This window comes from Sus scrofa, chromosome 9 (assembly GCF_000003025.6).
Source record: "Sus scrofa isolate TJ Tabasco breed Duroc chromosome 9, Sscrofa11.1, whole genome shotgun sequence".
Taxonomy (NCBI): Eukaryota; Metazoa; Chordata; class Mammalia; order Artiodactyla; family Suidae; genus Sus; species Sus scrofa.
In genome coordinates, this window is record NC_010451.4 from 50,910,582 (window position 1) to 50,982,670 (window position 72,089).

The 72,089-nt window shown below is 38.3% G+C and overlaps 4 protein-coding genes across 4 annotated transcripts; 2 read left to right on the forward strand and 2 right to left on the reverse strand.

The window, feature by feature from the left end:
• Nucleotides 14,042-15,031, reverse strand: LOC110262293 (olfactory receptor 10G6). The gene has a single exon (XM_021102701.1). The coding sequence runs from the start codon at nucleotides 14,975-14,977 to the stop codon at nucleotides 14,042-14,044; it is 936 nt and encodes a 311-aa protein (XP_020958360.1). The 5' UTR covers nucleotides 14,978-15,031.
• LOC100518267 (olfactory receptor 10G9) lies at nucleotides 32,074-33,029 on the forward strand. The gene has a single exon (XM_003130005.5). The coding sequence runs from the start codon at nucleotides 32,090-32,092 to the stop codon at nucleotides 33,023-33,025; it is 936 nt and encodes a 311-aa protein (XP_003130053.3). The 5' UTR covers nucleotides 32,074-32,089; the 3' UTR covers nucleotides 33,026-33,029.
• Nucleotides 41,602-42,553, forward strand: LOC100518623 (olfactory receptor 10G9-like). Its single transcript, XM_003130007.4, has one exon. It carries the CDS (start codon nucleotides 41,618-41,620, stop codon nucleotides 42,551-42,553), a length of 936 nt encoding a protein of 311 aa, XP_003130055.1. The 5' UTR covers nucleotides 41,602-41,617.
• Nucleotides 55,079-56,024, reverse strand: LOC100518799 (olfactory receptor 10G7). Its single transcript, XM_021102683.1, has one exon. It carries the CDS (start codon nucleotides 56,012-56,014, stop codon nucleotides 55,079-55,081), a length of 936 nt encoding a protein of 311 aa, XP_020958342.1. The 5' UTR covers nucleotides 56,015-56,024.

The window sequence follows — 72,089 nt, forward strand, 5'->3', positions numbered from 1 at the left end:
ACACAGCAGTCCCATCCATTCTTCACCTAGAGGGAGTTCTTTAGAATTTTGGCTCCCCGCACCCAACTCTCAAGTGTATGACAATGAAGCCTTAGAGAACTGACTGCATAATTACCAGGACAGATTGTTTAGTATACATCACACTCTTCCGGTAAACCTTTATTTCAACCTTTTGGGAAATGTTTTCTTATTCCTTCGTTGTTGAGCCTGAAATGAAATTTGAGTTTTCTTCTATCCTTTTAATCCATTAACTCTTACACATAATTAGATGTTGCCTTATATGAACATTTTCTTTAAACTGCTTATTCCTGTTGTATTTTAAATTCCCATAGGTTTTACCTAACCCTGTTTGCACGATGGTGTTTTATGTCCCAATGCTCACTTGTTTCTCTAATGTAGCAAATGTTTCTATATTAGAAGACACTTTGTCAGTCTTCTTAAAACGCCATGTTTAATTTATCTCTCTCCTTTACTTTTCCTCTCTGCCTAAAGCAGAAATGGACTCTGTTCAGTGTTCAACATCAACTGCAAACTCTTTCCATTCTTGTCACCAAATCTGTATCTTCTGCAATCGCCTGAAGAAACTCCTCTTACCTAGGGATGCTCTTTGCCTCATCTTCTCAATTTGCCATAATCTCTGCCTGGTCTCATTGCAGCATCTTATGACATGAATGGAATTCTGTTAATCTCTGCCTTCAGAAAGCTACCCTCTATGGCCAAGTTTGAACATTTACGTTCCTCTAGAAGCCCCTTATAAATATTTTACCTCACACCAATTTTTCATTCATGACATGCATAGTATTTATGATAATTATTGATCATATCTAAGCATGTACTGTCTTGGACTATTTTAGTGTTCCTTAGGCGTATGTCGTGTCTTCCTAAGAGGAACATAGGGAAAACATCTTATGCCTTATCTAGTTTCTGCTTAATGTTTTTGGGATAGAGAAGTAGAAATTGCAAGGAGCCGAGTTTATTTGGATGCTTCTACTTAGTTTAAATCACTGGTCAATAAGAAATAATCCCTATTCATTCATTGACAGAGAGTGATCACGGTGCTTAATTTCTTGTTTCCTCCCTTCATCAAATTCAAAATTGGAATTTTAAAAATTTGTGGTGGTTATTTTTACTTAGGATAGAGTAGAACACATAGCATATGACCTTAAATTTCTTCATACTCATTAATTTATTCACTGCAATGGTATTTCCTATGATGCTCCTGATGAGAAATTATATAGCTTGTCCCTGAACAAACTCCAGTAACCTGTTTCACAAGACAGCCCATTCCAGTGTTGGGCAGATCAATGTATTATAATGTCTTTTACATCAGTCGCATATATGTATCCCTGATATTTCGACCAATTGCGTTTAGACTTGTCCTCTTCGTATCTATGGAATGGATAAGTTTTTTTTTTCTTTTTTTTTAAGACAAATGTTATTGGCTATGGAGAAACTGAAACCTCTGTATGTTGCTAGCGAGAATGTAAAATGGTAGAGCCCACTTTGTTTTTTTGTTTTGTTTTTGTCTTTTTGCCTTTTCTTGTGCCACTCCCCAGCGGCATATGGAGGTTCCCAGGCTACGGGTCTAATCAGAGCCATAGCCACTGGCCTGAGCCATAGCCACTGGCCTAAGCCAGAGCCACAGCAACGCGGGATCTGAGCCGCGTCTGTGATCTACACCACTGCTCACAGCAATGCCCGATCCTTAACCCACTGAGCAAGGCCAGGGTTCGAACCCGCAACCTCATGGTTCCTAGTCGGATTCATTAACCACTGCGCCAGGATGGGAACTCCTAGAGCCCACTTTGGAAAACAGTTTGGAGGTTTCTTAAAAAGTTCAACCTAAATTTACCATACGATGTAGCATTTCCGTTTTTAGAAATCTATGCAAGAGGAATGAAAACTTATGTCTATATATAATGTAAGTGTTTATAGCAGGATTGTTTGTAATCTTTAGAAACAATCCTGGAAACAGTCATGTTTGTTGTTCATCAGCTGGTGGATGGATTAAAAAAAGAGTATATTCATACAATGAAGTATCATCCAGCAATAAATAGGAACAAAATAGGTAATGCCGTTTATGAAATGGATAGAACTCAAAAACATGACCAGAGGCAAAAGGTCACATGTTGTATGTTTCCATTTTTATAAAATGTCCTATTAAGACAGAACTATACAGAGTGAAAGTAGATTAGTGGATGCCTGGGACTCAGATGTGAGCAGGGAATGACTACAAATTGTCATGAGGGGTCTTTCCGAAGTGATGAAAATGTTCTAAAATTGGATTGTGGTAATAGTTGCACAGCTATGTAAATTTACTAAAATCATTGAATTATAAGCTTAAGCAGGTAGATTCTGTGGTGTGTAACATACACCTCAAGGAGCTATTTAAAAGGAAAGAAAGAAATCAAATGAAGGAAAGTTGAAGTTCCCGTCGTGGCTCAGTGTTAATGAATCTGACTAGGAACCATGAGGTTGTGGGTTCGATCCCTGGCCTCGCTCAGTGGGTTAAGGATCCGGCATTGCGGTGTGCTGTTGTATAGATTGCAGATGTGGCTCAGATCCCTCATTGCTGTGCCTGTGGCATAGGCAGGTGGCTACCGCTCTGATTAGACCCCTAGCCTGGGAACCTTCATATGCCGCAGGTGCAGCCCTAGAAAAAAGACAAAAAGACAAAAAAAAAAAAAAAAAAAAGAAGAAAAAGAAGAAAAAGAAGAAGGAAAGTCGCCAAGCAACACAAAACCTGATTTAAATAAATGGAGAGATATGAAGTTCCCGTTGTGGCTCAGTGGTAACAAATCTGACTAGGCACCATGAAGTTGTGGGTTGGATCCCTGGCTTTGCTCTGTGGGTTAAGGATTCTGTGTTTCCGTGTAGGTCGAAGACGCAGCTTGGATCTGGTGTCGCTGTGTCGTAGGCTGGTGGCTGTAGTTCTGATTGGCCCCCTAGCCTGGGAACTTCCATATGCCGAAGAAAGAAGAAAAGAAAATGTAATGCAGTGTAGTAATTATTTATTTTGCCATTCAAATTGTACCATGTTGGCCACTTGGCGCTCCTTCAGTTTTTCATTTGTGTCTTATTGATGTGCTTCATCTTTTTCATACACATCCTTATTGTCTGCCACAAGAAAATGTTCTGGCCCTATTTTTCTTTCCCTAATCCTAGAATCCATGACTTCTCTTTTATTGGAGAATTGTATTGAGAAACTAAAATCCCATTTCTAAGTGCATTCATTGCTACTGGGGATATATGTATATACTAACCCATCCAGATACATGCATCCACATTTATTTCTATATTTATCTATGAGCACAGATTTTAAAAGGCACTCATTTATAATGATACTTCCAAATTCAAATCTAATGCCACTTCTCCTCTCCCTTTGTCATTTCTTTCCCCAACAGTGAGAATCTTGCTTTTCATTACATAAATTTGATCATTTACACATTCAGTTATTTTCTTTGACTGCTTTTGGATCTTGAGTCATAATTCAAATGTATTCCCCTACATTGGGGAATGGTTAAAGAGTTCACTTATCCATATTTTCTTTTGCTACTTGTAAGTCTTTTTGTTTCACATTTAATCTTTTTTCTCTTTTCTGTTGTGCATCAGTGATTTCCACTAATCTGTTCTCCACCTTGCTTGTTCATTCTTCTGCCTCCTGTATTCTGCTGTTGGTTGCTTCTAATGAATTTTTTATTTCAGTTATTGTATTTTGCATCTCTGCTTGCTTAAGTTTTAAATCTTGTATTTCTTTGCTTAATGTTTGTTGCAAATTATCAGTCTTTGCCTCCAGTCTATTTCCAGTGTACTGCATCATCTTCACTCTCATCAGTCCAAAGTCTTTTTCCTGGAGGCTGATAATCTCCTGAAAGCTGTTTTTCTGGGGTTCTTTCTTTCTACCTTATCTGAGTTACAGTTCTCTGCCTTTTCATTCTAATAGGTTTTTGGAGTGGTCTCCTTTTTGCAGACAACAGAGTTGTAGCCTCTCTTACTTCTGATGTCTGTTCCCCTTGTGGTGAAGTTGGTATGGGTCTTGCTGTAGGCTTCCTGATGGGAGGGACTGGTGCCTGCCCGCTGGTAGGTGGGACTGATTCCTATCCCTCTGGTGGGTGGGGCTTTGTCTATGGGTGAGAGTAGAGGCAGCTGTGTGCCTGGGTTTTTAGGCAGCCTTTACTGATGGGTGGGGCTGTTATCCCACCTGGATTATTGTTTGCCTGGGGACTTCTCAGCACTGATGGGTGGGGCCAGATCCTCCCAAAATGGCCACCTCCAGAGAAAGGCATGCTGATGAATATTCCCGAGAGCCTTGCCTCCGTTGTTCTTCCCCCACAACGAGCTACAGTCACCCCCTGTTTTCCCAGGAGATCCTCCAAGAACTGTAATCAGCTCCGACCCAGATTCCTATGGAACCTCCGCTTCGCCCCAGAACCTAGTACGCATGAAAGCCTGTATGCACCTTTCAAGAATGGAGTCTCCATTTCTCCCAGTCCTGTGGGGCTCCTGCTCACAAGCCCCCCTGGCCTTCAGTGCCAGGTGCCCCCGGGGGCTCTGCCTACCAATCCCAAATACCCAGGCATGGGGACCCGACGTGGGGCTCAGAACTCTCACTCCTGCAGGTGAGTCTCTGTGATACAGTTACTTTCCACCTGGCGGGCATGGGGTTGCTGATATTGCATAATTGCCTCTCCTACCTCTTGATGTGGCCTTCTCTTTGCCTTCTAGAATAGGATATCTTTTTTTTTTTTTTTGTCTTTTTGCCATTTCTTAGGCCGCTCCCACGGCATATGGAGGTTCCCAGGCTAGGGGTCTAATCGGAGCTATAGCCACCAGCCTACACCACAGCCACAGCAACACGGGATCCGAGCCGCGTCTGCAACCTACACCACAGCTCAGGGCAGCGCGGGATCCTTAACCCACTGAGCAAGGCCAGGGATCGAACCTGCAATCTCATGGTTCTTAGTCGGATTCGTTAACCACTGTGCCACGACGGGAACTCCTGGAATAGGATATCTTTTTGAAAGTTTCCAGTCCATTTGGTTGAAGCTTGTTCAGCATTTGGTTGTAATTCTCTTGTTTTTATGAGAAAAGGTGAACTGCAGTCCTTCTATTCCACCATCTTAATCCCAAAAGCCTTCATGTTTTACATTTAGATTTTAAATTTGTCTGCAGTTCATTCTTTGTGGTGGATGAGATACGGATCTAATTTTTTTTTTTTTCACCCACAAATGGCTACCCAGTTATCCCAACATCATTTGTTAAGAAGTCTATATTTTTTTAAAATACATGTATTTTTTAGTTCATACATAATAGAATGACATTTATAAATGTGTATTTTGCTGTGTAATGTAACCAAGAGACTGTCCTGGCATCATATCTGAGTGTTTTGTGTGCGTGTGTGCTTGATGAGGTGAGAAGCAGACTATATATACACAGCCTTTTAATCAAGCCCTTTAGTGTTACATACGTTTTTGTAATTTCCTGACTGGTATAACTGTTTATTTTTGAAAAAGTTAGGTGAGGATATTGCATAGAAGACTTGATTAACCTTATAAAGTTAAACTGCAATCATAGACTTTTAGGAAAGGTTAATGGTGAAGCTTATATAAAAATACTAGATTTAAGTAAACTCCAAGTTGGCCAACTCCAAGGATGTATTCTATGAATGTCATTATTTTGAATTGAGACTTAATGCTTAACATTCCTAGATTATATTTTAAGTGTTTGACATAATTTGTTGAAAGTGTTTATTTTCAGTGTTTCTTTAAATTTAAATAAACCTCATATTTAAAATGTCAAAAAAAAAAAGTCTGTCTTTACCACAGAGGTTAAGATGCCATAATTACTATAAAATACATTTCTAATAGTACCTGGAACTATTCCTTGACTCCCTATTCTAGTCTATGTATCTAGTGGTCTATTCAGTATTTGTATCATGCTGTTTTAAATACAGAGGTTTTGGCATAAGTTTTGATGTCTGGTCGGTTTATTCCTTCTCCTAGGTTTCTTCTTCAGTCTTTTATTGTATATTACATTTGTGTTTCCATATGAACTTGTCAAACACCATAAATGCTCGTTCTGTTTAATTGGAGTTGCATCCGATTTTAAAATTAATTTAGAGAACTATCATTTCTATAATGCTAACTCATGTTATCCCCAAATGGACAATGTCTACATCTGTTTATGTCTACTTTTATCTTTTTTAAGAAGGTATTAAAATTTTCCTCATAAAAATTTTGTTCACGTTAAATTTATTTTTATGTATTGAATATTCTTTACTTCCTCTGCACATGAATTTTCTCTACCAACATATCTTCTAACTCTTTATTGCTTGTGTATATAAAGCCTTTGATTTCTGTATATTAAATTTGTCTTTATTATTGGATTTTTATTTATTTATTTATTTTTTTGTCTTTTTGCTATTTCTTTGGGCCGCTCCCACGGCATATGGAGGTTCCCAGGCTAGGGGTCTAATCGGAGCTGTAGCCGCAGGCCTATGCCAGAGCCACAGCAATGCAGGATCTGAGCCGAGTCTGCAACCTACACCACAGCTCACGGCAACGCTGGATCCTTAACCCACTGAGCAAGCCAGGGATCGAACCCGCAACCTCATGGTTCCTAGTTGGATTTGTTAACCACTGGGCCATGACGGGAACTCCTATTACTGGATTTTTAAATTGAGCTAGTTGTTTTTTTTTTTTTTTTTTTTTTTTTTTTGTCTTTTTGCCTTTTCTTGAGCTGCTGCCACAGCATATGGAGGTTCCCAGGCTAGGGGTCTAGTCAGAGCTGTAGCCACCGGTCTATGCCACGGCCACAGCAATGCGAGATCTGAGCTGAGTCCGAGGCCTACAACACAGCTCACGGCAACGCCAGATCGTTAACCCACTGAGCAAGGCCAGGGATCGAACCTGCAACCTCATGATTCCTAGTCGGTTTCGTTAACCACTGCGCCACGGCGGGAACTCCGAGCTAGTTTTTTTTTTTTTTTTTTAATTGATTCTCTGGGATTTTCTAGGTATAGTATTTGTATATGGGGATATTTTTAGTTATTCTTTACTCATTTTTTTTTTTTTTTTTTTTTTTGCTTTTGCTTTTTAGGGCCACACCTGTAGCATATGGAGGTTTCCAGGCTAGTGGTCAAATTGGAGCTGCAGCTGCTGGCTTATGCCACAGACACAGCAATGCCAGATCTGAGCAGCATCTGAGACACCCACAGCTCACTGTAATACCAGATCTTTTACCCACTGAGTGAGGCCAGGGATCAAACCTGCCTCCTCATGGATACTAGTCGGGTTCATTACTGCTGAGACACAATGGAAACTCCCTATTTTCTTGAATATTTTGATCAGAATGGATGTTGAATTTTGTCAAAGACTTGTTAAGTATCTGTAAATATAGCTATATGACAGTTTTTCCTACACTTGTTAATAGGGTATATGATATTAATGGATCAGTAATATTAAAACAATCTCATATTCCTGCAACACATTCCACTTAATTATGGTGTATTATTTTATTTAATGTGGTATTGGATTTTGTTTGCAAATATTTTACTTAATGATTTTGAATTGACATTTATGAGTTTATTTCTCCGTAATTTTCTTTCCTTATCTTTTTTTTAAAATCTGGTTTAGTCTCCTATTTATTATTGATCCTTAACTGTCTGTTATCAGATATTTTCAATATCTTTTAATATCCATCTGTTGCCTATATGACAATGAACTTTTTAAAAAATTTTTGAAATTTATTTAATTTTTTTCTTTTCTAGGGCTGCACCTGCGGCATATGGAGGTTCCCAGGATAGGGGTCCAATCAGAGCTGTAGCCACTGGCCTACGCCAGAGCCACAGCAATGCAGGACCCGAGCTGTGGCAACGCCTGATCCTTAACCCACTAAGTGAGGCCAGGGATCGAACCCTCATCCTCATGGTTCCTAGTTGGATTTGTTAACCACTGAGCCACGACAGGAACTCCCAACTATGAACTTTTTAATTTTTTATCCTTTCCTAGTCCTCCACTTCCATTTCACCTTTGCTTTAGTCTTATGTATGCATTTATATAATTTAAAATACAGACTGTCTTTTTGCTGAAGTTTTCCCAATCATCTTTTGGTTGGTTGATATTCATTCATTAGCAGATTCTTTAGGAAGGGGTGATAAATGCAGAATTCTTTAAGTTCTTATATTTTTAGCATTATTTTTTCATAGCCTTGATCTTGAAGGACATTTTACCTGAATATAAAACTGTTGGCTTATACTTTCTTTTGTTGAGTTTTTGAAAATATGTTGCTCCTTTTTTTCTTTGCTTTGTATATTGGTTTTAAAATGTCTGATGCCTTAGGCTAACTCCTTTGCCTAAGTAAATTATTTAACCTTTTGGTTGAAGGCCTTGATAATTTTACCTTCATATTTGAAATCCAGTAGTTTTACTAGGATGTGTCTTAGAACTGAATTTATAAAATATTTCAGACACTAGATTTAAAATTATCAATCTATGCATAAAATTAACATAACCTTGATATCAATTTCAAACAAAATCAGTAAACAAAATAAAATTATAGACAGATATCATTTATGACTATATATGCAAATAAGTAAATAGAAGTAAATAAATATCATAACATGAAATAATAATTGCATAGAATATAAGGATATGTTAATATCAGGAAACCATTCATCATATTTCTTGCCACAGTAAGAAATTAATAGGAGGAGAAAGTATCACCCAATAAATTTAGAAAAAATAAATAAAATTCAGTAGTCATTATGAAAAGAATATCTTAGTAAAATAATAATTTAAATCAATTTTAAAAGCAAGATAAGGGATAACTATCACAAGTCATTTTGGGGACATCAGTTTTAATGGTGACAGTTTTCTTGTGTTCCCTTGAAAGTCAGAATCAAGAATACCTATCTCTTTTATCTTTTACTGCTTAACATTTTCTGAATATCCTAGTTAACATAAAAAGATAGGAAAAAGAGAAAAAGTTATGCAGAAGAAATAAGCTTTGTTTTCATTTTTTTAAATTAGTAACAAAGCATTGTTGTAGCTGGATACTAAAAATTAGCAGCTGCTTTGGGAAATTTCAAGGAACTTTTTTCTGAAATTAGAGCTTTTTTAAACAGAAAATATAAATATCCCATTTATTAAATAACAAAAAAGCAAATGTTACATATATAAATACAATGTTATGTGTTTACAATGCACATAAAGTAATAAATAAATATATAACTAATTAACATTATTTAACATGAAAAAGGGAAAATTACTATAGGATCCAAGAATTGCATCAAGTTAGAGGTTAATGTTACACTATAGGTGCTTAGGCCAATACATTATAAGTACAGATTGCTTACCTCTTTAGACTGAATAAAAGGAAAGTCCAAAGGAAGAAATATGGTATTTAGATTATAAGACAGGAAACAGTTACATTTAGTATCAATAAAATCTTGCTTTTATCTGTTTAATATGCAAAATTCTTTACTTAATTTCAATTTCTTATCAGTGCATTTCATAGCATTGTATCTGAAGGAACCAATACTCACAAGTTCAATACATATTTTATACTTCATAATTATTGTTCCTTTTTTTTGCACTGAATGAAATATCTTTATTTTTTCTTTCATTTTCTAAAGTTTTATTGAAGTACATTTAATTTATAATGTTGTGATCATTTCTGCTGCATAACAAAGTGATTCAGTTATAAATGTACACATAGTTGCTCTTTATTTTAAGTAAACACTGATCAAAAGGAGATTTATAAATATTTATTGCTCATTTTCTCCTTTTTATTCCAGATATGAGGTTTAAAAAGGAAATAAAGGAAAACCCATGAGTAAACCAATATGGAAAATAAGATAGTTCAGCAAAGAGTTGATTATGAAACCAATATTCAAAAATCAAAGGTTGGCGTTCCCGTCGTGGCTCAGTGGGTTAAGAACCTAACTAGTATCCATGAGGATGTGGGTTCTATCCCTGGCTTTGCTAAGTGGGTTAAAGGATCCAGCATTGCATGAGCTGTGGTATAGGTAATAGATGATGTGGCTTGGATCTGGCATTGCTGTGGCTGTGGTGTAGGCCAGCAGCTGTAGCTCCGATTTGACTCCTAGCCTGGGAACTTCCATAAGCTGCAGGTGTGGCCCTAAAAAGAAAAAAATATCATTACCAGATTTCTGCTCTGTCCATAAAAAATTAATTGCTACAGGAAATGCCTTCCAACTGTAAAAGCCTAGCAAAACAGACAAAAATCTATAAAATAATTCTTTTTAGACATTGAACGAAAGGGAACACAGAACTATGATTCCTGAAATAAGGGAACCATGCAGTAAGTCCTAAGGTCGCCTGAACTTAATGCCTGAAGACAGTTTTCACATTGTAGAAACCCATAAGCCAGAGAACATTGGTTAAAAATCCTCAAAGGCTAGTACCTTAGTATGAGGGCTTATTAGGCCAAAAATAAAAGCTGCTGTATCTGTCATTATAAGACCCAAATGAAAATTTTAGAGGTGAATTAAATAACAACTGAAATTAAAAATATAGAAAAGAATCAACAGCAGTTCAGGTATTGAGGAAAAAAATCTCAGTAAAGTTTTTGTTTCGTTCTGTTTTGTTTGCTTTTTTAGGTCTGCACCTTTGGCATTTGGAAGTTCCCAGACTAGGGGTCAAATTGGAGCTGCAGCTGCCAGCATATACCACAGCCACAGCAATGCAGGATCTGAGTCATGTCTGTGACCTATACCACAGCTCACAGCAACGTCAAATCCTTAACCCACAAAATCTCAGTAAATTTTAAGTGTTAGAAATTATCAAAATTGAATAGAAAAAAAAAAAAAAACTAAAAAGAACAGGGCCTCAGTCACCGGTGAGACAATATTAAGCAATCTAATATGCATGAAATAGGAGTACCAGAAGGAGAGGAGAGAAGTAAACAGAAATAATATTTGGAGAAATAATGGCTGAAACTTTTACAAATTTTATGAAAACCATAGACCCACAGGGAGTTTCCATCATGGCTCAGCAGAAATGAATTTCGCTAGCATTCATGAGGACACAGGTTTGATCCCTGGTCTTGCTCGGGGGGTTAAGGATTCGACATTGCTTTGGCATAGGCCAGCTCCAATTAGATCCCTAGTGTGGGGACCTCCATTTGCCTCAGGTGCAACCCTAAAAAAACAAAAAAAGATCCACAGATAAGAAAAATTCAATGAGCATCCATTAGAATAAACATAAATAAACCACACAAAGTTATATCACAATCAAAATACTGAATTTATTGACAAAGAGAAAACCTTAAAGAGACAGAGACAAAAAAAGACATTATGTTAAAGGAACAAAGATAAGAATGACATAAAAGCATAGAATCCTTGCAAGTCGGAAGAAAAGGGGGCACCTTTAAAGTAATATAAAGAAAAAAAAAACAGGAATTCCCATCATGGCTCAGTGGTTAACGAATCCGACTAGGAACCATGAGGTTGTGTGTTTGATCCCTGGCCTTGCTCAGTGGGTTAAGGATCCGGTGTTGCCGTGAGCTGTGGTTTGGTTGCAGAGGAGGCTCGGATCCTGAGTTAGTGTGGCTGTGACATAGGCTGGTGGCTATAGCTCCGATTAGACCCCTAGCCTGGGAACCTGCATATGCCTTGGGAGCGGCCCAAGAAATGGCCAAAAAAAAATAAAAAAGGGTGAAATTTCATAAAAATATTATTCTAGGTAGTTCTTTCTTTTTCTTTTTTCTTTTTTTTTTTGTTTGTTTTTTGTTTTTAGGGCCACATGTGTGACATATGGAGGTTCCCAGGCTAGGGGTCCAATTGGAGCTACACCTGCCGACCTAGGCCACAGCCACAGCAACTGGGGATCCGAGCCACGTCTGCGACCTACACCACAGCTCACAGCAATAGCAGATCCTTAACCCACTGAGGGTCTGAGACCAGGGATCGTATCTGCAACCTCATGGTTACTAGTCGGATTTGTTTCCACTGCGTTTCAACAGGAAATCCTATGTAGTTCTTTCTATGGAGGATTCAGATTCTGGACTCAGACTTAAGTTCACATAGCAGCTCTGCTGCTGTTTCAACTCTTGGCAGAGAGTAAAGTAAAATTTGTTGCTTGCTGTTTTTATGGGGTAGGTCTTAATTTAGAATGATGAGATATATTTTATATTACTCTATTAAAAATTAAAACAACAAATTAAGTTTCATGTACCTCTTCACTTTTGTGCATGATGTGTTCTTGGCCTTGATGAGAAAAGAGGTCCTCATGTTTGCTTTCATCTGACTTCCAGATCTCTTTTCTGGCCCAGGAGGCTTATTAACTTGATTCTGCTTCCTTTTGTGCTATGGGATGTTGAAGTGCCCATGGCACTGCAGTTTTTTATGTTTGCAAGATAGAATTTGTAATTGCCTCTTCCTAGCCCCAGGGCTGCTCTGCCTATGCCACATAGACTTCTCCAGAGTATTCTCCTAGAATTATCCTTAGGATTTATATTGTTCCTATCACCTGAAAAATACTATCTATTCCTTTCTTCTCACTGGCTAGATTTTATAAGACCTTCAAACTTAAGATGAGCTTATACTTTCCACAATGCCAGCTTTACAAATTCTAATGATCTTTCTCCTTCTTCTTTTCCTAAACTACTACAGTACTTCTTGTACTTACTGAATTATAAACCAATTATTTCTTATTCATTTTCAAGTCTTAGATTTTTATCTCTTTGCTCACATATAAATGCACTTTGTTCTCATTAGATTATAAACTCATTTAGAATAGACAACGATGTTACAGTTTTAGAGTTATACTGAATATGTTTTTTATTATTTGAATTGGATTTCCTATTCATGAATATTTTGATGTTCAGCCTTGCAGCTCTGCTCTTATAGCAGACAGTGAGAAAAGTCACTGGCCATACACATTTTGGCTCAGAAAATTTCTGGTCCATAGAAATAAATTCTTTTTCATTATACTGATTTTCTTAATAATTAGAATTGATTCTGGAGAACATAGTCATACTTCTTGGGCTATACTCACCTATGTACATTTGAAACATCAACAAATGTATCTCTAGCATCCTGTATCCCATAACCTGTGAATGAGGGGTCCCACTTGGACGCTGGCCACGTTATCATAAAACAGCCTTTGGGTCAATCATGCTGCAACCAGGTACATGTCCCATCTCATTCTTCAACTCATTGCTATGAAACAGCTGTGAAAAACCACTGGCATGTGGTAGCACATACATTATTCTACTATTTCACATGATCTGTTTAATTAATATCCTTGAAAGATCAGGGAAAATGAGTTTATATGGAGGAAGGAAGCTTACCCTTGATATACCCATTTCAGTTTTTACCTAAGTGGAGCCCCGTGCAAGCTCACAAGGCCAGAACTACTCAGATCACGACGCTGTGCACATGTAATGGCTCCCCCACCTTGTGGTGAATTTACCCTCTCAAATTCATGTTCATGTACATCCACCATTTTTTTTTAATCAAAGTAAAAGGCAGAGAGTAAGGAGTATGGGAAAGTCACTTCCTTGAATTTCAGTTTTCCCATAGTTATGTGGGAGTAATATTACCTACCTCACATAATTTTTGCCAAGGTTAAATCACATGGTTTGCAAGAAGGTTATCTGAAACCTGTAACAAGCTATATGGATATCAACTCAAGGATCAGAAGCAATTAATATACATGTAGACTGATGCCACAGAGAAAGAGAATTTTATGTGGATCCTTTACTTATCTTAGACCTTTCCTGCAAGGTGTCATTCTTGTTAAGTTGATTGATTTCCATTGGTTTTAAATGAAGAAACCTGGAAAATCATGTTTGAGAGTAAGTTACAATGTGAAACTTTCTGTTCCCTCTGTACCTAGGACACCTAGACACCTCTGTACCTAGGAGTCTTCTACTCCAAGATACCTCTGTACCTAGGTGTCTTCTACTCTCTGCATGAATCCTTCTTTTGCTTTCTACCTTTAATCTCCCCAATTATCTCATGTCCTATCTGATGCCCCAGATTTTAGTATCTCCTGCATGCTTGCAATGCATGATGTCAGTGAGGCTGCACATCCTTGCGACCTCCCAGCCTCCACAGTGCTGCCTTCATTTCTTTGTTGCGGAGTGTGTAGATGATGGGGTTAAGCAAGGGAGTGATGACAGTGTAGAAGACAGCTACCATTCCATCCAGGGGTTCCTGGGAGCCAGGACGAAGGTAAATGAAGGAGCAAGGCACATAGTAAACAATGACAACAGTAAGGTGGGAGGCACAGGTAGAGAAGGCATTGCGGCGCCCATTGACAGATCGTATTTGCAGGATGGCTGCCACTATGTAGCCATAGGAAGTGAGGATAAGCCCAAAGCAGGTGAGGACCAGGAATCCAATGTCCACAAAGGTGACCAACTCATTGATGGTGGTGTCAGCACAGGCTAGACGCAGCATGGCAGGAATGTCACAGAAGAAATTGTCTACCCGGTTTGGACCACAGAAAGGCAGCCGGAATACGAAGCTTGTTTGGAAAAGTGAGTGGAGGGTGCCTCCCAGCCAGGTGCCAATGGCTAGGTAGTTACAGACACTATGGGTCATGATGGTGGCGTAATGTAAAGGCTTGCAAATGGCCAGGAAACGATCATAAGCCATGAGTGTGTAAAGAAAGCATTCAGTGCAGCCCAGGAAATGGAAAGAAAAAAGTTGGATTACACAGCCCCCAAAGGAGATAATCCTACTATCCAAAAGAAAGCCAGCTAGCATCTTGGGGACAATGGCAGAAGAAATGGTCATGTCCAAGAAAGAGAGGTGACATAGGAACCAGTACATGGGACGGTGGAGCTGGGTGTCCACCAAGATAGTGAGAATGATGAGCCCATTTCCAGAGATGGTGAGGGCATAGATGAGGAAGAAGGCTAGGAAGAGTGGTACTCCCAGCTGTGGCGGGTGGTGCAGGCCCACTAAAATGAAGTGAGACACAGAAGTCTGGTTTCCACTTTGCATTTCCTTTCTGTTCACATCTGCCAAAAGAAGTAGCCAAAGGGAAAATTCAATGCCCTTTAAATTCTCTAGGCATGGAATATATATATTATGTCCCTCCCAAATGTGGACAGAAAAGGATCTCATAAACAGAGATCTTGCTCATGTGCTAGCTCTTGTTCTTAATCATTCTTTCTCCCCATACTTCCCACCCCAACTTCTGATTCTGAGATTCTGCTTGGTTCCAGAGAGCAATTGTTCCCTCCAAGGTTAGAACCTATGTCACAGGTTATATGTATATAATTCAGGAAAGTGAAGGAAAGACCATACACAGAGACTTTCATGTCTGAAAGAAGAACAATCATATAAAACCTAAACCAGTCTATTGAAGAAATGGCTGTGGCTTTCCTTCCGTTTGACCTCTGATCTATGTACTAGAGAATTAGGTTACAACTTATTTATTTAATGAGAGTTGGGACTATATTTCTTAATGTAAGTATGCCAAATAAAAATCTGTGTAGATTTTTAAAAATGTACTCTCTGAACTGTATATCAAACATAAAATATTCAGAATCTTTGAAATTATGCTAGAAATATCTATTTTCATAAATTTCAAAAATACACAAGCCATTTTTCAATCATTCAGTGAAGCAATACAAAATCTTGAGCCCCAGGGCATCTATTCTGTATGGTTCTGGATAAATGCCATCCATCTTTCCATCCATCCATCCACCCATCTGTCTGTCCATATATCCATTCAGTAAGGTAGCATATATTATATCACAATAGCATGGCCTCTGAAGTCAGACCTGTTTTTAAAATCCTAGTTCTTCTACTTATACTCATTGGCAATCTTGGAAAAGCCATTTAACCTTTCTTTGCCTATTTTTAGAAATGGGAACAATCATAGTGTCTACTTTTTGGGGTTGTTGTAAGGATTAAATAAATTCACATAATGCACAATGCCGCTCAATAACATTAGCTATTATTTTCTAACTGCTATGTGTCGTGGTTCTACATTAGGCAAATTCAGGCATTGCGTTTATGTCTCAAGTCTGAAGCGAATGTGGCTTACTGTGAGTTGTCCAATAGTAGATTTGAGTCCTTCAAATTTGAAGCAGCATCACAAAGAGCCTTTTCTCCCAGGACTACTGGTGACTGGCATCAGCCATAGTGAGAGGAAGAAAGCAGAAAAGTGGATCAAGCGATGCCAGAGCTCTTCCAGACACTGAGGGGTTGTGGAAGGTGTATCCTTCCCAGTGTCACCTTTTCCCCACCAATATTACCTCTAACAGTCTGTTGACCAACTGGAAGCAAACATATAAAATGGTGGGATACCTTCTTGAAAATTCAGGGACCACTCAGAATCACTTAGATGTCTTTAGAAAATGTGAAATGAATTTTGCTTTTATGCTAGACTCCTACTATGCAAAAGAACTAAGGTTTCAGTAGTGGCTGCTCTCTAGCTCTTCTACATCCTGAATCCCTGTGTGTCCATTACTTTATTCCTCTCAGTCTCCTTCAGTGGCACAGAGACTACTCAGCAGTGAGTGGAAACAGGTGCTTTGGGGACTAAGCAATTTCCTGGGTTATGAGATTTTCCTTGTTCAACCTAAGAGAGTCCAGGGCAAACTGAGACAGGTGGGCACCCTAAATAAGGGTCTAAACCACAGAGAAACTAAGTAATCTCTCATCACGGAGCTACAGAATCTCTTCGGAAGCAATTTCAGAAGAAATTCTTAGAGATTTCCTAGACACTTCCTTGATTTATTTATTTATTTATTATTTATTTATTGCAGCACAGTGCCCAGGGGAAAGTCCATATGTACTGGCACCACCTATAGGAACAGAGACACATAATCTGATGTCCACATACTTCCTAGCTTCTTCTCTCTGTGCTCTATCCTACAAATTTGTGCTGTAGCCAAACATTTTTCTATTTCCTTAGACATTCGTCCCTTTCATATGGAATGGCCCTGTTACACTGATGCCTGAAACATTTCTATTACCCTTTTAAGAGCTCATTTGTGTGTGATTTACTAAGTAAAAGCCTTCTCCCCTTTCCCCCAAATGGCCGCTCATTCTTTGTAGCCTCCACAGTACTTCATTCACAATTCTATGGTAGAATTACTAAACATGTTGCAATTCACCCCTTTGTGTGCCTGATTTCCCCACTGGACTGTGAATTCCTACAGGGACTTTATCTCATTTTAATTTTCATCCCAAGGTTACAGCATACCTTGCACAAGAAAATTTTTATTTCTGGAGTTCCCGTCCTGGCGCGGTGGTTAACGAATCTGACTAGGAACCACGAGGTTGCGGGTTCGGTCCCTGCCCTTGCTCAGTGGGTTAAGGATCCGGCGTTGCCATGAGCTGTGGTGTAGGTTGCAGACGCGGCTCAGATCCTGCGTTGCTGTGGCTCTGGCGTAGGCCAGTGGCTACAGCTCCGATTCGACCCCTAGCCTGGGAACCTCCATATGCCGCGGGAGCAGCCCAAAGAAATGGCAAAAAGACCAAAAAAAAAAAAAAAAAAAAAAACAAACAAATAAGATTTTTATTTCCTTTTTTTTTTTTTGTCTTTTGTCTTTTGTTGTTGTTGTTGTTGCTATTTCTTGGGCCGCTCCCGCGGCATATGGAGGTTCCCAGGCTAGGGGTCTAATCGGAGCTGTAGCCACCGGCCTACGCCAGAGGCACAGCAACGCGGGATCCAAGCCGCGTCTGCGACCTACACCACAGCTCACGGCAACGCCGGATCGTTAACCCACTGAGCAAGGGCAGGGACCGAACCCGCAACCTCATGGTTCCTAGTCGGATTCGTTAACCACTGCGCCACGACGGGAACTCCAAGATTTTTATTTCTTATTGAATAAATGTATTATTCTCTGTCTTGTCAGGATGTCCTTATTATCTAGACACTTAATCTAGGATAATAATCAGTTAGGTTTTATAATCTTAATCTAGGATAATAATCGGTTAGTTTTTATAATCTTAGGACCTGAAATCGTTAAGAATTCCAATACTGAGACTGTCACTACTTACTAGCCATATTATTTTGAACAGATTTCTTAATATGCCTAGTCTTGGTTTCTCACTTGTAAAAGAGAGACAGAGATGGAGACAGAGCAAGGAGGAATTGGGGCAGATTTTCATCTAAAAAAAAAATAGCAATCTCTTCTGCATCAGTAAAAATTCACACTTTAAATTTTGTTTGATGGAGGATAATGTGAGAAAAAGAAAAAAATGTTTATATATATATCTGGGTCACTTGGATGTACAGCAGAAATTGACAGAACATTGTAAATCAAGTATAATAAAAAAATTTTAAAAACTTCTAAAAAATAATAAATTTTGTTCTTACATACAGAAAATCAATTTTTCCCCTAGCCGCAACTCTCTCCTGTAGTATAAAAATTTCTCATCTTCCTGTTGCCTTGACATCTCAGTCATCATTCATTTTTTATAATGTATTGTTCTCTCTGCACAGAAATAATCATTTTTCCCCCGGGAAGACATAAGAATACCCCTGGTTTACGCATTAACAACTAAAACCGCTCCAGTTATGTGGTGTATACAATTTAGTCAGTACTACATTGTATTTTCATTATGTGATATACTCATCTGTCTAATGGGAAGAGAAGCCGTTTCCACAAGCAGTCGTGGGGAAAAGAATATGAGTACCATATACTAGCTTTATCTGGCCATTTAAACCCTGTCTGTACTAAACTTGGTCTTAAATGGACCCTGAAACTCAGCTGGGTCAGAAAACTGAGTGGTAAATTGGCCTTTTATGAGCAGAGTGTAAAGGTCCTCCTCTCCCGGCACACTTACTTGTAAAGCATTAACGCTAGGGGGAAATCCTGGCTGTCTTCCCTGTTCCCAATGTCTTTAACTTTAATAAAGTTTCATCACCACACCTCTATCTCCCTCCCGGAGTCTTCTCTGCTGACAGCCACTACCTGGATGTGAATCCGCCGTGAGGTGCGTTGCCTGCCTTGGCTGCTCCTTATTCTTTGCTGTTTCTTGTGGAGGCTCCTTTTTGAGCTCAGCAGGTTTCCAGGTCTCCTCTTCTGACATGCCCCTCCTTGGTGGTGTCACTGCACTCTTTCAGTACAGTTTTCTGAGCTCGCCCCTTCTCTCTTCAGCCTTTTTGAAAGCACTAGCAGCGATATCCCTAGGCTTTGACCTCTGGAGTCTTGCTTTCTGGCAAGTAGGCTCTTCCTTCCTACAGTCCCATGGGGAGGGGAGAGGGGGCTGACATCTCTTCTACTTCACCCTCCAGGGACAATTGTGTGGAAGTAAGTTTCAGTGGGCTTTGTTAACAGCCAAATGTGAACTACAGCCATTCAGGAAATTTATGTAGTCACATGTAATGTCCCTATTGCATAGAATCCTGCTTTCTCTGGGTTTTAGTTTGCTCATCTATAAATTGAAGATAATGTTGTTATGTCTACTTATTCCATAAACACATGGAATTTGAATGAACTTCAATGACAAAGATGAGACATGGATGCCATAAGTTAATTATTGTAAAAGGGAATTTAACTCAGATTGAAAGAGTGAATTATTAGGACATTGCACTAGGGTAGACAACTTTATTTCAGGCATCACTGTCTAGATTGTTCTATATGCAAATAGGAGACTAAGCTAGATGGAGTATGGCAGTCCCTTAAACATCAAAAACGTATGGCCCTTTAGAGAAATGATCTAGAGCACACCCCAATTTTACACTTGGAAAAACTGAGTTCTATGGAGAACATGGATGCTTCCAAAGGTGGGAAGGTCATATTGCTTTGTTAGTGGATAAAATCTCTCACATGGCTATGCAGATATATTATATGGAATCAACTATAACTTGTAGTTCTGAAATAGTGCTGGGCAAACTATAGACTGATAAATAGTAGTTAAAATACATTTGTCTTTTCACATGCTTTAATTACTTAAGTCGTTAGTATGCATTTTTAAATTAAAAATCATTTGATTACTCTTCTTTCCTTCCAGTTTTATTGAAGTATAACTAACACACAACACTGTGTAAGTTTAAGGCATAATTATTTGACTGACATTTGTCATGAAATGATTACCACAATAAGTTTAGTGAACATCCATCATCTGACGTACATACAAAATTACAAAAATAGAAGGAAAACATTTTTTGACTTGTGATGAGAACTCAGGATTTACTTAAGAACTCTCGTCGTTTGTCACATAGAGAGAGCAGTGTTAATTCTATTTATCATGTTGTGCATGTCATCTGTAGTGCTTGTTTATCTAGAAAGTGGAAGATTCTACTTTTTGATTACCTTCATTTGATTACCCCCTACCCTACCATCTGCCTCTGATAATCACAGATCTAATCTCATTTTCTATGATTTTGTTTGTTTTTGAAGTATATTTGACCTACAACACTGGGTTAGTTCCTGGTGCACATCACATTGCTTGGATATGTCTACACATTTCAAAACAATCACTGTATCGCTTTCTCATTATCATCTGACACCAGACAAATATATTACATAATTATTGACTATATTCTCCACACTGCACATTTCATAGTCATGGCACATTTAATCCTTTTTTTTTTTTTTTGGTCTTTTTAAGGCTGCCCACAGCATATGGAGTTTCCCAGGTTAGATTCCCATGCTAGGGGTCAAATCAGAGCTGTAGCCACTGGCCTACACCACAGCCACAGCAACACAGGATCTGAGCTGCATCTACAACTTAACACCACAGCTCACAGCAATGCCAGATCCTTAACCCACTGAGCAAGGCCAGGGATTGAACATGCGTCCTCATGGATATTAGTCAGATTCGTTTCCTCTGAGTCAGGATGGGAACTCCACATTTATCTTGTTATTGGAAGTTTTTAACCTCCTAATCTCCCGTTACCTATATCTTTCTTTTCCCCACCAACTTCCTCCCCTCTGGCTATTACCATTTTGTCCTCTGTATCTATGACACTTTTTCTGTTGTATATTTATTCATTTGTATTGCTTTTTAGGTACCACATACAAGTGAAGTCACACAGTAATTAATAGATTAATTTCCCATAGAAGTGTGGATTCATTTCTGGGATCTCTAATCTGTTTCATTTATCTCTGTGTCTGCTTTTGTGCTAGTCCCATTCTATTTTCATAACTGTAGTATTATAGTATGGTTTGAAATGAAGAAGAATAATGTCTCCAGCTTTGTCCTTGTTTCTCAGAATTGTGTTGTCTATTTGGGATCTTAGGTATTTCCATACATGTTTTAGAATTATTCTAATTTTTGAAAAAAATTCTGTTGACATTTTGATAGGATTGCATTGAATCTGTAGATTGCCTTGGAGAATATGGTCATTTTAACAATATTAACACTGCCAATATATGAGTACCATATATCAATCCATTTGTTTGTATCGTCTTCAATGGATTTTATTAGTGCCTTATAGTTTTCCAAGTACAGGTCTTTGACCTCTTAATTTAAATTTATTCTAAATATTTTATTTTTTGATGTAATTTTAAATGGAATTATTTTCTTCATTTCTCTTTCTGATAGCTCATTGTTAGTATTATAGAATAGCAAGACTTTTTCTTTCTTTCTTTCTTTTTCGCTTTTTAGGGATGCACCTGCGGCATATGGAGGTTTCTAGGCTAGGGGTCTAGTTGGAGCTACAGCTGCCAGCCACAGCCACAGCCATAGCAACATCAGATCCGAGCCACATCTGCAAACTACACCACAGCTCATGGCAACGCCAGATCCTTAACCTACCGAGTGAGGCCAGGGATGGAACCCACAACCTCATGGTTCTTATTTGAATTCGTTTCTACTGCACCACAACAGGAACTCCGCACCATTTCTATATATTAATTTTGTATCCTGCAACTTTACTGAATTGATGAGTTCTAGAAGGTTTTTTTTTTTTTGACAGCATCTTCAGTATTTTCTATGTATAGTATCATGTCATCTGCAAACAGTGACAGTTTTACTTCTTTCTAACTTGGATGCCTCTTTTTTCTTTTTCTTGTCTGATTTCTGTGGCTAGAATTTCTAATACTATGTTGAATAAAAGTGAGAGAGTGGACCTAATTGTCTTGTTCCTGATCCTAGAGGAAATGCTTTTATCTTTTATTAAGTATGATATTAACATGGGCTTATATATGACCTCTGTTATGTTGAGGTATATCTCCTCTATACCCATTTTGTTGAGAGTTTTTTTTTTTATCATAAATGGTTGTTGAATTTTGTCAAAAGCTTTTTCTTCATCTGTTGAGATAATAATGAATTTTATTCTTCAACTTGTTAATGTGATGTATCACACTTACTATGGATATTGAAACATACTTGCATCCCTGGGATAAACCCCACATGATAAAGGTGTATAATTCTTTTAATGTATTATTGAATTCTATTTACTAATATTTTGTTGAAGATTTTTGCATCTATGTTCATTAGTGATAATTGGTCTGTAATTTTCTTTTTTGTGTGATGTCCTTGTTTTTTGTAGCAGGGTAATGCTGGCTTTGTAGAATGAGTTTGGAAGCATTACTTCCTTGGCAATTTTTTTGGAATAGTTTGAGAAAGACAGGTGTTAACTCTTCTCTAAATGTCTGGTAGAATTCATTTGTGAAGCCAACTGTTCCTGAACTTTTGTTTGTTGGGAGTTTTTTAAAATTACTGAATCAATTTTATTACTGGCTATTGATCTGTTCATATTTTCTATTTCTTCCTGGTTCAGTCTTGGAAATCATAGATTTCTAGGAATTTATCCATTTCCTCTAGGTTGTCCATTTTTTTAAATAGATTTGTTTACAGTAATTTCTTATAAATTCCTTGTATTTCATGTTGGTTAGTGTTGGTTATAACATTTCCTTTTTCATTTCTGATTTTATTATTTTATTTGTCTTTTTTTTTTCATGAGACTATCTAGACATTTATCAGCTTTGAACCAGGTCTTAGTTTCATTGATATTTTCTGTTGTTTTTCTCAGTCCCTATTTAACTTATTTTTGCTCTGATCTTTCTTTCCTTCTACTACTTTGGGGTTTTATTTGTTCTCTTTTCTTTTTCTTTTTCTTTTTTTGTCTTTTCTTTCTTTCTTTTTTTTTTTTTTTTTTTTGTCTTTTTGCCTTTTCTAGGGCCACTCCTGCAGCATATGGAGGTTCCCAGGCTAGGAGTCTAATAGGAGCTGTAGCCACTGTCCTATGCCAGAGCCACAGCAATGCAGGATCCAAGCCACTTCTGTGACCTACACCACAGCTCATGGCTACGCTGGATCCTTAACCCACTGAGCAAGGCCAGGGATCAAACCCGCAACCTCATGGTTCCTGGTCAGATTTGTTAACCACTGAGCCACGACGGGAACTCCTGTTCTTCTTTTTTCTAGTTCCTTTAGATATAAGGTTAGGATGTTTATCTGAGATTTTTTTGTCTCCTAAAGTAGGCTTGTATTGCTGTTAACTTCCCTCTTAGAATGGCTTTTGCTACATCCCATAGATTTTGGGTAGTTGTGTTTTTGTTTTGTCTTTCAGAAGTTTTTTGTTCAGCTTCACTGATTTGCACTATTCTGTCTTCCAGCTCACTGGCCCTTTCCTCTGTATCACTTAACCTACTGTTGATTCCTTCTTGTGTAATTTTCATTTCAGTTACTGTATTATTCATCCCTGTTTGGTTTTTCTTTTTATTTTCTAACTTTTTTTTTAACTGCTAACTTATCACTCTGTTCATTTAATCTTCTCCCATGTTATTTTAATATCTTTAATAATTACCTTTAGCTATCAGGTAGCTCCAATTCATGTAGTCCTTCTTCCAGGTTTTTATCTTGTTCCTTCATTTGGAACATACTTCTCTGTTGCCTCATCTTGCCTTGTTTCTATTTCTATGTGTTTGGTAAATTGGTTTCTTGACCTTGGAGAAGTGGCCTTTTCTAGGAGATGTCCTGTGTGTCCCAGCAGCACACTTACTTCTCACCACCAGATATATATGCTCTGTGGTGTTCCCTAGGTTGGATGCTTGGATTTTTCTTTTTTTTTTTATAATTTTTTTATTTTCCCACTGTACAGCAAGGGGGTCAGGTTATCCTTACATGTATACATTACAATTACATTTTTTCCCCCACCCTTTCTTCTGTTGCAACATGAGTATCTAGACAAAGTTCTCAATGCTATTCAGCAGGATCTCCTTGTAAATCTATTCTATGTTGTGTCTGATAAGCCCAAGCTCCCGATCCCTCCCACTCCCTCCCCCTCCCATCAGGCAGCCACAAGTCTCTTCTCCAAGTCCATGATTTTCTTTTCTGAGGAGATGTTCATTTGTGCTGGATATTACATTCCAGTTACAAGTGATATCATATGGTATTTGATGGTAAAAAAATGGACAACCTAGAGGAAATGGATAAATTCCTAGAAATCTATGATTTCCAAGACTGAACCAGGAAGAAATAGAAAATATGAACAGATCAATAGCCAGTAATAAAATTGATTCAGTAATTTTGTCTTTCTGGCTCATTTCACTCAGGATGAGAGTCTCTAGTTCCATCCATGTTGCTGCAAATGGCATTATTTCATTCTTTTTTTATGGCTGAGTAGTATTCCATTGTGTATATATACCACTTCTTCCGAATCCAATCATCTGTCGATGGACATTTGGGTTGTTTCCATGTCCTGGCTATTGTGAATAGTGCTGCAATGAACATGTGGGTGCACGTGTCTCTTTTAAGTAGAGTTTTGTCCGGATAGATGCCCAAGAGTGGGATGCGGCACATATGGAAGTTCTATGTATAGATTTCTAAGGTATCTCCAAACTGTTCTCCATAGTGGCTGAACCAGTTTACATTCCCACCAACAGTGCAGGAGGGTTCCCTTTTCTCCACAGCCCCTCCAGCACTTGTTATTTGTGGATTTATTAATGATGGCCATTCTGACTGGTGTGAGGTGGTATCTCATGGTAGTTTTGATTTGCATTTCTCTTATAATCAACGACGTTAAGCATTTTTTCATGTGTTTGCTGGCCATGTGTGTATCTTCTTTGGAGAAATGTCTATTCAGGTCTTTTGCCCATTTTTCCATTGATTGATTGGCTTTTTTGCTGTTGGGTTGTATAAGTTGTTTATATATTCTAGAGATTAAGCCCTTGTCCGTTGCATCATTTGAAACTGTTTTCTCCCATTCTGAAAGTTGTCTTTTTGTTTTCTTTTGGGTTTCCTTTGCTGTGCAAAAGCTTTTCAGTTTGATGAGGTCCCATGGGTTTATTTTTGCTCTAGTTTCTATTGCTTTGGGAGACTGACCTGAGAAAATATTCATAATGTTGATGTCAGAGAGTGTTTTGCCTATGTTTTCTTCTAGGAGTTTGATGGTGTCCTGTCGTATATTTAAGTCTTTCAGCCATTTTGCGTTTATTTTTGTGCATGGTGTGAGGGTGTGTTCTAGTTTCATTGCTTTGCATGCAGCTGTCCAGGTTTCCCAGCAATGCTTGCTGAATAGACTTTCTTTTTCCCATTTTATGTTCTTGCCTCCCTTGTCAAAGATTAATTGACCATAGGTGTCAGGGTTTATTTCCGGGTTCTCTATCCTGTTCCATTGGTCTGTCTGTCTGTTCTGATACCAGTACCACACTGTTTTGATGACTGTGGCTTTGTAGTATTTCTTGAAGTCTGGGAGAGTTATGCCTCCTGCTTGGTTTTTGTTTCTCAGGATTGCTTTGGCGATTTGGGTCTTTTGTTGTTCCGGATTTTTCTATTATGACAGGCTTACTACTATGGGTGGTCTGGTAGACATCGCTGACCTCTGGCCCAGCTGGTTGCCAGACCCTACCTTGTAAAAGGCTGCTGGCTGCTGGCGGGTAGGCTAGTTCATGAGGTGGCTGGTTCTGGTGCCTGGGTGGTCCTGGAGCTTGTGTTGCATACTTAGTGGTAGGTGAATCCAGGTGCCAGGGAAGCTGGCTTTGGGTCTTGTGGTGATACCTGGAACTGGTATCAGTTGCACTCCAAAATCAGCAAGTGGGTCCTCAGGTTCCTTTCAAGTTACTCCTTTGCCTTGGGTCACAGGGCATGTGAGATTTAGCATGTGCCCTTTAAGAGTGGAATCTCTATTTCCTATAGCTCTCTAGTTCTCCAGAAAGCAAGTCCCACTGATCTTCAAAGCCAGAATTTCTGAGTACTCATCGTCCTAGTGCAAGACCCCTGGACTATGGAACCTGATGTAGGACTGGAACCTGTTGCTCCGTGGGGAGAATCTCTGCAATTATGATTATACATACATCTGTGGGTTTCCTGTCCAGGTGTATGGGTCTGTGCCCCTCCTAAACATCTTGTTGTGGTTCCTTCTTTATATCTTTAGTTGTGGAAAATCTTTTCTGCTAGTCTTTGGGTTATTCTAATCAATAGTAGCTCTGTATATAGTTGTAATTTTGGTGTGCCCATGAGAGAAGGTGATGGAGTAGGGTGTTCCTACTCCATCATCTTGGACTCTCCCCTCTCTTTATACTTTTTGTGCCTTTTAAAGAAAAACTCTTCAATACAGCTTCCATTTGTGTTTTCAAAACTAAGTTTTTATCACCTCTGTGACAGGTCCTCTTTTGAATTATGTTTTTTGTGTAACAGTTACATCTGGAGTGATTTGTCCACTTAGAAACTCACAGGATAGTATGTTGGTTGACTATATTAGTAACATTATGCTGACAGGATTTGGTGAGTGGGAAATAGAAGATAGCCCAGATGCCTTGCAAATTTATATATGTACCATATTGTAGGAGTAACAAATGTCACCTCAGTGACATTTCTAGTTATCTGATTGCCTTGGAGTGAGTTCAGCTAGTCCACAAAATCTGGTTCCATTTGGATAATGTTTAAGAATGTCCATTTGTACTGTGTTGAAGGTTCTTTTATTTCATTTTACTCGTGAAGCACCAAATAAATAATTCAAGGACTTATAGGAGACACGGGTATAGAAGGAAGGCCATGATTTCCCATGACATTCCTACTTTCACATAGAGGGGCTCTCCAATATGTCATTGTCTTGGCACATTGCATAATGAGAAATATCTGGCCTGTCATTTAAACACAAAATTGTAGAATTACTGAACAATACTTGTGCTCCCTACTGAAAAATACTTATATTAAATATAAGGCAATGGTTTTCTACTTTGTCCTCTTCCTTTCCCAGTGAATCTAGATAATTCCATGGAATGCCTCTATGTATAACTATATCTAGAAGTAAAAATAGTGAATGACTGAGACCTAATTTGGCAAGATCAAAACACGTTTGTGTTTTGCAGAAGTAATGGCTTCATTCACCCTACTTGGCAACACTGACATGCTGAGTTTCCTGATGAGAAAAAGTGTTGAAGATGACAGAGTCATTAACATTAACTGTTACCTCCTAACTATTTGCAGAATTAGTATTGTACACCTTATGCGTATTTTCTGTATTGCTTCAGTGTATATATTTACATGTTATGATTTCCTCACCTCTGTTCACTCCATTCTTAAGTATAAGATGGATTTATGATAACTTTATGACTGTGTCCATACATCACACAATGTAGAGTTAGATTACCTCAAAACCAGAGATGGAATTGATATCACTTAGAGATTCCAGATTTGGATCTGGATGAAATACATGGTGATATCTTAGAATGACGCCTTTTCTGAAAAGATTGGCATGAGGAAAAAAACTTGCATTGAATTAGGTGCTGATGTTGCACGTGTGTAAACATGAGGGTAAGGATATCTACAACTGGTATGTGGTCAGTGTGATGGACTGTCATGGGTGTTTACTGGTGTACTTATTTGTTCATATAGTTTGCCTGTATAATGACTTTCCCTGGAAGTCAAACTGCCTTCTGATATGGAAATCAAAATGCCAGATGCCTTCCCATTTATTACAGAAAATATGGAACATGGATTTGGGAATCTAGGCTTCACCAATAAGGTATATGGACCTAGACTTTGGATTGGAAGCAAGCAGCAATAACAAGCACATACAGGGGAGAATAAATGAATTCAGATGATGACAGTGACAGCACTGGCAACACAGCATTTTGAAAGACAAGGCTGATAACCCACCACCTGTGCTCTTGGGGGTTTATTTTTGTGTTGAAGGTGGACCCTTTGTGGAGCTGAGAGTGCATGGAGACAGCTGTGGATCCTCATGTGATATTTACTAGGCATGATTTTGCAGTAATTTCTACCTGGTTCTCTTGTTTCCTGTTCTTTTTACAAATCTAGTTCTTTGGCTTTTTTGAGTTTCTTTTTATGTGGATGTGTGCATGTAGGGGTTATGTTTTAACTGAAATATACCATTTTTTAGCCTGCTTTTTTTTTTCACTTAAATATATGTCATGGGCATCCCTATAGATCAGTAGGTCAATCAATATTCAGTTCTTTTATTTTCTGGTTTCTTTATACATACATATGCCTATAGTTATAAAGTAATTAGATTATATCATACATGCCATATTATTATTTTCATCTTTAAAAAAATTGGCCTATTTTTTATCACCACTACTCCTCAACCTATGATTAATAATGTGATTTTCCCTCCTTTCATTCCCTACTCTATGCCCCTATAATGTATACATTGTTACTGTTTGCTTTACAAAATGGCACAATAATAGCCATACTTCTTTGCATCACGGTTCTGGATCCTCCCATTCAAAGTCTCATGAACCACCCCACCAAGGTTAACTGGTGTGGTTACAATTCAGTTATTTAATAGCTGCTGAATATTTCATGATATAACAGTGACATGATTTATTCAACTATTCCTCTTTAGGAATTTCTTTTTCAGTTGTTTTACAACTCCAGACTATGTATTAAGACATATTTGAATAAATACTCAGTACTGGCACTTTTATTTTTATGAGATAGATTCCTGGAGTGGGATTAATCGATTTAAGAACATATATGTATATATATTTTCAGAGTTCCCGTCGTGTCCCAGTGGTTAACGAATCTGACTAGGAACCATGAGGTTGCGGGGTCGATCCCTGGCCTTGCTCAGTGGGTTAAGGATCCAGCATAGACATGAGCTGTGGTGTCGGTTGCAGACACGGCTCAGATTCCACTGTGGCTCTGCCATAGGCCGGCATCTACAGCTCCGATTAGACCCCAGCCTGGGAACCTCCATAAACCTCAGGAAGTGGCCCTAGAAAAGGCAAAAAGACAAAATATATATATATATATTTTTTCTATAACTGTTGCCAAATTGTTTTCCCAAAGAAAGTGCTGTAACTACTCATATTTATACCAAAAATACATGAGATAAAGCCTTTTCCTTCATGCAAGCCATCAATAGATGTTTTCACTATTTGAGAACCTGCATGAGTTTGAGAAAAGCATGAGTTTAAGCAACTTTTTCAGGGCTATTTTAATTTACTGTGAATTGCTGGTCCATATTCTTTGCCGAATTTTCCAATTTGAGAGGGTCTATCTATTTTTTTTTTATTGACTTGCAGTCATAATTTATTGCAAATATCTCCCACTCTGCAGCTTGCCTTTCACTCTCTTAATTTAGTTTATAATAACAGAAATGATAAATTTAAGAATGAAAAATAGTATTGAAATTTCAAAAGGATAACATTGACGTAGCATCCAATGAATCAAATAATTAAAAGATGTTCAGGAGTTCCCGTTGTGGCGCAGTGGTTAACGAATCTGACTAGGAACCATGAGGTCGTGGGTTTGGTCCCTGGCCTTGCTCAGTGGGTTAACGATCCGGCGTTGCCGTGAGGTGTGGTGTAAGTTGCAGACGCGGCTTGGATCCCATGTTGCTATGGCTCTGGCGTAGGCCGGGGGCTGCAGCTCCGATTCGACCCCTAGCCTGGGAACCTCCATATGCCGCAGGAGCGGCCCAAAGAAATAGCAAAAAAGACAAAAAAAAAAAAAAAAAAAGATGTTCAGCTTCATTTTTCATCAGGAAGATACAAATTATACCACAATAAGATATTACTTCACACCCATTAAAAGGGCCAAAGTGAAAAAGGCAGATGATGCCAAATGATGGTCATATGTGAAACAAGAGGAAATTTCAGGCACTGCTACTGGGAGAATAAACTGGTACTGGTAAAACTGTGCAGCAGAATTTAGTAAAACTGATCATAAAAATTCCCTGTGACTCAGCAATTCCAGTCCTAGCTATATATCTAATAGAAATGTACCTGAGTGTAAACAAGCGCAAATGTGTATCCAGAATGAAGACATATAATATATTATAATAGAGATTTGCCAAAGAAAATTTTGTGTACAAACACACAATATATATAGTCTATTTTTTTTTGCAGCACTATTTTTAACAGGCAAAAAGTGCAAACCATTCAAATGCCAATTAACAGATGAATGAAAAATAAATTGTGGTGTATATAGCAATGAGAATATTTGCTCTACAAACATGTACAAATGGCTTATGCACTTAAAATTTGTGCCCATTTGTTTATGAATGTTTAGTTTCAAAATATAAAATAAATTTGTATTAAATATCTAGATCTGTGGCTCTTAACTGTCATTTGAAAATGTCTGTAGAAATTGTTAATTGTCTTAGGAACTGTCATTTAGTGGCTGGAAGTTATGGATGCTGCCAAAAATCTCTTAAGGCCCAGGACAGTTCCCCACAAGATTTATCTTTCCTCAAATGTCAGTAGTGCTGAGGTTGAGAAACCTTGATCTGGATATGAATGTAAATAAAAATATGTAAATCACAACAATAGATATTACAAATCATTTCTGAGAGATACATAAAACTTGTTGAAGAAATGGAGGATTTTGTTATTCATTGGCTTGGAAGACAGTACTTCAAAGATGGCAGTTCTCTTCAAAGTGCTTATAGACTCAATGCAATTCTAAGTCTAATCTCAGCATTTTATTCTGTAGACATGTGGACCCTGTGATGTATGTTTAAATGGAGTAGATCCCCAAAATGGCCAAAATAATCTAGAGAAGTAAAGACTACATGATTTGCAGTACCAGATATCAAAAGTCATTATGGAGGTTTTCCGTAGAATCTCAGGTTTTATTTATACATTATATTCCTGTTTTGAGTTTTTCCCTCTTTCGTTAAATCTTTGCTTCATTCAGAATTTATTTTTCATATTTTTTATTAAAGTATAGTTGATTTACAATGTTGTGTCAATTTATGCTGTGTATTTTTATTTTAGATATGACATAGGGATGTTATTGGTTTCCACATAATTAGGGATTATGGTTGTCATTATCTCATGAACTGAAGCAATATTTAGGGAATTGGTTCAAGTTCCTAACTGTTTGGTTTTATCTTCTTATAGTTTGGTTATTAAGATTTAGCTTTATTACATATGATCAAATAAAATTAGCTGCAAAATTTGTACCTTAAAATGCATGAATTTAGTTCAATGTATCATTTTTTATGATTACTTTCTTTTGTTTATTTTTTTAAAATATTGTTACCTAAACAAGTATAATAAAGACTACCGCAGTTAAATCTAAATTCAGCTGTAACAAAACATTAGAAATTTACTAAGTCACCTTAAAACATGATGGAAGAGAGAATGAGATCTGAGATGGATAGTACAAATATGATGACCATTTATGGGTTCTGGGCAATTTTAAGTTGAGAATAAACAGTTATATGAATTCATTTATATCACTGATGAGGGAGTAGGGTAACTGAGTCCTTCTTTCCTCTTAGATATAACTACTAGCTCCAGAAAGACATGAATTTTTCTCAGGAGGTTCAAATAACAAACACATAGGGGAATATATGTGTGCTTATTAAAAATTTTTCATTTGTCCATTTCTGTTGTTTTTCTGTTCATTCAGAGGAACCTGGAGACCCAAGGGTAATCCTATTCCCCAAGAAACTAAATCAAGTTAAGCTCCCACCATTCTAGCTGTGTTAGTTTCATTCTCTATCCTTTGACTAGTTGGGTCCTAGAACAGAGATGAAGCACTCTTTCATTTTTGCTGTACCTCTTTTGTGTGCCTCTGTGTGGTGAGAGAGAGAAGAGAAAAAGATGAGACATTCTATCACCTTTTTCAGAGAAGTTTTGTAATAAGCAAAGTTGGGTGTCACTCTAGGATTACGTACCATGTATGATGCAGTTTCTATACAGTGAACGGGTTCTTAGTTCTCAATTCAATGCTGGGTGCTGTTGATATTCTCATAGGGAAAGGGACCAAAAGCATGGAGAAATGACAAACAAGAGCCTAGTGACAACGTTTATCCTAGCCGGCCTTCCCCACCCACCACAGCTGGACACACTCCTCTTTGCAACCTTCCTGCTGATTTACGTCCTCTCTGTGCTGGGGAACCTCCTCATCCTGCTGGTGATCACGGTGGACCCCCACCTCCACACCCCCATGTACTTCTTCCTGACCAACCTGTCCTTCATCGACATGTGGTTCTCCACGGTCACTGTGCCCAAAGTGCTGATGAGCCTGGTGTCCCCCGCAGGCGGGGCTCTCTCCTTTCACAGCTGCGTGGCCCAGCTCTACTCCTTCCACTTCCTGGGCAGCACCGAGTGTTTCCTCTACACGGTCATGTCCTATGACCGCTACCTGGCCATCAGCCACCCGCTCAGGTACTCTGGCCTGATGAGGGGGAGAACCTGTGCCCTCTTGGCCACAACCACGTGGCTCAGTGGCGCTCTGCACTCTGCTGTCCAGACCACACTGACCTTCCGGCTGCCCTACTGTGGACCCAGCCGGATCCAGCACTACTTCTGTGATGCACCCCCCATCCTCAAACTGGCCTGTGCGGACACTTCTGCAGTTGAGATGGTGATCTTTATCAACATTGGGGTGGTGGCCTCGGGTTGCTTTCTCCTGATTGTGCTGTCCTATGTGTCTATCGTCTGTTCCATCCTGAAGATCCGCACCTCAGAGGGCAGACATAGAGCCTTTCAGACCTGTGCCTCCCACTGCATTGTGGTCCTTTGCTTCTTTGTTCCCTGTGTTTTCATCTACCTGAGGCCGGGCTCCAAGGCTGCTGTGGACGGGGTTGTGGCCGTGTTCTACACTGTGCTGACACCCCTTCTGAACCCCGTGGTGTACACCCTGAGGAACAAGGAAGTGAAGAAAGCTCTGCTCAAGCTTAAAGACAAAGTAGCATATTCTCAGGATAAATAAATGCTGTGATATAGATATTCCCATTTAAAAAATTAGTAATATAATTTAATCTATCAACAAGAATTGTATTACGTTTATAGTCATCAGTGTTAAATGTTATCCAAACCACTTGGGAATATTTCTTTAGTTTTTCTGAGAATTTAAAAAATTATATTAGATATTTTAAACATGGGATGCTAGCTGATTAATTTAGTAAAACCAAAGGTTATAGATCCTATTTTCTTGTATTGGCATAGTTCCTTGCACTAAATTTGGTTTGATTTTTTTTTTATTTTGAAGTATTATTGGCATATAACATTACATGGGTCTTAGCTGTACCAAATAGTAGTTCAGTCTTTGCATATATTGAAAAATGATCACCACAGTAAGTCGTTAAATCTGTCACAATACATAGTAATGAAAAGTTTTTTATTTTGTGAGAACTTTTAAGATCTATTCTTTAGCAACTTTCAGATGGTCACGATGCTGTATGTGGCATCCTCATGACTTTTTTATTTAATAACTGGAATTTATTCCCTTTCACTCATTTTACTCACCCTCCACCCCTGGCTCTTAGCATACTAGCTATTACTATTCTGTTTTCTCTGTCTCTGTGCTTGGTTTTCACTGTTTAGATTCCATGTATATACGTGATTTCATAAGGTGTTTGTCTCTCTGACTGACCTGTCTCAGCATATTGACCTCAAGATCTAACCATGTTGTCACAAATGGCATTTTCCTTTTTCTTGTGGCTGAATAATTCTCCATTATTATGTATGTTTATATACATATCACATTTTCTTTATCTATGTGTCTATCAATGAACACTTACGTTGTTTCCATATTTTGGCTATTATAAACAATATTGCAATGAAGATGCAGTTGTCCTTTCATGTTTCAGGTGTTTTTTTTTTTTTTTTTTTCAGCTAAATATCCAGAAATGAAATTGCTGGATCACATGGTAGTTCTATTTTAAATATTTTGAGGAACCTCTGTAATGTTTTCTATAGTGGCTGCACCAATTTACACTCCCACCAATGGTGCACATGTTCCCCTTTCCTCCATATTCTTCCCAACACTTGTTATTTGTTGTCTTTTTGATGAGAGCCATCCAGCAGATGTGAGATGATACCTCTTCATTTTGGTTTGCATTTCCCTAATGATTAATAATGTTGAGTACCTTTTCATGTACCTATTGGCCATATGTATGTCTTTGGAAAAATGGCTATTCATATCTCTGCACATTTTTAGTTGGAGTTTTGTGGGGTTTTGCTATTGAGTTGTATGAATCTTTCTAATAACTCTGCTTGTAGTGCATTCAGCTAGTCCACAAAATCTAATCCAGTTTTTATAATGTTCAAGAATTCAACTTATACTGTGTTGAAGTTTCTCTCATTTCATTTACTCCTAAAGCACTAAATAACTAGTTCAAAGAATCTCAACGAGGTCCTGTCACAGAAGAAAAATCCTAAATTTGTATATTCCCATGGAGGGACTTTCTTGGCACAATGCAGGATGAGAAATAGCTGTCCTGTCATATAAACACAAAATTGTAGAATGACTGGCTTTATCTCCCTATTGGACAAAATACTTATACTAACAGATAAGGCAATAGTCTTCTACTTTGTCCTCTTCCTTACCTAGTGAGTCTTGGTAATTCCATGGAATACCTTTGCATATAGTTACATCCAGAAGTAAAAATTACTAGTAAATGACTGCAACCTAATTTGGCCAGGTCAAAACATGTTTGTGTTTTGGAGAAATAATGGCTTGACTTACCCTGTTTAGCAACACTGACATGCTGAGTTTCCTGGTAAGAAAAACTTTTGAAGATGGCAGAGTCATTAATATTAGCTGTTACCTTCTAACCATTTGAAAATACTATTGTACCTCCTACATGAATTTTCTGCATTGCTTCGGCATATATTTACATGTTTTGATTTCTTCACCTCTGTTCACTCCATTCTTAAATATAAGGTAGATTTATGATAGCTTTATGACTGTGTCCATACATCACACAATGTTGAGTTAGATTATCTCAAAACCAGAGATGGAATTGACATCACTTAGAGACTCCAGATTTGGATCTGGATAAAGTATATAATGATATCTTAGAATGACTCCTTTTCTGAAAGGAATGGCATGAGGAAAAAACTTGCATTGAATTAGGTGCTGATGTTGCATGTGTGTAAACATGAGGGGAAGGATGTCTTCAACTAGTGTGTGGAAATGTCATGAATATTTATTGATATACTTGTTTATTCATATACTTTGGCTGTATATCTTTTAAACTCTCTTCCTGTAAGTGGGACTGCTTTTTACTTTAGAAACCAAATTGTTAGATGTTTTTCCATTTACTCTAGCAAATACAGAATAGGGGTAAGGGATCTAGGCTTGACCAGAAAGGTATATCAACCTAGACTTTAGGTCAGAAGCAAGCAGAAATGACAAGCACGTACAAGGGATGATGAATTCAGATGATGATGGTGACAGCACTGGCAACACCGTGTTTTGAAAGGCAGGGCTACCGCACGCCAGCCGTGCTTTGGGGGGTTTATGTTTGTGTTGAAGGTGGACGCTCTGTGCAGCTGAGAGTGCGTGGAGACAGCAGTGGACCCTCAGTAGATATTTACAAGACATAATTTTGCAGTAATTCTGGCTGGTCTTTATCCTCCCTATTCCTTTTACGAGTTTGAGTTTTTGGCTTTGTGGATTGTTTGTTACATGAGTGTGTGTGTGTGGAGGGGTATGTTTTAACTGAAATATAAAACTTTGCTTAGCTTGCTTTTTCCCCTTAAAATATATATTATAGATCTCTATGCAAGCCAGTAGATCAATATCTAATTCTTGTATTTTATGATTTCTTTGTGCATATAAGAAAGCACAAAATTTTAAAAGAATTAGATTATATCATGTATGCTGTATTTTTATTTTTGTATTTTTAATTTTTTGTCCATTTTTCACCACCTCACCCTCAACTCCAGACTAGTTTAATAACCTCACTATATTCATCTGCTGCTTTCTCTATGTTCCTGTAATATACGAATTGTCATTGTTTGAGTTACAAAAATGCCACAATGCTAACTACTGTGCATCACATCCCCACCCCACACTGAAAATGTCTAACGAAAATCCCTCAAAGTTAACTGGCATGGTAATAATTAAATCCTTTTAATAGCTGCTAGATATTTCATGATGTAGCAGTACCATGATTTATTCAACCTTCCTCTTTAGGTATATTCACTTGGTTTTAAATTGTCTTGCCACCATAAACTGTGTCAACACACATGTTTGAATAAATATATTTATGTCCTAGTGCTTTTATTTTCATGACATATATCTCTGGTGTATAATTATTGTATTTCATATACATATATATTATTCATCATATATAGAGGTTGGGGGAGGGATGGATTCAGAACTCGGGGTTGACAGATGCAAACTATCATTGGATAAACAACAAGGTCGTACTCTATAGCACAGGGAGCTATATTCAATATCCTATGATAAAACTATAATAGAAAAATATGTAAAAGAATATGTATGTAAATATAACTGAGTCATAACTGAGTCACTTTGTCGTACAGCAGAAATTAACACAATAGTGTAAGTCAACTATACTTCAATAAAAGGAATGTATACGTATATATATATAAATTTGGTACTATTGTGATTCGTATTCCAAAGAATGTGCTGTAACTACACACATATATGCCAATTATATGTGAGATGAACTTTTTCCTTCATCTAAGTCTGCAATAGATGTTGCTATTTATAACTCGAATTATTATTCTTAATTTGTAAAAGTTCAGATGAATCAATAAAAAAGATTACTATAAAAAAACACAGTTCATGAAAACTAATTTACAAAATAAGATATACTTAAGGATTATTATGGGTTTACTCATGATTATAAAAGCAATGAAAGTTACAAAGGCAATAGAATCTAGTCACTCATTATAAACTTGGAAATGATTATGTATCTTTAGAAAATGCCACGTTAAAACTCTAAAAAAAAAATGTTGGAAATGTAGATGGTTTAAACCACCTGAGGAAAATGGTGGAAAAGATAGTGATGTTGAGATGGAGGGTGCAAAGAGGTGATGATCATTATTCATCTGGATAATTTTAAGTTGACAGTAAGCAGGTAGATGTCAGGAGGGTTCAAATAATAAACACATGGGAAATATATGCATGATTATTAAAAACCTTTCATTAATCTCTTTCTGTTGTTTTTCTGCTCATCAAAGGAACCGGAAAATCCAAGAGTAATCCTATCCCCTGAGACTCTAAATCAAGTTAACCTCCTACCCATCCAGTCATATTAGCTTCCATTTTCTGCACTTAAACTAGTTGAGTCTTTGAAAAGAACTGAACCACTCTTTCTCCCCAAGCAATCACAAGAATATTCGTTCTTGTAGTGGTAACTTGCAAACAAATATCTTAACAGAGCATGTAGAAAGCTTAACATTTTGATTGAAAAAAATGCAGATGAGTTTTATGCCAGAATGAATCCCATTCTGGAAGGTGAGTTGTTAGAAAGGTAGATTTCTCTTATTTACCCTTGTTTTCCTTCTTAAATTTCCATTCAGAGATAAGATACTTGGGGATTGTTGGACTTCTATCTAAAGGTGGTTATCAACGCTCTCAACTCTCTCATATATATATAATATGCACACACATACAAATACAAGTGTGCAGTTGACCCTTGAATAACATAGGTTTGAATTCTATGGTCTACTTATATCCATATATTTTTTTCAATAAATATTTTGGAAATATTTTGAGATGTGTGACAGTTTGAAAAGAATTCATGAGTCACAAGCCTAGAAATAGCAAAAAAAAAAAAATTAAGAAAAAAAGGTATATTATGAATGCAAAAAATATAAGCAGATACTATCATATCTTTACATAGGCATAAGGTGAGTGATATTTAATATAAACTTGATATTGTGTTGGAGTTTTCTTACTGTTTATAACTTGGGTTTCAAAGAATTACATTACAGGACAGTATGCCTTTCTATTGTAATGGAGCAAATTGTACTAGTCCATCATCACAGGTAAGTGGTGTTTTACTTTAAAAAGTAACAATTTTTTAAAAAATTTTATTGGGGTATGATTGACTTACAATATTGTATAAACTTCAGGTTTACAACAAAGTGAATCAGTTATACATATGTATATGTCCATTCTTTTCCCATATAAGTTATCCCAGAACATTGAGTAGACCTCTCTGTGCTATACACTAGTAGGTTCTTGTTAATTATTTTATATATAGTTGTGCGTATGAGTAACAATGTTTTTAATACTGTATAATGAATATAACTGTAATACTGATGCCATAAAATTTTTCTAATAATTCATTGGTGTATGGGCTAAGCTCCTAAAGCAGCCGTATCAATCACACTAGGCTTCTTCATTAAAGCAATCATACTGCTGCTGCTTCGTTATTTTATATATATATTTTGGTCCTTTTTGCCTTTTCTAGGGCCGCTCCCGTGGCATATGGAGATTCCCAGGCTAGGGGTCTAATCGGAGCTGTAGCTACCGGCCTACACCACCATAGCAACGCGAGATCTGAGCCACGTCTGCAACCGACACCACAGCTCACTGGCAACACCAGGTCCTTAACCCACTGAGAAAGGCCAGGGATCGAACCCACAACCTCGTGGTTCCTAGTCGGATTTATTAACCACTGAGCCATGACGGGAACTCCTGCTTCTTCATTATTAATGCATGAACTGTTATAGATGTAAATAAATATGAACTTTTCACTTTACCATTTCATTTCTGATGTCTAGTGTTAGTAATATAACATCTACAGTGTCTTCTGTCATATGGCATTATAGATGTAGGTGCTGACAGATGATTCATTTTGTAAACAGTTGGCATAAAATTATGGTATACATGAATATAGTATAGTACATGCATTTTCTCTTCCTCATGATTTTCTTTATAACATTTCTTTAGCTTACATCATTGTCAGAATACATTATATAATACATATAACGTACAAAACATGTGTTAATCAACTTCTATATCATTAGTAAGGCTTCCAGTCAACAGTAGGCTATTAGTAGTTAAATTTCTGGGGAGTCAAAAGTGATATATAGATTTTAGAGTATGCAAGAGTTGGGGAAGAAGTTGGTGCTCCTAAACCCTGCACTGTTCAAAGTTTAGCTATATATACAATTAGTAACAAGGACCTATGAATAGGTACTGAGTTGCTACAGTGTGGACAGACAAGTTAAGCATTGATACCTCTGATTGATACTCTTGTCTTAAGTCTCAGGCTACTTTGCAATTCAGCTGATGGAAAATTTCATATTTCATCTAATGTGGGCATGATTTAGCCCGGTGATAGATTCCCACTGATAGAGTAGGAATTTTTGAGATAGATTTTTTCCCTTTTTGGAGTTCTGATATCCATATAGGTGACTAGGGTAATTCTGACTTTGTTATTTACTCTTTCATTTGAAGAATAGAGCTTAATGTAGCTTAAGCCATATTGTCTGGAGATAAGATACATTTTGTATGGGCTTTGCCAAGAGCAGAAAACCTCATTTATCTTATGTGGGTGTATCTTTCCTTGAAAAGTAATTAATAACAATCTTAAACTGAACAATACTTTGGATTAAATTAAAAACACCATTTCTGCCTCACTTTCTATTGTACAAAATTTCAACTTTTCTTGACATTAAGATGACATGGACCTTTTTCTCTTATGTTGGTTCTGTTTTTCTGGTCACAGGTAGAAGGTTTCAAATAAGAATCATATACTTGATGGACTTGTATTCACTTTTATGAGAGCATCGTCTGGATTTATGAGTATGAGGAGTGGAAGATGGGGGGAGAGGGATATCTCACAAAGTCTATGTTAGAAAATACTTAGATGTTTAAGATAGAAATATGGATGTTGGAAACCAGCCCCTACCCAGTGACTTTTAGGTGGCAGAACACGCATGACATTTATGTTCTCAGAGTCTCACAAAGGATTGTTTAACATAAGACAAATATGAGGCCAGTGTATGAGGCTTGGTATTTTCTAGATCAAATGGAAGATTGTAGGCATTCTGTATGAAGTTTAGATTCTTAACCTGCCCGGAGAGTATTTCCTATACCAGCAGGTAGAGGTGTTGGTGAGACAGCACTACCAATATCAGTGATGAAACCTTCCTTAAAGTTGTAGCTTTGTAATCGAGAAGTCTCTATAACATGAAGAAAATTTATTCATGCTCTCTCTATGTATAAATTAAATATATTAAATTATGTAAATTTAATATATATTAAATTGTATGTATACCGCAATTCTGTACTACATGGCACAGTGTTGTGTGGTTCACTATACTTTATTGAGCAGTTATTATATGCCAGGTACTGTACTAAATACTTACATGTAATATCCTGCCTAATACTTCTCAGTGAGGTAGATGATGTCATTACTACCAAGTTACATAAGAGGACATCAGAGAATGATTAAGGTATACTTTATTTTATTTATATTTTTAGGGCCAAACCCACGGCATATGGCAGTTCCCAGGCTAGGGGTCGAATTGGAGCTACAGCTGCTGGCCTATGCCACAGCCACAGCGATGTGGGATCCCAGCTGTGTCTGCAACCTACACCATAGCTTGTGGCAGCATTGGATCCTTTAACCCACTGAGGAAGGCCAGGGATCGAACCAGCATCCTCATGGATGCTAGTCAGATTCATTTCCACTGAGCCACGAGGGAACTCCAGGTATACTTTAGACTTTGAAATACTCATTGCTATCAACAAGGAACTTCTGTGTTCTTTAAGTTTCCCTTTAAGTTACTCCATGAATTCTGGGCAGAAAAAAATTCCAAACAGTCCTCAAGATCCCCACCCTCTGCTGCACATTCCATTAAACTGCCTCCCCTATGGACCTATGAATGTGATGGGATATCACTTTTGATTACTTTATGTTACCTTACATCTTGTCAGAGCAAGCCGGATAGAGATTTTTGTGTTGTCTTTGAAGAAGTAAGCTGCCATGTAATTAGAGGGCCCGGTGTCTGGGACTTCACTGGGACCTGTGGAAGCTGAGAGCTCTGCTCCCTGCCCACAGCCAGAAGGAAAACAGGGATCTCAGTTGTAAAGTTTGCAAGGAACTGAACAACCTCCATGATCTTGGAAGAGGATCCTGAGCCTCACACAAGATAACAGACCTAAAGAAATGTGGTGAGAGTTTGAGCAGAAGTCTCATCTTCTGAATTGACTCAAAAACTGTTAAGACAGGAAATTTGAGTTATTTTTTTCCTACTAAATTTGTGGCAATTTATGATACACTAGTATGTGAATGCAATGGATTTCTCCTGCTTTCTTTTGCATATATATATATATATATATATGCGTGTGTGTGTGCCTCTATTTGTGTGTGCATGTGTGAGAGGGGCAGAGAGAGGGTGATGATGAAATCATTCCATTGCTTTTTTTTCAAAGAAGCTGTGTAATAAGCAAAATTGGGTAAAACTCTAGAATTATTTACCGTGTACGATGCAGTTTCTATGCAATGAATTGGTGCTTAGTTCTCAATTCAATGCTGGGTGCTGTTGATATTCTCATAGGGAAAGGGACCAAAAGCATGGAGAAATGACAAACAAGAGCCTAGTGACAACGTTTATCCTAGCCGGCCTTCCCCACCCACCACAGCTGGACACACTCCTCTTTGCAACCTTCCTGCTGATTTACGTCCTCTCTGTGCTGGGGAACCTCCTCATCCTGCTGGTGATCACGGTGGACCCCCACCTCCACACCCCCATGTACTTCTTCCTGACCAACCTGTCCTTCATCGACATGTGGTTCTCCACGGTCACTGTGCCCAAAGTGCTGATGAGCCTGGTGTCCCCCGCAGGCGGGGCTCTCTCCTTTCACAGCTGCGTGGCCCAGCTCTACTCCTTCCACTTCCTGGGCAGCACCGAGTGTTTCCTCTACACGGTCATGTCCTATGACCGCTACCTGGCCATCAGCCACCCGCTCAGGTACTCTGGCCTGATGAGGGGGAGAACCTGTGCCCTCTTGGCCACAACCACGTGGCTCAGTGGCGCTCTGCACTCTGCTGTCCAGACCACACTGACCTTCCGGCTGCCCTACTGTGGACCCAGCCGGATCCAGCACTACTTCTGTGATGCACCCCCCATCCTCAAACTGGCCTGTGCGGACACTTCTGCAGTTGAGATGGTGATCTTTATCAACATTGGGGTGGTGGCCTCGGGTTGCTTTCTCCTGATTGTGCTGTCCTATGTGTCTATCGTCTGTTCCATCCTGAAGATCCGCACCTCAGAGGGCAGACATAGAGCCTTTCAGACCTGTGCCTCCCACTGCATTGTGGTCCTTTGCTTCTTTGTTCCCTGTGTTTTCATCTACCTGAGGCCGGGCTCCAAGGCTGCTGTGGACGGGGTTGTGGCCGTGTTCTACACTGTGCTGACACCCCTTCTGAACCCCGTGGTGTACACCCTGAGGAACAAGGAAGTGAAGAAAGCTCTGCTCAAGCTTAAAGACAAAGTAGCATATTCTCGGGACAAATAAATGCTATGATGTAGATATGCTTATTTTAAAAATGTAGTAGTAAAATAGTACAGTATAGCATAGAAATATAGTATAGTAAAATATATAATTTCAAGATGAAATGTATTATATATATATAGTTCTCATTGTTAAACTTTATACAAACTTTTTTAGGAATATTTGTTTCACAGAGCTTTTTTTTTAGGATTTAAAAAAATCACACATTTTAAAATTTATGATGAACATGCTTATATTTTGATCTATCAATTCATATGTCTGTAACATGTCTTTCACCTTTTTTTTAAATTGAGACATAATTGACATATACCACCATTTTACCTTCTTAAAAAGAAATATTCTGCCTGTAACTAGGATGCTGAAGAGTGAGTTTTTAAGTAACTCAGTAAGTTATTAATAATATGCTCTTTTCTGATTTATGTCTTATGCACACAAACTTGGGAATTTACAATCTTGGAAATAGTATTCAAGGATAGCAACCATTATCAAAAGTCACTTCCTCATGAGAGCTTCTGTACACCTGCTCCTCAATTCTTTTTGTGCCTGTGTGTGTGTGTTTGTGTGTGTGTATGGGAAAGTCCCGCAGAAAAGATCCCTCTTCTCTAGCACATCTTGACCCTATTAATTGAAAGAGTTCCAAACTTCTGAGCAGCTTGTTACTCGCTGGGTATTCTTGCCAGGATAAGCTATTGCACTGACATGGTCCTTTCAGTGATTGGGAACAGTTGCCACCTCCAGAGAGCCCTGCAGTTTCTCAGGTTTGGTCAGTGTGATCAGGAAGAAGTTATCATCAGGTGCTTCTAGTCTCCATCACATATTCTGACCTTGAATTTCTGTGCTACTCGCCCAGATGGCCATGTTTAGCACAACCATTCTAAGCTGGATTGGCTGGTCATGTTACCCAGATAACTCTCTCACCATTTTAGTTTTGGAAATTCAGATTCAACAAACTACAACCTTCTCTGGGACAGGGACATCCTACATTGTGGGCTGGGGCCAACAGTGTTTTCTATTTAGAAAGTAAAAAATTAAAGGATAATCATTTCCCTGTTATCATGGGATTTCAATATGATTCTTTTACAAATTAAAAAGTAAAGCTTGGTAAAGACAAAGTACCCTAAAAAAAAACCCCTAATGCATAGCCACATAGCTCACAATAGTGAACACCCACATATGATGGATTAAAGGCTGTAACTGCAAACAAACAAAAGCACACATTGGCTCAGATAAGTTTAGGAGTAATTTTATGCTCTGTATCTCAATTTCTCATCTGTAAATGACCTTTTCTCACATACTGTTAGAAGGGTTAAATGATTTAACAGAGGTAACACTGCTTTGAGTTATACTGAGTCACAGTAAATTCTTGGTTGAAGTTTTAAAATTCAAACTTGGGACCACCAGCAAGAAAACCTGGTTAATAGAATCATGGTTTTTTTTTTTCTTTTTTTTTCCAAATAATTTCAGTGAGTCCCTATGCCTGAACATAGTATTTTTGAATATGTTATGCACATAGTTTTAAGTTACTGATAATAAATTACTCTCATGGTTAACTCCATTCTTGACAATGTAATTATTCTGATTAACTATTTCAATAAGTTTGATATTCCCATATTTACTAGTTATCAAGGAGTTTGACTATAATAAAATCCATGAAACATTAAAATTATACCAAGTTAAATTATTCTAAATTATTCAGAGGCAAGAACATAAATGTTACTGAGTTTGTGATATACAAGACACTTCATAAGTTAATCATTACAAGAACACTTTGAAATAGGTACTGCTGTTATATAAGATGAGAAAACTGAGGAAGATTAGATTGCTTATTCAAATTCACAGTTAGTAAGGAATGTGGTTGGGGCTTAATCCCAGATATCTGGCACCAAAGCCCCTGGAGTTAAATTCCACCTTACATTGCTATTCACTGAATTTCCAGAACCTCCTATGACTTTGGGGAAAGTAGAATAATATCAATAAACATAAATAATCACTGAAATAACAAAGTACAGAATTTTGTATAGTAATGTGTATTTTATATATGAAATATAGATTTAAAAAAAAAACTACTTTCCCCCCCATATCCTGTGAAAAGCACCTTATCTACTCTACCTCTGCCCCATTTATGTTCTCAATGCTTCATCACACTGTTTATTTATGTGTTCCATATGAAGTTGTGAATTCCTCAAGGAAAAATATTGCCTAAGGCTTGTAGTAGTCCACCTTGATCTGACTTCTTGAAAATGCTCTCTCTTCTACAGACGCTTATCATTTCCTAATATATTTACTCACTTTCTGGGGGGCCCAATCTCTGATCCACATGCATAATATTAGATAACATTCCTAAACGGATGTCTTCTCTTACTCTCCTTGCTCTTCCTTCTTTCTTTGTTCAAGGCCCTAATTACTTTGGTTTGTTAGACATTTTCATTAGGAGATAATATTACCACCTCAAATTTCATACTGAGTTCTCTTGTGATGCATGGGGTTAAGAATCCAGCATTGTCACTGCTGTGGCTTGGGTTGCTGCTTGGTGCAGGTTTGATCCCTGGACTGGGAACTTCTGCATGCTGTGGGCATGGCCAAAAAAATTTCATGTATCTAAAAGAAAATTTTTTTTCCTCTCTTCTTCAACATTTGTCTCTTACATGATATGATTGGCCCTAAAATGTATCCTGAACCTCAGAGGGTCTGCTCATAATTCTTTCTCAAACATTGCTTCTTCATACAATTGAAAAGGGATAAGAGAAGAGATAAACAGAGAAAGATTAAGGAGGGAAGAAGCCGTGAAAAAGCTCTAGAAAGTAAAAAAGAATAATGGATAATTTTAATACTTCAATAGCGAATCTTTTACATTATCAAATATTAATTGGGATAACCTTATTATTTATTTAGTTTTTTGGCTGTGGCCAGGGCATGCAAAAGTTCCCAGGCTAGGGATCAAACCCGAGCCACAGCAGTAACAATGCCAGGTTCTTAACCTGCTGAGCCACCAGGGAACTCCAGGATAAACCTATTTCGTAAATGCTTCATTGTGTCATTATTAGGCTCTAAGAGTTCTATTTTCAAAAGGAGAAAATAAAAAAGAAGAAACAAATTCACAGTTGATGTGTGCATTCCACTTAGGTAATGATAAAAACTGAGCAAAACTTTTAACACATCTGCCACATTTTGGTGTATTTTCTTGTGTCCCTCCTAGAAATAACAGCCACTAGGTACTGAACTTGTCCTCTGAGACTCATTATTGTGATATCATTCCCTGTTGACCTGAAATTTTAAACTTTTGTTTGTAATAGCATGCTGTCTCAGATGCCTTGAAGCTATATTTTATGTGTTAACTAGTAGTTGAAAAGGATGTTAAATTATAGAAGTAAATCATTAAATTATAAGAAGTAAATAGCTAACATAGAAAGAATCTAGCTCAAATCCAGAATAAACATGGTAACTTTTAGAATGAATTGTTCATAAATTCAGTCCTGCTTTCTCATTAATTACTCAATGTAGTAATTCCTTCAGGAATTTTAATTGGCTATTATATTTAAGGCACAGGAGATACAGAAAGTCAAGGCAGTATTTGTGTCCCAGAACTAGAGAATCAGAAAGTGAAACATATAAGTAAACAAGTGAATTCTAGGATGTCATACATAAAGTATACATGAGGTTCTTTGGTAAACCACATAGCATCTAACAGAGGTTAGGCAGTTGAGTGAATTGTCATCTGGAAATAAATAAAATTACATATACAGGAGTTCCCTTCATGGTTCAGCGGTTAATGAACCCTACTAAGATCCATCAGGATGCGGGTCCTAGGATCCACTAGGATCCTTGTTCAGTGGGTTAAGGATCTGGCATTGCTGTGAGCTGTGGTGTAGGTCACAGACTTGGTTCGGAGCCCGCATTGCTGTGGCTGTGGTATAGGCTAACAGCTGCAGATCCGATTTGACCCCTAGTTTGGGAACTTCCACATGCTGCAGGTGCAGCCCTAAAAAGATCTAAATAAATAAATAAATAAATAAATGGCACACCCTCTCCTGGAATGATATATTAATGAATAAGACATATGATACTTTCCAGTGTTTCACTTAAGGATGCCCACTAGATGTATATTCAAATGTTTGATGATGTGGGATTTTGAATAGTTGAAATCGCTACTGAAGCATGCCATTCATAGGTGGGCAAATCTCTAAAAAATCAACACAGAAGAGCAATACCATAATATATAAGCAGCCTGCTGTATATTAATTAAACATCACTGTCAGAGGCTATATTAAGTTCTACTCAGCACTGAGGGCACAATGAGAGGATTATATGTACTTTCTCTTCTGTTCAAAGATGTTAGTGATCATCCACAAGAATTCTTCACCATTAAAACTCTACTTCTATCCAGCTGGCATGACTTTACTTTTAAAAAATGTTTTATTTATTTATTTTTTAATTTTTAAAATTTAATAATTTTATTAATTAATTTTATTTATTTGCTTTCTAGGGCCACACCTGCAGCATATGGAAGGCTAAGGGTAGAATTGGAGCTACAGTTGCTGGGCTATACCACAGCAATGCGGGATCCAAGCCTCATCTGCAACCTACACCACAGCTCATGGCAATGCCAGATTCTTTAAGCAACTGAGCGAGGCCAGGGATCAAACCCCACATCCTCATGGATATTACTTGGGCTCATTAATGCTGAGACACAATGGGCACTTCCCCGCTGGCATGATTTAAACTTACTGAAGATTTGTTGAACTCATAAAAACATTCTTCATTTCCATTACATTTAAAACAATTATTTATTTATTTATTTTAAAAAATATTTTATACCCACACCTGCGACATATGGAAATTCTTGGGTTGGGGTTGAATCACTGGATCTTTGACCTATGTGCAATGACACCTGCAGTTATGCCACAGCTTGGTGGCAAAGCTGGATCCTTAACTCACTGAGAAAGGCCAGGGATTGAACCTGCATCCTCACAAACACTATTGGGTTCTTAAGCCACTGAACCAAAAAGAGAACTCCCACTGCAGCATTTTTTTTTTCATTTTTAGTGTCTCCTTTTGATTGTATATTAGTTTCCATCTCTCTGCACACATTATCCATTTGTTCTTTCATGTTGTCAACTTTTTCCATTATGAACTATTAGCACATTAATCATAGTTGTCTTAAATTCTTTATCTGATAATTCCAACATCAGCATCATATCTGGGAACAGTTCTGATGATTAGTTTATATTTTTGGACTTTTTTCTTGCCTTTTAGTGTGCCTTGTAATTTTTTGTTGATAGCTTGGTTGTATCAGGTAAGTAGGAATTGAGAAAATAGGCTTTCAGTGTAAGAATCTGATAATCTGGTTAGTCAATGGATTGTGTCTACTGATTCTAGTGGCTATAGATGCCAGAGGCTCCAGCTTCCTCTAGTGTCCTGGATTTTCTTTGGACAACCTTAAGTATTCTTCCTCAAAGAAAGTCTGTGTCCTGCAACTCTTTCATCTATAACCAACTATTACCGTAATTGAGCCCTGTTTTTGGGGGGGGCAGGGGTAAACTTTGAGGGAGGGAAACTATTCCATAATATTCTGATTCAGTGTTCCTCTTTTTTAGTGGGCCTGTGTCTTTGAAACCATGACCTTCAGAATTGTTTCTCCAAGACCCCCCTCTCCTAAGCCCCCTACTACCTTTCTTAGTTACACATTCCCAAATTAATTTCTTGTAGTTCTGACCTCTGTTGACCACACTTTTCCCTTTTGGGTAAGACAGGAAGACTAGAGGGGTCACACCCTGTAGTGGGAGAAATGCATTTCTCCTGGTTGGGATAAGGCTCTGGCAGTCTTTTCCCCTAGAGAGAGCGGGCTTTGTTATGGAGAAGGCTTTGGGTATATTTTACAATCGTGACTTTTTCTTTAATCCTACTGGAGTCAAAGGGAGAATGTTTCTAGCTCTTTACCATGAGAAACTGGTGGGGCTCATTTCCTTCTAATGGCTTTGGATATTCTGTTGAGGATGTTTATATGCAATCTCTGAGATGGAATAGTTCAGTAGCATGAAGGAATTAGAAGAGCAACTGTTTCGGCCCTTGAATCCCTTGTATCTCCAAAGAGCATGCCATCAAGAAGTAGCTGCTTTTATAAGTACCATCTCTGGAGCTGTTTAGATTTAAAACCTCTATAAAGATTCTTTAAAATCCGGTGAGAAATAATTATGCGAGGTACAGTAACAGGTTTGTATAACTCTCCCAAAGACTCTCTTTCCTAGGCTTACTTTGGAAAGGTAGGAAGGGTAGTGGTTACTCTTTACTGATGGCCATCCATTTCCTAAATGTCTTCAGAAGTTTCCTTCTCCATGTTTAGGAAATGGGTATTTAATAGCCAGCACAAACCAAAGACTATTGTGACCAGTCCTTCTGTGTATTTAACTTTGTAGGCTTTACCTGCCTTGTCTCTCTCTCTCTCTCTCTCTCTCTTTTTTTTTTTTTTTTTTTTTTTTTTTTGAATTTTTGCCTTTTCTAGGGCTGCTTCCCATGGCATATGGAGGTTCCCAGGCTAGGGGTCTAATCTAATCTAGCCACTGTCCTACGCCAGAGCCACAGCAACGCCAGATCCGAGCTGCCTCTTCGACCTCCACCACAGCTCACGGCAATGCCGGATCCTAAACCCACTGAGCAAGGCCAGGGATGGAACCTGCAACCTCATGGTTCCTAGTTGGATTCGTTAACCACCGAGCCATGACGGGAACTCCAAAGAGTAAACTTTTTTTTTTTTGGTCTTTTTGTCTTTTCTAGGGCCTCACCTGTGGCATATGGAGGTTCCCAGGCTAGGGGTCTAATCAGAGCTACAGCTGCCAGCCTACACCACAGCCACAGCAACGCCAGATCCTTAACCCTCTGAGCGAGTCTGGGAATCGAACTTGCAACCTCATGGTTTCCAGTTGGATTCATTTCCGCTGCACCACGTTAGGAACTCCTAATTGCCTTGTCTCTTAAGCTGCTCTGACAACCAGATGATTTACCTGAAACTTTCACAGGTACTTAAGACCAGCGTTCCCAGCGTTAGATGCTTCTTTCTACCCAAAGAACTTACCCTTATTACTTTCTCTGCTTTGTTGAGTTTTATCACATCTACCAAAGTGTATTAAACTTTTCCACCAAATTTACCTTCTCACACAATTGGCTACTTGCCATCCAATACACCACTCTCTATTGATACTGCTACAGCCTGAACCTGGATTTTCATGGTTTTTGGTTTTGTTTTTTGTTTTTTCTAATTTGCAGTTGAAAGAGCTCTTTAGTTGATCTTTCTGCCCTCAAGCTTACTTTCCTCCAATCTGTCTTCCATATTGCTACTAATTACATCTCTAAATATAAATGCTATCATATGACAGTTACATCTGCTATATTTATTTAATTCCCCCAATTTTGGAAGATAAAAATCCTTCTTCCAGAGAACCCATTGTGACTCAGCGGAAAAAAATCTCACTGGCATCCAAGAGGACGCAGGTTCAATCCCTGGCCTTGCTCAGTGGGTTAAGGATCTGGCGTTGCCATGAGCAGTGGTGTAGGTTGCAGATGCGGATCAGATCCTGTGTTGCTGTGGCATAGGCCAGCATCTAGAGCTCTGATTCAACCCCTAGCATGGAAACCTCCATATGCTGTGGCTGTGGCCCTGAGAAGACAAGAATCTTTTTCCTAGTACTGTATTCAAGTTTGTTCCTTTATGATTAATCTAGTTTTTCTGACCCCTTTCTTTCTTTCTTTTTTTTTTTTTTTTTTTTTTTTTTTTTTTTATGGCTGCATCTGCAGCATATGGAAGTTCCTAGGATAGAGTTTGAATTGGAGCTGCAACAGCAGGCCTACACCACAACCGTGGTAACACCAGATCCCAGCCACAGCTTGTGGGAATGCTGGATCCTTAACCCACTGAGAGAGGGCAGGGATCAAACCTACACTCTAACAAAGATATTGTTGGGTTCTAAACTTGCTGAGCTGCAACGGGAATTCGCTGACTCCTTCTCTTGAACAGCTTATGCTTTTTTTTTTTACACTTCTGTAACAACTTAATTAAGGTATAATTGATATATAATAACTGCCATACTTAAAGTTTAAAATTAAGTGTTTGTATATACATGTATATGCATGAAAATCCATCACCACAATTAAGAGCCAGCATATCCACCCCAGAATTTTCCTCATACCCATCTGAAAACCCCTTTCTCCCATGTATCAGCTAGTCTGCTTTCTATATCTATAAATTGCTTTGCTTTTCTAGGATTTTATATAAATTGAAACATATATATCACATATTCTTTTTAGTATCTTTTCTTTCACTCAGCATAATTATTCTGAAATTCATCCACATTTTCTGGATTGGTGGCTCATTTCCTTATATTGTAGAGTAGTATTCCACTGTGTAAATAGAACAAATTTGTTTAACAATTCACTTAATTATGGATGGCAAGTAGGTTGTTTCTCCACTCAGGTTGTTTCTGGATTTGGGCTATTACAAATCTGCTAAGAGCATTCAGGTGGAAGTGTTTGCATGGACACTGGCTTTAATTTCCCTTGGTTAAATACCTAGAAGTGGAATGGCCAGATCCTATGGTAGATGTATGTTTAACTTTATAGGAGACTGCCAAGTTTTTTCAACACCATTTTAACATTGTAAGTACCTACCAGCAGTGCATGAGACTTCCAGTTCCACCATGTTCTCACCTGTGCCTCTTATCTTTTCAATTGACTGGTTTTTCTGAAGGGCACATAATTTGGATGAAGTTCAATTTACCAGTTTGTTCTTTTCATGGATTTTTCTTTGATGTCACTTTTTTTTTTTTGTCTTTTGTCTTTTTGTTGTTGTTGTTGTTGCTATTTCTTGGGCCGCTCCCGCGGCATATGGAGGTTCCCAGGCTAGGGGTCCAATCAGAGCTGCAGCCACCGGCCTACGCCAGAGCCACAGCAATGCGGGATCCGAGCCGCGTCTGCAACCTACACCACAGCTCACAGCAACGCCGGATCGTTAACCCACTGAGCAAGCGCAGGGACCGAACCCGCAACCTCATGGTTCCTAGTCGGATTCGTTAACCACTGCGCCACGACGGGAACTCCCCTGATGTCACATTTAAGAAATCTTTGCTAACGCAGGGTCACAAAGATCATTCCTCTTCTTTCTTCTGAGTGTTTACTCCTATGCTTTCTTTATAATTGGGACTATAAGCTCCCTGAGGTCTATGTCTATTTAATATTTGTACTCATAGTACGTAACACACAAGAGCCACCAAATACATATTTATATATTGAAGGAATAAATTCCAGCAGAAAAGAGAAAAAAAGAGAACGCAAAAGTTGTAACCAAAAGAAAAACCCTCAAAGTTGTTTTCTCTTACCCTTTAACAATTAAAATACTAATATTCAATAGCTTTATTCAGTGGTCAATATTCATATCCGCTAAAACATCATCATATGAGAGATCCTTATGGTTTTGGAACTGTTCAATATCTTGACCGTGATGGTGGATACACAAACCTACAATTGTCAGAATTGTGTACTACTTAACACACACACACACACACACACACACACAAACAAAACTGTGGAAATCAGAATAAGATCTGCGGATTATATCAATGTCAGCATCTTGGTGGTGATATTATGGTATAGTTTGCAAAGTGTTAACATTGGGGCAAACTGGGCAAGCGTACACAAGAGATATCTCTCTATTACTTCTTCCAATTTTGTATGATGTGATAATGTTTTCAATAAAAACTTCAATGAAAAATTGTTAGGGAAATGCAAATCCAAGCCACTATGAGGTACCACCTCATCACACCAATCAGAATGGGCATCATTAACACGTCAGCAAATAACAAATGCTGGAGAGGGTGTGGAGGAGAGGGAACCCTGCTTTGCTGTTGGTGGGAATGTAAATGGGTATAACCACTATGGAAAACAGTATGGAGGTACCTCAGAAAACTCCATATTCAACCACCATATGATCCAGCAATCCCATGCCAGGGCATATATCCAGAGAAAACTTTCATTGAAAGAGATACATGGACCCCTGTGTTCTTTGCAGCACTATTCACAATAGCCAAGACATGGAAACAACCTAAATGTCCAGTGACAGATGAATGGATTAAGAAGCTGTGGTATATATACACAACTGAATACTACTCAGCTATAAAAAAAGAACAAAATAAGCCATTTTCAGTAACATGAATGGAGACAGAGACTCTCATACTATGTGAAGTATGCCAGAAAGAAAAAGACAAATACCATATGATATCACTTATATCTGGAATCTAATATATGGCACAAATGCACTTTTCTACAGAAAAGAAACAAATTTACAGACTTTGTGGTTGCCAAGGGGGAGGGGAATGGATCCAGATGGACTGGGAGTTTGGGGTTAGTAGATGCAAACTATTGCATTTGGAGTAGATAAGCAATGAGATCCTGCTGTATAGCACAGAGAACTGTATCTAGCCACTTGTGATGGAACCTGATGGAGGATAATATGAGAAAAAGAATATATATATATTATGTGTATGTATATACATATATATGTATATATATATGTATATACATTTATGTATGTGTGACTGAGGCACTTTGCTGTACAGTAGAAATTGATAGAACAATGTAAATCAACATCTATAAGAGAAAAAATAAAAACCTAAAAAAATAAAAAATAAAGTGATTCAGGGCCATTAAAAAAGGACACTGATATTTACCTTATGTGTCTTCATTAAAAATATAAATTACTTTCAACATCGTTTGGCTTAATACATATTATTATAGTGTTTTGAATTTTCCAACTTATCTCCAAGTCACAACAGATAATAAGTCTCTTCCTGGACACCCATTACACTTGTCACAATGTACCTTGTTTGATGCTACATAGGTTTTTCTCCCTTACTAGACAATGACTTTTGTGAATGCAGAAACGTTTTTCTTTTAATGTATCTATTGTTTCCAATGTGCCTTAAACTTAGTAAATGTTCCTTTACATTTGGTGTTCTTGTGAGTTAAATAAATAAATAGTATGTGGTTACAAGGAGCTCCAAAGAATCCAAGTGAACCCAATGGATAGGTGATTTTGGTCTAACTTAACCTCAGTTTTCTCCTTTGCATTCACAATGAGTAGGGTTATATAATGGTCTGTATCAGTCTGGTTTATTGGAGTTAACCTCTTATATAGATCACTGTTCCATAGTTTATTTGGTCATGCTTTCAGAGTTGGCATAACTTTCTTTACAGAAGAGCTTCGTAGCTTATTTAGAGCAAGATATTGCAAGCTAGCTCAGAAGTGATATCTGGCTAAAGCATCTCTGGAAGGCAGCTGCTGCAAGCCCGAGGAATCTGATAAACTCCCTCTAGTTCTAACAGCTGCCCACCAGTTTTTCTTTTCTCCTCGTGGTGTGTGAAGGTGTGGACCTTTACTGCACTAACAGGATACATGTAGCATGTCTTAAAATGAGGATATATTCTTGATATTTTCTGATGATACAGTTTTGTATCTGAAGTTATTTGCTTATGTTTATATCTTTAGTATTTGCCCCCTGTTTACTTACAGAAATAATTTTTAAGATTGTTAAAAACAGAAATTTTGCATTAAGGTAAAAAACCCGGAACTCGAATTATAGAAATAAAATTGATATAGTTTATCAGCAATCAATACAGCACAGTGAATAGAGTGCATAGTAGACAACTTTCACTTTCAAAAATCTTAGGGGTCAAAGTGAAAAAAATAAAGAATTACATAGTTTTCATTAGCTCATAAATGTGAATAAATCCTTTCTTTTTGAGAATTAAGTATTTCTTGTCAGATCCCTACATGGCTCAGTTGTTAACAAATCCAACTAGGAACCATGAGGTTGTGGGTTCAATCTCTGGCCTCGCTCAGTGGGTTAAGGATCCAGCGTTGCCATGAGCTGTGGTGTAGGTCACAGACCTGGCTTGGATACCACATTGCTGTGGCTTGTCGTAGGCTGGTGGCTACAGCTCCAATTAGACCCCTAGCCTGGGAACCTCCATATGCCACGGAGCAGCCCTAGAAAAGACAAAAAGACAAAAACAAAAAGTATTTTTGGTCTTATATTTTCTAATGTAAAAATTTCATCATATGGATAATCTATTATGTGATGGATTTGAATATTATAAATAATTTTTTCAATATAGAAAGTTTAAAATGTACAGAAACTTTTTATAAAGCTTTAATTTAAATTACACAAAACAAAATATAGACATATTAAAACAAAATGCATTTCTGGAAAATATTTTTACAGGAGATAGAAGTAAACTACTTTTTCTGAAGATTTATTTGGTAGAACAGTAAGAAGAAAAAGAATTAGGCACTATCTTTCCTCTTGAATTATCACTATTAAATAGCAGCTTAAGCTGGAATTCTGAGAAGCACTGCACAGGGAGAAAAACTAAAATTCCATTAAATTCTCATTAAAATAATAGAAATATTTCTTATAAGCATAACGTTCATGTTGGTGTTTAATTATAAATAAAATAGAGGCAAGCAATACTGACTTTTCTTGGTTATTTACTTTGAGTAGATACTGACTGACTGTTCAGCTTGAGCAGAGCTTTCTTCACTTCCTTGTTCCTCAGGGTGTATACCACGGGGTTCAGAAGGGGTGTCAGCACAGTGTAGAACACGGCCACAACCCCGTCCACAGCAGCCTTGGAGCCCGGCCTCAGGTAAATGAAAACACCAGGGCCAAAGAAGCAAAGGACCACAATGCAGTGGGAGGCACAGGTCTGAAAGGCTCTATGTCTGCCCTCTGAGGTGCGGATCTTCAGGATGGAACAGACGATAGACACATAGGACAGCACGATCAGGAGAAGGCAGCCCAAGGCCACCACCCCAATGTTGACAAAGATCACCATCTCAACTGCAGAAGTGTCCGCACAGGCCAGTTTGAGGATGGGGGGTGCATCACAGAAGTAGTGCTGGATCCGGCTGGGTCCACAGTAGGGCAGACGGAAGGTCAGTGTGGTCTGGACAGCAGAGTGCAGAGCGCCACTGAGCCACGTGGTTGTGGCCAAGAGGGCACAGGTTCTCCCCCTCATCAGGCCAGAGTACCTGAGCGGGTGGCTGATGGCCAGGTAGCGGTCATAGGACATGACCGTGTAGAGGAAACACTCGGTGCTGCCCAGGAAGTGGAAGGAGTAGAGCTGGGCCACGCAGCTGTGAAAGGAGAGAGCCCCGCCTGCGGGGGACACCAGGCTCATCAGCACTTTGGGCACAGTGACCGTGGAGAACCACATGTCGATGAAGGACAGGTTGGTCAGGAAGAAGTACATGGGGGTGTGGAGGTGGGGGTCCACCGTGATCACCAGCAGGATGAGGAGGTTCCCCAGCACAGAGAGGACGTAAATCAGCAGGAAGGTTGCAAAGAGGAGTGTGTCCAGCTGTGGTGGGTGGGGAAGGCCGGCTAGGATAAACGTTGTCACTAGGCTCTTGTTTGTCATTTCTCCTCTATGTGACACTCTGTTCCTAAAGGAAGGACAGCAAATCCATTATTTTCATATTTCATACAAGACGTATTTCATGTGAAATATGCCAACTGCATCATTTCCGATGGCGAATGCAAGAGGTACCTGTTGCTTCATCTTTTGCATAGGAAGCACTTTTGCTTCAATGTGGGGCTCTGAGGAGGGATGGTTGCTTCTTTATTGTAAAACCCAAACCAGCCAAATAGAAAAGAATCTGCCAAATTAAAAAGAGGACTCAATTCATATAAAACCAGCCAAATAGAAAAGGGTAGTAAAATTCATATTTTATTTTTTGTGGAGTTAGAGAAGGACTTTTCAGAGTTGCTAGCTCCGTCGGGGGTAAAGCATCAGGCATCTCTCTCTCTGTAACATGCACACATATAATGACACACACATAGACAGACAGAAATACCACCTGTAACACACACATACACACACTTCCAAATATGCAGATTCAATCTCTTTGATCATCAGAAAATTTCCAGTGTAAATATAAATTTCTAAAGAAATCTTCATCCTTGATAGCTGAGAAAATAAATCACCCACCCAGCGCTTCTGGTCAGCAGCAGATGTATCAGTCAAGGCAGGACCTCAGAAGGGTCTGGCACTACTTGAAGGCTGGTCCTCTGTCCTACCCTAGACCACACTCCCCTGATTATTATATGTGAAACCTGACACCAGACTAATTCCGTAGTGGTCAGAATATCATAGTTTTCCTCAACTCCCCTTATGCTATATTTATTTCTCTTATACGGTTTTATTTTTTCTCTCTTCCCTCCAGGATTTTAAGAATGAATCATCCTCTCTATAAAGTATATTTTGAGATGCCCATGTATAAATAGTGACAAAGCGGATTAAACTGTATTTATGAGGTTTGAGTTCCAAAACGGAATATATTTTGCTATAAAACAGAAGTGTGCTTTTAACAATAAAACACACTTGCCTTACAACAGAATTTGAGGAAACATTGTAAATCAACTATACTTTATTTAAAAAAATAAAATATAGGAGGAAACCGACTTAGTGGTCTCTCCTGGTTAAAAAAAATAAATCAATAGCTAATCTGAAATTACTGGTATTGTTTAGGGCTCTGTCTGTGTTTTTGCTTTTTTTTTTTTTTTTTTGCTTTTTAGGGCCACACTTGTGACATATGAAGGTTCTCAGGCTAGGGGTTGAATCAGAGCTACAGCTGCCAGCCTACACCACAGCCACAGCAACGCAGGATCCGAGCCATGTCTGCAACATACAGCACAGCTCATGGCATCGCTGGATCCTGAGCAAGGGCAGCGATGGAACCTGCATCCTCATGGATGCTAGTCAGGCTTGTTTCTACTGAACCACAATGGGAACTCCTTGCTTTCTTTCCTTTAGGAGTGATCTGAATGCCCTCACAATCATATATTCCAAGAATAAACAAATAAAAGGTATGAAGAAATGAAGAGAGATCTGATGGGAGACCTGGACCTTTTTGATAGAAAGGGAACAGTTCTCCACTTATGTCCAAGATGCCTCTGCCATGCAGAGTCATAGCACAACATATTTCCCTTCTGGATTACATGATAAAGTCAGGGCTTTCCTCTTGTTTGAAATCAGAGCTGTAATGCTCAGGTTTATAGAGAAAGCATTTCATTGATCTGTGCTCTTATAGAATTTTGAGTGGTTTTTTGTTTTGTTTTGTTTTGTTTTTTGTTTCAAAATATTTTTTATTTTATTTTTTCCCACTGTACAGCAAGGGGATCAAGTTATCCTTGAGTGTGTTATAAAATCACACAAAATTGGTTCTGCAAGCTATGATAAAGGCAGTATGAGCTTAGGCTGAAGGAGGAAAAGCACTCTATGACCATAAATACATTGTAATCACCCTCAAGTTCCCAACAGTGAAAAACACTTATGCTTTTGCCAGTTTTTGCCACTTACCAATTTCCCAAGTAGGTTTTGGATCCCAAGGCAAAATTCAAGACTCAAAGAAACTCTCAGTCTGTGATGAATAGAGAGCTTCTTTTACCCTCGTAGACTACATCACAAGAGGAAGAAGCTATAGAGACACTCATTTTAAATAACAGAGCTTAAGGTTGATTTGACACCTCAGGAGATATTCCCTTGGCCCTTGAGTTCTCATGGATGAGCATATGATTATTTAAGGTTTTTCTGCCAAGTGCCTTTCTTTAAGTTGTTTTTGCATTTGACGGGCCATCATTTCATACGACATTTTACTCAGCCAAAAGTTGTAAATAACCATGACTTGGGATTTGATAACTCCTTGTGCTGGAAATGATTTAGTCATATCATGTTGTGTTTTGTTTTCTTTGATGTCTTCTTGAAATTCAAAGGTGAAAAACGTGGGCTTGCATCCCTAAAGGGGCAATGCTCTCTTGTGAGGTTCATAATCCCTTTGATGAATCTTTTGCATTCTGGTGATTATATCCAGTCGCAAAAAGGAGTTCTGGAGTTTCTTTACTCTGGGGATGATTCAAGGTTTACTCCTCCTAGATAAACATCTTACTAATTAATTACTTCTTTCCTCTGGGACCTGGCAGACTACAAGTTCCTAGTCGGGAATGGCTGCTACCTCACCAGGTCTGATTGAGACTTTCCTCCTTTTTCAGAGACTTCTGCCTTTGTGTCTCCTATCCTCTAAACTTACAGCATATTGAAATTTTCTGTGAGAGTTGACTTTTTCAAGCTTGGATTAATATTCTAAAGAGAAGGAAACCATGCCTGTTTTGTTTTGTTTTGTTTTGTTTTGTTTTTAGAATTAATGTGTGTCTTAGTTACAGGAAGAAAGGCTTGATGAAAACAAGGAGAAAACCTGGTCTGACACAGTAGAAGCCAAAAGCACTCTTCGTCTTCGAGGAAGAACTTGCAGCTTCAAAAGCCTTTTGTGTTGAAGAACATACTTATATATGTTCTTACTTATGTATGGAGAATACTGCTCTCCACAGGATGGATGTTGAGGAGATGAAGCCACCTGAATTAATATTTCTGTCAATTATCCTATCACATTCCCCAGTTGTCTCATATTGGCTATCAATTTTAGTATAAGGCATATAAAATCAATGTAAAATTGCAATGATATTTTGAAAGACTACTTCAGAAATCATTTGCAGCTTAGTTCTAGTGACTATATTTAAAAGTCTCTTTGTAAAGTACATACTAACTATTTTTTTTTTTTTTGTCTTTTTTCTGTCTTTAGGGCCACACCCACAGCATATGGAGGTTCCCAGGCTAGGGGTCGAATTGGAGCTGCAGCCGCCAGCCTATGCCAGAGCCACAGCAACACAGGATCAAGCCTCATCTGCAACCTACACCACAGCTCACAGCAATGCCAGATCCTTAACCCACTGAGAGACCAGGGATCGAACCCGCAACCTCATGCTTCCTAGTTGGATTCACTAACCACTTAGCCACGACGGGAACTCCCTAACTATTTTGTTAATTTAAACCCATATCCAATTTTTTTCACATACCTTTAGGAACTTCTATTTGATTCTCTTTGCTTAGCTAGGTATAAATACTATTATGTTTATAAAGCATTAATTTTGTCATTTTCTTTCCAAAAGTGAACACCACTAATTTTCTTACCTATCTTAAGGTATTGGCCCAAACCACTATTGTTTCCTAGCTATTACTGTACAGCAATGACTTAGCTCTCTGAGGAGATCAGTAATACCATTTGCTGACTCTTCCCTTCTTCTGGAATAAGAAAGGAATGATGTAACTTTTTGATTATGTTTTGTTAAAACTCAGTGGTAATCTAGATGGTGCATGAGCCACAACCCCCAGCATGAAGAATTCTGTGCTGGTAATCTTTTGCACATGGAAAAAGTCACAGCAGAGATTACCCACACTTTCTTGTGACCTCTGTGGATCCTCCGATGACGACTAGAGAAGGATGGAACCTGTGCACTGATATTTGCCACTTTCATTCATCACGGGGCCTGCTCTGCCAGTGAGGCATTCCTTCAGTATTGCTTTTTTTCAAAATCGTTTTTGTTATTCAAGGTCTTCTGTATTTTCATATAATCTTGTCCATTTACAAAAGAGCCAAGTGGGATTTTCATTAGAACTGCATTGCATCTATAGATCAATTTAGGAGGCTTGCTATCTGAATTCTACTGCATTAATTCTCCTTAATCTTAGCTCACTCCTCCCTACTTTCCCCTCCTCCTGGCAACCACTAATTTGTCCTCTATATCTGTGAATTTGTTCCTGATGTTTTATAAACATGTGTGGAGGTTTTTGGCCACCTAGAACTTCCCAGGTCAAGGGTCAGATCAGAGCCACAGAAGTGACCCAAGCCATAGCGGTGGCAATGCCAGATCTTTAACCCACTAGACCACTAGTGAACTCCCTGATTTTGTCCTTGTTTTTAAGGCCGCACCACAGTATATGGAGGTTCCCAAGCCAGGGGATCAGAGCTGTATTTGCTGGCCTATAGCCACAGCCACAGTAACATGGGATCCAAGCTGCGTTTGCAACCTACACTACAGCTCATAGCAACACCCCATCCTTAACCCACTGAGCAAGGCCAGGGGTCAAACCTGCGTTGTTATGGATCCTAGACAGAATCATTTCCACTGAGCCATGATGGGGACCCCCCCCCCGATTTTTTATAAGCATTTTTTATTTTTCAGACTCCACCTATAACTTATATCATATAGTACTTACCTTTCTCTTATTTAACTAAGCATAATAATCTCTGGGTCCAACACTAATTTCATCTTTAAATGACTAACATAGTATATTGCATCTTCATCATCCATTCATCTGTTGACAGGCACTTAGGCTGCTTCTATATCTTGGCTGTTGTAAATCATGCTCTTATGAACATGTATCTTTTCAAAGTAGTGTTTTCAGTTTCTTCAGATACATACTCAGCAATGGATTTGCTAGATCTTACAGTAGTTCTCTGTTTACTTTTCTGAGGAACCTCCACACTGTTTTCCGTAATGGCTGCAGTAATTGGAAATCCCACCTACAGTGTACTAGGGTTCCTTTTTTGCCACATCCTTGGTAACATATGCACTTTTTAGACTTTTTGATGATAGCCCATCTGACAGGTGTGAGGTGACAGCTCACTGATTTGCATTTCTCTAATGTGTAGTGATGCTGATTGTTTTTTCATGTGCCTGATAGCCATCTGTATATCTTCTCTGGAAAAAATGTCTATCCATGTTTTCAACCCTTTAACATTTTTTGTAATTTATTTTTTTATTTTTATGTTTTTGCTTTCTAGGTCCACACCCGCAGCATATGGAAGTTCCCAGGCTAGGAGTCGAATTGGAGATGTAGCCGCCTATGCCACAGCCACAGCAATGCAGGATCCAAGACCCATCTGCGACCTACACCACAGCTCAAGGAAATGCTGGATCCCTGACCCACTGAGTGAGGCCAGGGATCGAACCCACAATCTCGTGGATACTAGTTGGATTCATTTCCACTGTACCACTACGGGAACTGCCTTAAAATTTTTTTTTACACATTCTTGTTTTGCTCATACAATTTTCCATCGTGTTCTAACCCAAGACATAGGATATAGTTCCTTGTGCTGTATGGTAGGACCCCATTGTGTATCCATTCTAAAGGCAAACTTTAGTCTATTTGTAATTGGGTTACTTGTTTCTTTTTTAATGTTTACATTCTAGGACCTTTATCTTAAGCATATTACCATGATTTTTTACATTTTTAAAATACATTTTATTGGAGTAGAGTTGACTTACAAAATTACATTAATTTCAGGCATAAAGCAAAGTAAACCAGTTATACATATACATATATGCATTCCTTTTCCAATTCCTTTCCCATATAGGTTATTACACAGTATTGAGTAGGTTACCCTGTATGATATGGTAGGTCCTTGTTACCTATCTATTTTATGTATTGTATTGTGCATATGTCAATCCAAACCCTCTAATATACCCCCCCCCATATTTCCTGTTTGGTAACCATATGTTTGTTTTCAAGATATTTGAGTCTGTTTCTGTTTTATAAATTCTTTTGCATTATTTTTCATTTAATTCCACATATTCTCTGCCTGTAAGTATGTTCGCTCGGTTTGAAGACTTTGCACTTGTCCTGCAAGTTCTCCATTGGTTTGATGGTCTTCAGACCCTTCTCACATGATATTTGTCTTTCTCTGTTTGACTTACTTTACTTAGTATGATAATTTCTGAAGTCCATCCATGTTGCTGCAAATGTCATTAACTCCTTTTTTAAATGGTTGAGTAATATTCCATTACATAGATGTACCACTTCTTTATCCAATCCTTTGTTGAGGGACATGACATTTATGTTGCTTCTATGTCTTGGCTCTTGTAAATGGTGCTGCAGTGAACACTGGGATGCATGTATCTTTTTGAATTATAGTTTTCTCCAGATATATGCCCAGGAGTGGAATTTCTGGATCATATGGTAGTAATATATTTAGTTTTTTAAGGACCCTCCAAACTGTTCTCCACAGTGGTTACACCAGCTTTCATTCCTAGTGACAGTGTAGGAGGGTTCCTGTTGAGCTGTAAGAGCTCTTTATACATTTTGGATATGAACCCCTTATTGGTCTTGTTATTTGCAAATCTTTCCTCCCATTCTGTATATTGTCTTTTAGGGTTTTTTTTCGATGGCTTCCTTTGCAGTGCAAAAGCTATTAATTAGGCCCCATTTGTTTGTTTTTGTTTTTGGTTCCTTTGCTTTAGAACAGAGATTGAAAATTATTGCTATAATTTATGTCAAAAAGTGTTCTGCCTATGTTCTCTTATAGTTTTATGGTTGCAGTCCTACATGTAGGTCTTTAACCTATTTTGATCTTATTTTTGTATATGGTGTGAGGAAATGTCCTAGTCTCATTCTTTTGCAGGTAGCTTTCCAGTTTTCCCAGCACTACTTATGGGACTGTCCTTTCCCCATTGTGTGTTCTTGCCTGTTTGGTTGTAGATTAAATGACCATGGGCATATGGGGTTATTTCTGGGCTCTCTGTTTTTTCTGTTGATCTTCGTGTCTTTTTTTTGCCAGTACCATGGTGTTTTGATTACTACAGCATTGCAATATAGTCTGAAGTCAGAAAGTGTGATAAGTATAGCATGGGTCCTTTTTTTTTTTTTAATCAAGGTTGATCGGGCAATTTGAAATCTTTTGTGGTTCCACATAAATTTTAGAATTATTTGTTCTACTTTTGTGAAAAATGTCCTGGGTATTTTGATAGGAACTGCATTTAATCTGTATATTGCCTTTGGTGGTATGGGTATTTTAATAATATTCTTCCAATCCAAGTACACAGGGTAACTTTCCATTCCTTTGTATCATTTTCAAATTTATTCATCAATGTTTTTGTTTCTATTTAGGGCCGTACCTGAGGTATATTGGCGTTCCCAGGCTAGAGGTAGAATTGGAGCTGCAGCTGCAAACCAGAACTGCAGCTGCCGGCCAATGCCACAGCCTCAGCAGTGCAAAATCCTAGCTGCATCTGCAACCTATGCTGCAGCTTGTGGCAACATGGGATCCTTAACCCCCTGAGTGAGGCAAGGGATCCCACCTGCCTCCTCATGCATACTAGTTCTTAACTCACTGAGCCACAGTGGGAACCCCTTCATCAATGTTTTATCGTTTTCAGAATACGGGATTTTTCCCTGTCCATCTGAGTCCCCTCCCAGGGCTCAGGTTCCCAACCTGATCTACCAGATCACTTTTGTTCCCATCCTAATTTGATTACATGAGTATCTTTCTCATATCCTTGGTTGCACAGAAATCTTCATGCCAGGTTCCAATTAGCTTTCAATCAGAATTTTTCTGCATGTAGGTAAATTTTTGATGGGCTCGTAAGGGTGAGGTCCAAACCCTTGCCATCTTGACTTCTCCTTCTGCCTTTTGTGTGTACTTAAACCTTGAAAACCTTTAAGTAAATAAATGCCAAAAATGTTAATTAGGGATAAATATGTATACTTACTAATGTTTATATACCATTAGGCCTTGTGATTGCTATCCACTACAGATGTTATTAAATAGATTTTAAAAACATCTGATGAACAAATGCTTATTGCCAAGATATACAAGTCTTATAAGCTTGTATTACCTGACCTATTCATCATCAAAATCACAATCAATAAGTATCACTTTTACGTAATTGCAGGTAGCTTGTAAATTTTATGTTTGGAGAGATCACATGTAAACTGGGTCCAGAAGAAATGTATCATAGGTAGATGGATAGTAGATAGGATGGATTAAAAATATACATATCGAGTTATACATTGAGTTCTTATGATAAACCAGTGCTAAGTATTCTGCATGTTAAAACAGATGGCTTAAATTTCAGACAGGAGTAAAGCTGTCATCACAAAGCCATTTAGTTGTTTGTTAGAAATTTCTTGGAAGATGCTAATCATTGTTTAAGAGTAAAACAGAGCATAAAGAAGTGTGAAAGGAGATAGGCAAGGTGAAGCTCAAGGTCTCTCTGAGGGCTCGCGACGGGCACCCTCTGCTCATCCAGAGGGTCAAAACTGGAGATACAGCTAGGAACCATGTTGTGATGTATTAGAATCAACTTGGCTCTGCCCTAGAATTCAGTCTGTGAGCTTTAGATTCGAGGAGTTTGGGGTTCAATTCCTACCTCTACTACTTAACAGCTGTGTAATCTTGAGAAAACAACTCCTCTGATGATCCATGTCATCATTTGTAAAGTGTACTACCCTATAAGCATGTCGTAAGAATTACATAAAATACAACTTTCAAAGTCACTTATCACAGGGAGTTCCGATCGTGGCTCAGTGGTTAATGAAAGAGAATTGACATTTTAAATATTTTTTCTAACTATATAAATATTTGGGGGGTTTTGGGGTCTCAATTTGGTTTGGTGGCTCACCATCTCTTTCACTGTAATTCCTACGGTAAAATAGACAAAACCAAGCCAACCAACCAGAAAACAAAACAAAACAAAAAACTATCCTTGAATTGAGAGGAGAAGGAGTAAAAGAAACAGAAAGATTCTGACAATGAAGAAAAAGCTATGTTTCATCCAATTTCCAGAAAAATAGTAAAAGTAAGTCATATGTGTTAGGAGGCTATAAACGTTATCTCTTGTAATCCTCCATTCTCCCTCTGCAATACTTCTGTAACTCTGTTTTATGAATGACAGTATTATGGTTCAGGGAGGACACTGACCCGCTTAAGAACTGAAAGCTAATGAGAAACAGGCTGGTTCTTCACACCAGAACCTTCCAAAGTGGGTGCTCCTTTCATCATGTTACAAATTCTTCCACAACTGTAAGAAATAGGGGAATAGATAGAAGCTGGATAAAGCAGGTCAAATGCCTGAGGTCCGTGGAGAGCAAAAGGGGTTCATGGATGTCTACACAGAATAGAAACGGAAGGTGGCCATGGGGGATCCCCAAGCTCTTTGACTGCCAATTACTTTAAAGCTTATTTGGATCTCTGTACACCTTCTCCCTCCTAAACTCTCTCAACATCCAGCATTTAATTGCTCCGTATCCTCCAGGGCTTCTGATCCCTGAGTCTCAGGATACATCTCGGGTGGGGCTCCAGAGGGACTATGAGGTCATTTAACATCCTACAAAATAGGAGACCTTTTTATTCTGCTAACGCTGAAGAAATCACCCTGGAGATGGGGCCACCCTCAGCCCCATCCTCTCTCTCTTTGTAATCTGAAGGAAAAGGACCATTTGGGGTCTACAGTTAGACAACGCATGTCCAATTCCGTGCCACCTAAGGATGGAGACTCCTACAGTCTATAGAAGAAACTGAAGATTAAAAGTGGGTGTAAAAATGTTTGTTTTCCTTAATTGAGCCAGCCACGGCCCTTTTGGCAATGTAAGATCTCAGATCTTCTTCCCGTCTTCTTTAATTTTTCCTTTTAGCTCTCACTCTGGAGTCCCAGGTAGCAAAGATTGTCGGGAGAAATCCCAACTATGGACGCCCTTCCGAATTTTGCAATGCCTAGAGTTCTTTCCTCCATTCACTCCACCAAACAGCATGCAGAAATGCATTCATTTATTCTTTTTTTTGTTGTTCCTTATTCATTGTTTCACCATCTGCCACTTTCCAAACATCCATATTTGCTTAGGATTAAAAAATTACTTGCATATATTTCCTGACATGGAGGAAAGAAGAATCTTTATGATACCAATATAGGTAAGACACATTCTCCTGTTCTCTTCCAAATTATCTAAAGAATGTGTATATTTCTTCTTAAATGGCTCCCTTTTCTTGCCTTTTCTTCCCTAAAGTATAGCCCTTCTCAAAGTTAGGTTTTCCATTCCTACATTGTCCCCTCATTTGACCCTTTCTCTTCTAGTGACCTCATTCAGGCTTAAGACACCAACCACCATCTTCACACAGGTAATTACTTCCCAAATTCTTTAGCCCGGGTCTCTCTACAGCAAATACAATAATAATGAACCATTATATACCATCTTACTATGTATCGAAAATCTTTCTTCAACATCATCATATTTAATCCTTGCAGCAATCCTAGGAAGTAAATATTATCCGTTAAGGAAAAACAAACATGTAGCAGGTACCCACTATCTATCAAGCACATTTATAAATATATCCCACATTTTTAAGGGACACAGCTCTAGGTGGCACACGTCGAATCAAAGATTTGTTTGTAGGACCCAAAGGAGGGTCATGATACAAAGGAGACTGTTCCGTGGTTTAGCAGGAACTTTCCAATTTTACCCCTCTTGTGCTTTAATCATTAGTAATGTAGTATTTGACTCTCTAAAGTGTCCTCCTTGGACGAATAAATTGTAACTGACTAGTAAAGGTTGAGGCTACTATAACGGACTGCCTTCTGCTTTTTTCAAAATGAGAAGCTGAGGTTCAGAGATTATAAATTACTTGCTTGTGGTCACACCACCAAAATTCACAACTTGAACTCCTGTCGTCAGACCTCTAATCGAAATTCTTTTTTTTTTTTTTTTTTTTTTTGTCTTTTCCAGGGCTGCACTTGAGGCATGTGGAGATTCTTAGGCTAGGGGTCCAATCGGAGCTGTAGCCGCTGGCCTACACCACAGCCACAGCAACGCCAGATCCGAGCCGTGTCTGCACCCTAACACCACAGCTCACAGCAACGCCGGATCCTTAACCTGCTGATCAAGGCCAGGGTTCTAACCCGCAACCCCATGGTTCCTAGTCAGATTCGATAATCACTGAGCCACGAAGGGAACTCCATGAAATTCTTTTCTTTTTTTTTTTTTTTTATTATTTTCCCACTGTACAGCAAGGGGGTCAGGTCATCCTTAGATGTATACATTGCAGTTACAGTTTTTTCCCCCACCCTTTCTTCTGTTGCGACATGAGTATCTAGACATAGTTCTCAATGCTATTCAGCAGGATCTCCTTGTAAATCTATTCTAGGTTGTGTCTGATAAGCCCAAGCTCCCGATCCCTCCCACTCCCTCCCCCTCCCATCAGGCAACCACAAGTCTCTTCTCCAAGTCCATGATTTTCTTTTCTGAGGAGATGTTCATTTGTGCTGGATATTAGATTCCAGTTATAAGTGATATCATATGGTATTTGTCTTTGTCTTTCTGGCTCATTTCACTCAGGATGAGAGTCTCTAGTTCCATCCATGTTGCTGCAAATGGCATTATGTCATCCTTTTTTATGGCTGAGTAGTATTCCATTGTGTATATATACCACTTCTTCCCAATCCAATCATCTGTCGATGGACATTTGGATTGTTTCCATGTCCTGGCTATTGTGAATAGGGCTGCAATGAACATGCGGGTGCATGTGTCTCTTTTAAGTAGAGCTTTGTCCGGATAGGTGCCCAAGAGTGGGATTGCAGGGTCATATGGAAGTTCTATGTATAGATTTCTAAGGTATCTCCAAACTGTTCTCCATAGTGGCTGTACCAGTTTACATTCCCACCAACAGTGCAGGAGGGTTCCCTTTTCTCCACAGCCCCTCCAGCACTTGTTATTTGTGGATTTATTAATGATGGCCATTCTGACTGGTGTGAGGTGGTATCTCATGGTAGTTTTGATTTGCATTTCTCTTATAATCAGCGATGTTGAGCATTTTTTCATGTGTTTGTTGGCCATCTGTATATCTTCCTTGGAGAAATGTCTATTCAGGTCTTTTGCCCATTTTTCCATTGATTGATTGGCTTTTTTGCTGTTGAGTTGTATAAGTTGCTTGTATATTCTAGAGATTAAGCCCTTGTCAGTTGCATCATTTGAAACTGTTTTCTCCCATTCTGAAAGTTGTCTTTTTGTTTTCTTTTGGGTTTCCTTTGCTGTGCAAAAGCTTTTCAGTTTGATGAGGTCCCATGGGTTTATTTTTGCTCTAATTTCTATTGCTTTGGGAGACTGACCTGAGAAAATATTCATGATGTTGATGTCAGAGAGTGTTTTGCCTATGTTTTCTTCTAGGAGTTTGATGGTGTCCTGTCGTATATTTAAGTCTTTCAGCCATTTGGAGTTTATTTTTGCGCATGGTGTGAGGGTGTGTTCTAGTTTCATTGCTTTGCATACAGCTGTCCAGGTTTCCCAGCAATGCTTGCTGAATAGACTTTCCTTTTCCCATTTGATGTTCCTGCCTCCCTTGTCAAAGATTAATTGACCATAGGTGTCAGGGTTTATTTCCCGATTCTCTATTCTGTTCCATTGGTCTGTCTGTCTGTTTTGATACCAGTACCACACTGTTTTGATGACTGTGGCTTTGTAGTATTTCTTGAAGTCTGGGAGAGTTATGCCTCCTGCTTGGTTTTTATTTTTCAGGATTGCTTTGGCGATTCTGGGTCTTTTGTTGTTCCATATAAATGTTTGGATTGTTTGTTCTAGTTCTGTGAACAATGTCATGGGTAATTTGATAGGGATTGCATTGAATCTGTAGATTGCTTTGGGTAGGATGGCCATTTTCACAATATTGATTTTTCCAATCCAGGAACATGGAATATCTTTCCATTTCTTTACATCTTCTTTGATTTCTTTGATTAAAGTTTTATAGTTCTCGGCATATAGGTCCTTTACCTCCTTGGTCAGGTGTATTCCGAGGTATTTGATTTTGTGAGGTGCAATTTTAAAAGGTATCATTTTTTTGTATTCCTTTTCTAATGTTTCATTGCTGGTATACAGAAATGCAACTGACTTCTGAATGTTAATCTTATATCCTGCCACTTTGCTGAATTTATTAATCAGTTCAAGGAGTTTTGGTGTTGAGTCCTTAGAGTTTTCTAGGTATAGTATCATATCATCTGCATACAGTGACAGTTTGATCTCTTCTCTTCCTATATGGATGCCTTTTATTTCTTTTGTTTGTCTAATTGCTGTGGCTAAGACTTCCAAAACGATGTTGAAGAGCAGTGGTGAGAGTGGGCATCCCTGTCTTGTTCCAGATTGGAGTGAGAAGGCTTTCAGTTTTTCCCCATTGAGGATTATATTTGCTGTGGGTTTATCATAAATGGCTTTCATTATATTCAGGAATGTTCCCTCTATACCCACTTTGGCGAGGGTCTTGATCATGAATGGATGTTGAACTTTGTCAAATGCTTTTTCTGCGTCTATTGAGGTGATCATATGATTTTTGACCTTTTTTTTGTTAATGTGGTGTATGATGCTGATTGATTTGCGTATGTTGAACCATCCTTGTGAACCTGGGATGAACCCAACCTGGTCATGGTGTATAATTTTTTTGATATGTTGTTGGATTCGGTTGGCTAAGATTTTGTTGAGAATTTTTGCATCTATATTCATCAATGATATTGGCCGATAGTTTTCTTTTTTGGTGGTATCTCTGTCTGGTTTTGGAATGAGGGTGATGGTGGCCTCATAGAATGTCTTGGGGAGTATTCCTTCTTCTTCAACCTTTTGAAAGAGTTTAAGGAGGATGGGCACCAATTCCTCTTTATATGTTTGATAGAATTCACCTGTGAAGCCATCTGGTCCTGGACTTTTATTTGTAGGGAGTGATTTTATGACCTCTTCAATTTCATTTCTAGTGATCGGTCTGTTCAGTTGGTCTGTTTCTGCTTGATTCAGTTTTGGCAGGCTGTAAGATTCTAGAAAATTGTCCATTTCTTCCAGATTGTCAAACTTGTTGCCATACAGTTGTTCATAGTATTCTCTTATGGTTTTTTGTATTTCTGCTGTATCCATTGTGATTTCTCCTTTTTCATTTATAATTTTGGTTATTTGGGTTCTTTCTCTCCTCTTTTGAGTGAGTCTGGCCAGGGGTTTGTCAATTTTGTTCACCTTTTCAAAGAACCAGCTCTTGGTTTTATTAATTTTCTCTATTGTTTTTGAGTCTCTATTTTATTGATTTCTTCTTTGATCTTTATAATTTCCTTCCTTCTGCTGACTTTAGGACTTTTCTGTTCTTCTTTTTCTAATTCGTTTAGGTGGAGGGTTAAGTTGTCCATTTGGGATCTTTCTTCTTTTTTGAGAAAGGTCTGGATTGCTATAAATTTCCCTCTGAGCACTGCTTTTGCAGCATCCCATAGATTTTGAGAGGTTGTGTCTTCATTATCATTTGTTTCAAGGTAGTTTTTAATTTCCTTCTTGATTTCCTCATTGACCCATTGGTTTTTTAGTAGCATGTTGTTTAGTCTCCATGGAGTAGGTTTTTTCTCTTTGCTTTTCCCATGGTTGATTTCTAATTTCATGGCATTGTGGTCAGAGAAGATACTTGAGATAATTTCTACGCTCCTAAATTTATTGAGATTCGCTTTGTGTCCCAATATGTGGTCAATTCTTGAGAATGTTCCATGAGCATTTGAGAAGAATGTGTATTCTGCTTTTTTTGGATGTACTGTCCTGAAGATATCAATGAAGTCTAACTTTTCTATTGTTTCCTTTAGGATCTCTGTTGCTTTATTGGTTTTCTGTCTAGAGGATCTGTCCATTGATGTGAGGGGGGTATTTAGGTCTCCTACTACGATTGTATTCTCATCAATATCTCCCTTTATGTCTGTTAATATTTGCTGTGTGTATCTGGGTGCTCCTGTATTTGGGGCATATATGTTGACAATAGTAACATCCTCTCCTTGGATGGATCCCTTAATCATTAAATAGTGTCCTTCTTTGTCTTTCTTTAAGCCTTTTGTTTTAAAGTCTATTTTGTCTGATATGAGCGTTGCGACTCCTGCTTTTCTGTCATGTCTATTGGCGTGAAATATTTTTCCCCACCCTTTCACTTTCAATCTATATGTATCTTTTGTCCTAAGGTGAGTTTCTTGTAGGCAGCATATTGAAGGTTTTTGCCTTTTTATCCACTCAGCCACTCTGTGTCTTTTGATTGGGGCATTCAGTCCACTGACATTTAAGGTGATAATTGATAGATGATTATTTATTGCCATTTGAACCTCGTGTTCCAGTTGATTCTATGGTTCTCCATTTTTTTTTTTTTTTTTTTTTTTTTGGTTGGATGGTCTCCTGTTGTTATCTGCTTGAGTGGTTTTTTTTTTTTCATTTTTTGCAAATGCAATATTTGGTTTTGGCTTGTGGTTGCCCTGTTTTTTAAGTATGCTAACCCCTTCCCATAAATGTGTGTTTTAGCCTGATGGTCCTGTAAGTTCAAACACTTCATTACTATATTAAAATTAAGAAGAGAGACATACATATAAACAAAAAGGGTTATTTACCTCCTGACATCCCTTGCCCACATTTTATGGTTTTGATGACTCTTTTTTATTTTTTTCTTTTTAATTTTATTTTGTTTGAAGCATGTTCATGATTAAATCTGTATGCTGGCTTATTTGAGTGACTGCTCTCTGATTGCGGTTTCCTCAGTCCTAGTTCTTCCTCTTCTTCTTCTTCTTTTTTTTCTTTTTTCCTTTTCTTTTTTCTTCCCTTTCCTTCCTTTCTTTTTGGTTTAGAGAAGCCCTTTCAATATTTCCTTTAAGCTGGGTTTTGTGTTGCTGTATTCTTTAAGTTTTTGTTTGTTGGGAAAAATTTTTATTTCCCCTTCTATTTTAAATGATATTCTTGCTGGATAGAGTATTCTAGGTTGCATATTTTTTCCTTTGAGCACTTTAAATATCTCTTGCCATTCCCTCCTGGCCTGTAGTGTTTCTGTAGAGAAATCAGCTGATATTCT

What these genes read in the sequence shown, in the direction of transcription:
- LOC110262293 (XM_021102701.1), bottom strand. Translation starts at nt 14,977, where the DNA reads ATGCAAAGTGGAAACCAGACTTCTGTGTCTCACTTCATTTTAGTGGGC.
- LOC100518267 (XM_003130005.5), top strand. Translation starts at nt 32,090, where the DNA reads ATGACAAACAAGAGCCTAGTGACAACGTTTATCCTAGCCGGCCTTCCC.
- LOC100518623 (XM_003130007.4), top strand. Translation starts at nt 41,618, where the DNA reads ATGACAAACAAGAGCCTAGTGACAACGTTTATCCTAGCCGGCCTTCCC.
- LOC100518799 (XM_021102683.1), bottom strand. Translation starts at nt 56,014, where the DNA reads ATGACAAACAAGAGCCTAGTGACAACGTTTATCCTAGCCGGCCTTCCC.